Source organism: Odocoileus virginianus, chromosome 20 (genome assembly GCF_023699985.2).
Source record: "Odocoileus virginianus isolate 20LAN1187 ecotype Illinois chromosome 20, Ovbor_1.2, whole genome shotgun sequence".
In the NCBI taxonomy this organism is placed as follows: Eukaryota; Metazoa; Chordata; class Mammalia; order Artiodactyla; family Cervidae; genus Odocoileus; species Odocoileus virginianus.
In genome coordinates this window covers 2,888,223-2,946,128 of record NC_069693.1, presented here as the reverse complement: position 1 = coordinate 2,946,128, position 57,906 = coordinate 2,888,223, and the positions used below count along the sequence as shown (strand labels likewise).

At 47.3% G+C, this 57,906-nt stretch overlaps 3 protein-coding genes and 2 pseudogenes across 5 annotated transcripts; 3 read left to right on the top strand and 2 right to left on the bottom strand.

Moving 5' to 3' along the window:
* The first annotated feature begins 4,017 nt into the window (after positions 1-4,017).
* LOC110138475 (vomeronasal type-1 receptor 1-like) lies at positions 4,018-6,060 on the top strand (annotated as a pseudogene).
* Positions 6,061-11,875: 5,815 nt separating this feature from the next.
* On the top strand, positions 11,876-15,348 carry LOC139030013 (vomeronasal type-1 receptor 4-like). Its single transcript, XM_070451873.1, has one exon. The coding sequence runs from the start codon at positions 12,346-12,348 to the stop codon at positions 13,273-13,275; it is 930 nt and encodes a 309-aa protein (XP_070307974.1). The 5' UTR covers positions 11,876-12,345; the 3' UTR covers positions 13,276-15,348.
* A 1,835-nt stretch (positions 15,349-17,183) lies between these two features.
* LOC110138469 (vomeronasal type-1 receptor 4-like) lies at positions 17,184-21,821 on the top strand (annotated as a pseudogene).
* NLRP13 (NLR family pyrin domain containing 13) lies at positions 21,132-47,377 on the bottom strand. 3 transcript variants are annotated; one of them, XR_011481982.1, is made up of 12 exons: positions 47,058-47,377; positions 41,462-41,527; positions 38,460-40,047; positions 36,031-36,198; positions 33,907-34,074; positions 33,367-33,537; positions 31,566-31,736; positions 30,891-31,061; positions 29,922-30,092; positions 28,852-29,022; positions 26,217-26,555; positions 21,132-25,391 (listed from the first exon to the last, which is right to left on the bottom strand). XR_011481982.1 is itself a non-coding variant. In XM_070450265.1 (11 exons), exons 1-11 carry the CDS (start codon positions 47,356-47,358, stop codon positions 26,432-26,434), a joined length of 3,270 nt encoding a protein of 1,089 aa, XP_070306366.1. In that variant the 5' UTR covers positions 47,359-47,377; the 3' UTR covers positions 26,037-26,431. The 3 variants fall into 3 exon arrangements, 2 of the variants coding, with proteins under 2 accessions (XP_070306366.1, XP_070306367.1); XM_070450265.1 differs by lacking the exon at positions 21,132-25,391 and having other exon boundaries at positions 26,037-26,555; XM_070450266.1 differs by lacking the exons at positions 21,132-25,391; positions 36,031-36,198 and having other exon boundaries at positions 26,037-26,555.
* Positions 47,378-54,416: 7,039 nt separating this feature from the next.
* On the bottom strand, positions 54,417-54,901 carry LOC139030012 (zinc finger protein 706). The gene has a single exon (XM_070451872.1). The coding sequence runs from the start codon at positions 54,773-54,775 to the stop codon at positions 54,545-54,547; it is 231 nt and encodes a 76-aa protein (XP_070307973.1). The 5' UTR covers positions 54,776-54,901; the 3' UTR covers positions 54,417-54,544.
* Between the last annotated feature and the right edge of the window lie 3,005 nt (positions 54,902-57,906).

Here is a 57,906-nt window from a genome sequence, read left to right as displayed (position 1 = left end):
AGTCTAGGAAATGTCGCGAGAGCAGGGGTAGGAGTCTAGGTCCTCGTCACGGTAAACTCTCGCGAGATCAGAGGTGATGCCTGCACACAGCAGCTCCAGCAGACAAGCCACAACTGAGGGCGAGGCAGGCCGGGAGCCTTGCTGCTAGACGGGCGGCCGCTACTTTTGCCTGGAGAGTATTTCTTGTTTCCGAGAGCTGTCGATTTATCAGAAAGAGAGAGCAGAGAGGAGGAAACGAACAAAAAAGGTATGAATTTCATCTTGAGGTGAAGAGATAGAGTCCGTCATGGTTGACTGAGGGGGCTCCTGAGGTGATTCTGAGCAGGTGGAGCCAGAAGGCTGAGCCTGAAGGACGAGACTGTTGAAGTAGCGGGAAGAGGGGCTCCAGGAGGAGGGGCGACTAGGAGCTGGGAGGTGAGTCCAGGGCGGCTTTCCTGCTTTGAGGGGAAGGAATGCCACTCTGGTGGGAAAAGGGCGAGGGCAGCCGTGGGGTTAGAAACGCCTTAGGTGTCCGACGTCACTGTTTTCCTCCTCACGTTCCTGCCGGTGCTCAGTGACAAGGGGAATGTTCATCTTTCCAAACGCCAGCTCGTGGTTTCCTTGGTATTTTCTACTGTTTTTCTGGTCTTTATTTCATTTATTTCCACTCTGTTCTTTTTTTATTTCCTTGTATCCATTAACTTTTCCTTAGTTTGGGGTTTGGTTTTGGGGGCGGGGGAGGGGCTGGTGGTGGTATTTTGGTGGTTTTTTGGTTGCTGTTGATCCTTTTGGTAAAAAGTTAGTTTGATTACTAGAATCTTTGTTCTTAATGTAGGCTTCTGTTGTGAAAACGTCCCTGTTGGAACAACTTGTGCTGAATCCTATAACGTTCTGTTTGCTATGTTTCCACTCATTCTTGTCTCAAGGTCTTTTATTTCCTTTTGGATTTTTCTTTGACCACTGTTTGCTCTAGAGGTGGTCGTTCATCTCCACGTATCTGAGAATTTTCTGATTTTCCTGCAGTTATCTGCATCTAGTTTGAAGTGACTTAGCAGAAGCAGTTTCATATCATGGGGGTTAGAAAAGATACTTCTTGGGATTTCAGTCTTAAATCTGTTAAGACTTGTCTGAGGGACTTTGCTGGTGATCCAGTTCAGATCATTTTTGTATAACATAGTGTCCAACTTTTGTTTTTGCAGTTTTTAAAATTGGAATATAACTGATATAACGTTATGTCGGTTTCATGGGTAATATAATGATTCAGTATTTGTGAGTAATACTATTAGTCTGACATGTGTACACTACGATGTGTAAAATAGATAACTAATGAGAACCTACTGTATAGCACAGGGAACTCTACTCAATGCTCAGTGGTGACCTAAAGGTGAAGAAAAGAGGGGATAAGTATACATATAAGTGAATCATTTTGCTGTACAGCAGAAACTAAATAATATTATAAAGCACACAATGCAACACAACTATACTCCAATAAAAACATGTGTTACAACATTATAACACAACTATCCTCCAATGAAAAACAGCCCGTTGTATAATACACCACAGCTTCTTTATTTATTTATCAGTGGGCACTTAGATTATTTCCAGGTCTTGGATGTTGTAATAATTCAACAACAGTGTATCTGAGGGGGACCAAGGCGCTGAGTTCACTGCGAATCCCTGTGCCCTGGGTTCCGTGACAATGAGGGGAAAAGGGAGGCGAGTCACTGTGGAATCTGTGTCAAGTTTGCATGACCAGAGCCACTGAGCTTCTCAACCATGTGTAAAGGGGTCTAGTGACTTCTCAGGACTTAACAAATTAGACTGTGGGCTATAATTTCTGCTAAGACATTCTGTCAGAGTTCTGGGTGTTTTTAAGTTGTGTGTATAGATATTGCTCGTATTTATGTCTCTCTGATTGAATGGGAAAATGCCCCCCTGTCTACTTTATTCTGGAGCAGAAGGAGAAAGAAAAAAAGACTTTGTAGTGAGATGAAATCTAATGAATTTTCAACTCTGTGGAAACAGTGCAAATGCTAGAAAATAAGCAATTTATGCCCTTTTTAAAGAATTGGAAGTACTAAAATGGAAAACTAACAAATGATCTACTGTATAGCACAGGGAACTCTGCTCAATTTGATCTGGAAGCCAGGATGGGAGGGGAGTTTGGTGGAGAATGGATACCTGTATATGTATAGCTGAGGCCCTTCACTGTTCACCTGAAACCATCATAGCATTGTCAATCGGCTATACCTCAATACAAAATAAAATATTTTTTAAAGATTGGTGATAGGATTAGAATAATACTGTCTGTAATAATTCAGTGCTGAATTTAATATTTTCAAATACAGTGGAATGTACCTTGAACCATGGAATTGTCTGAGCATTTCTGTCCCAAAATTCATGTATTGATATCATAACCCCAAACATGATGGTGTTAGGATGTGGGCCTTTGGGCAGGTGGAGACCTCATGAACTATTTAAGTGCCCTTATAAAAGAGACCTCAGAGAGCTCCATGACTCTTTCCAGCACCTGAGGACACAGCAAGAGGCACCAGTCATGAATCAAGAGTGCAGCTCTCCCCTGCCGGGGACCATGCTGCAGCCTTGATCTCGGACTTCTGACCTCCTGAACTGTAAGCAGTAAATTTCTGTTGTTTATAATCCTCTGAGTGGGTGATGTTTTGTTGTAGTAGTTCAGACATTGTGAGCCAGTATTGACAAGGACCCCAGGTGGTCATCGTGGCTAAGACTGAGTGCCATCAGAGGCAATCTCTGAGAAAAGTCTTAGTGATTCTGCACTGGACGCAACCTGCTCCACCTTCCCCAGTTTCCTGTGTCCCTCTGTCCCCGGCCGAGGTCCCAGCTGGACCCATGGTCTGGACACATGACGAACTCTCTTAGCAGGGCTTTCTCATTCTCTTAGGAGGCCTGCACAGACCAGCCCTGACTTCTGTGCTGACCTGGGGTGAGGTGAGTTACACACTCCTCTGCTGATTCAGCGTCGCATTAATTATTGCTGCTTCCATTGGATTGTGTGCATGTTTAGTCACAGCAGATATAGAACGCCAAATGATCTGGTGGATTTCTGTTATATTAACTGAGGGAAATATCACCAGACTCACAGAACTGTGGGATGAGTGGTCCTCCTGGAGATTCTGTCAGATTCCTACACACCAAGTCCCCATCAATCCATTGATTATGATGCAGGATTTCCTATCCAGGGCTTGTTCCAGAGGGGTTTCTGCTCATGAATCTCTGCTCCAATATAATCTTGGTTCCTTCTCTTTACCTGCTGTCCCTTCCCTTGTGGAGGCAGTGGTGTCCCCTGTCTCTCACCTCTCTTACTGATTCAAGAATTTTCAGCCTATTTGTTGTTCTCCTTGTTAGGACAGAGAGGTGACTCCCAAGCTCCTTACATGAGGAACTAGAAAGTGGAGGTCCACAACTGATTTTTTAAGTTATACTGTGTATTCTAGTTCTGAAGAAATATGATTTTTAAGTGTGGATAACTGACTCTCTTGAAACTGTATTAAAATCAGCTGGACAGTCTTATAAGTTCACCAATACTTTTGCAATTTGCTATTTTTTTCTTAATGAATTCTTAAAATAGGCAGGAATGTCTCTAAGAGGTTTAGTGTATCTGCTTTTCTGTCTCCTGTCACATAGTCATATACACAGTACATATTTTGTAATATCTATTATGCATCGACCATGTTGGCAAACAAGATAAATGTGGTCATTTTTTAAAAATATGTATTTATCTATTTGGCTGCCTTGGGTCTTAGGTGCAGCATGCAGGCTTACTTGCTCCTCGGTATGTGGAACCTTGGTTCCCTGATACATGTTTGATCCTATGTCCTTGCATTGCAAGCCGGTTTCTTAACCCCTGGACCCCAGGGAAGTCCGGATGTAGTTCTTAACTTCATGGAACTTACATGCTGGTGGAGAATAAGAATGTGCCAAATAGTAGAAATAAATATACTAATAGTGAAAAGTATAACTGATGTCATACATGCGTCCTACAGGTTGAGCCCCACATGTGGAGTGTGGCAGTGTCTCCCTTCTCAGGAGAGGAAAAGATCAAGAATTCTTTCCCAATGTTGGTTCTGTAAGACAACTGCTGATGTCATCACCTGCACAGCCTCCTTCCACCTCCAGGACACTGATATCCTCTCCATGTCTGTTCACAGAGATGCCCTGAGAAACCTAGGGGAGGTGGTTCTGAAAACCATTTCTGTGTTACAGGTGGTGGTTGGGTCTCTGGGTGATGTCATCCTTTTCTTCCACAGCAACTCTCCAATCTTGTTTGGCTGGAAAAAGAGACGCACAGACATGATTCTCACACACTTGGCCCTGGCCAATCTCCTAATTTTTCTCTTCTCTGAGATTCCCCATATAATGGCAGTTTTTGTTTTGGTCAGTCCTTCACTCTCACCCCCAGGAGAGCGGAGTGGGTGATGCTCAGAGGAAGGGCCCCCAGGGTCACTGGTCCTTCCTGCTGCACCTGCTGGATGTCAGTTTCTTAATGAATATCTGCCTTCCCTTGATTACTGGTCCAGAGAACGCAAGAAATGATACTGACAATCAAGGGAAGTGGTTCTGCTCACCCACAGCTCCTTATACAGTGGCTCCGTGGTGCTTCTCCTGCACAGACACCACCAGAGGATGCAGTATATTCACACCCCCACTGGGCACCGCAGATGCCCCCGGAGACCAGAGCCACCCACACCATCCTGCTGGTGCTCGCCTTTGTCATCTTCTATGTGCTGAATTCTATCTTTTTTTTTATATCACTGCCTTTTTAGATCTTGCCTATGGTTTATACAGACCTCGAGTGTCTTGGCTGCATGTTTTCCCACTGTTTCCCCCTTCCTGTTGCTCCTGGGGGATCCTAGAACTCCTAGGATCTGCTCTTGAGTTGTTAGAAAAAATGGTTAAATAGCTAAATATGTAATGCATCCATGTTCAATCTCTCAGTCACGTCTGACTCTTTGCAACCCCAGGCTCCTCTGTCCATAGAATTTTCTAAGCAAGAATATTGGAGCAGGTTGCCATTTCCTCCTCTGGGGGATTTCCCTAAACCAGGGCTCTACCCATGTCTCCTGCATCTCCTGCATTGGCAGGCGGACTCTACCACTGTGTCCCTGGGAAGCCCCTTAGATATGTAGTAGACAGCTTCAATAATAGCCAATTCCTTTCTTCTGTAATTATATTTTATACCCACTTTTACTGAAGCATAATTAATGTGACATTATATCACTTCAGGTCTTACAACATTATGATTGAATATTTGTATATGTTACAGATGATAAGTCAAATAAGTCTAGTTAATATCGTTACCATCCAGTTAATATCTATCTGCCTCCACGTTGTTGTCAACGTTGTCATGTCCGATTCTTCACAATCACGTGAACTGCAGCATACCAGGCTTCCCTGTCCTTCACTATCCCCCGGAATTTGCTCAAACACATGTCCATTGAGTTGGTGATGCCATCTAGTCATCTCATCTTCTGTTGCCCTCTTCTCCTCCTGCCCTCAGTCTCTGTCAGCATCAGGGTCTTTTCCAGTGAGTCAGTTCTTCACATCGGGTGGTCAAAGTATTTGAGCTTCAGTATCAGTCCTTCCAATGACTATTCAGGGTTGATTTCCTTTAGGATTGACGGGTTTCGTCTCCTTGCTGTCGAAGGGACTCTCAAGAGGCTTCTCCAGCACCACAGTTTGAAGGCATCAATTCTTCAGCACTCAGCCTTCTTTATGGTCGAACTCTCACATCCATATATGACTACTGGAAAAACCATAGCTTTAATTATATGGACCTTTGTTGGCAAAGTGATGTTCTCTGCTTTTTAATACACTGTCTAGATTTGTCATAGCTTTTCATCCAAGGAGCAAGCGTATTTTAATTTCCTGGCTGCATTCACTGTCCGCAGTGACTTTGGAGCCCCAAAAATAAAATGTCTCCATTTCCACCTCTTACGTACTACAAAAATTTTCTTGTGACAAGAACTTTGAGGATTGACTCTCTTACCACTTTTCATTATACAATACAGTATTGTTAACTACTGTCTCCATACTGTATGTTTATATACCCATGACTAATTTATTTTATAATTAGAAGTTGGTACCATTGATGTTTGTACTCAATACAAATTTTTACATGAAATCCAAATAACTTTGTAGGTCAAATAGATAAGTGCTTTTGTTGCCTTGGGAGGTCTGAAAGTGAATCCATGAGATTATCAACTTGAAAAAGATTCCAGCCATTACTGAGGAAACCAGTTTTCCCCTTGGCCAGTGCAGCTGCCTGAAAGAAACCTCCTTTCTTCAGGAACATCTGAAGTGTTTTCACAAAGTTCATCTCCCTGTGGTGTAGCTCATAACCGATATACGCTTACACATAATCCAGCATTGCTCTACGTTACGTTACTCCAGAGGGGGTGGAGGTTTTATTTTATAGGTGAGGATAAGAATCCCGGGAAATGGAGAAGGTGTTGTTTTTGTGTTGTTGTTTTTCACTCATTTCTCTGATGTGCTGTAGTATTACACAAAAATCAATGTTTATTCAATGGGTTGTATCATTTTTCACATTGGATTTTCTTTACATGGTTCAGTTTAGACGCTCAGTCATGTCCAACTCTTTGTGACCCTATGGACTGCAGCACGCCAGGCCTCCCTGTCCATCACCAACTCCCGGAGCTTGCTCAAACTCATATCCATTGAGTTAGTGATGCCATCCAACCATCTCATCCTCTGTTGTGCCCTTTTCCTCCTGCCTTCAATCTTTCCCAGCTTCAAAATCTTTTCCAGTGAGTCAGTTCTCTGTATCAGGTGGTCAAAGTATTGGAGTTTCAGCTTCAGCATCAGTCTTTCCAATGAATATTCAGGATTGATTCCTTTAGGATGGACTGGTTTGATCTCCTTGCAGTCCGAGGGACTCTCAAGAATCTTCTTTAGCACCACACTTCAAAAGCATCAGTTCTTCGGTGCTCAGCTTTCTTTATAGTCCAAATCTCACATCCATACCTGACTACCGGACAAGCCATAGCTTTGACTGGATGAACTTTTGTCGGCAAAGTTATGTCTCTGCTTTTTAATGTGCTGTCTAGGTTGGTCGTGGTTGACCATCAGTAAATGAGATGGATGAGACAGATGAAGTCATGATGGAGGGAAGAGAAGCTTCCCTTTCCATGTTTTTCACTTAAACATTTAGTCTTCATCACCGAAACACAGAATATTGAGACTTCGTTTTACATTTTATCCCAGTCGCTGTTTTCTGTGTTGCTTTGTCATATTATGTTTTTCTGGGAAAATGTGGCACTTTTAATATTCCATTGTAGAACTTAGTAGTCTTAATGTATAATTATTTGTATTTATTGCTGTACCCATTACATATGAGTTTCCAACTTTTCTTATATCCTCCTTAGAATTATTATGACTGTTTCAAATAATATGTCAGAATTGAAATGCTCCAACCAAAGGACACAGGCAGGCTGATTAGATAAACAGAGCCATATACCTGCTATTTACAAAACACTTTCCATCTAGAGACACACATAGACTGAAAGTGATGGAATGGAAAAGGTTATTCCACACAAATCAAAACAAAATCAGAGAAATACTTATTCAGACAAAATTGACTTGAAAATAAAGATTGTTACAAAAGACAGTAGCACTACATATTGACTGAAGGATCAATCCACGAAGATGTAACAATTGTAAATATATATGCACCCAACATAGGAGCACGTCAATACAGAAGGCAGATCCAGTGTGTGTGTGACACACAAGCCCCTCTCAGTCCAGATGAGCCCGTGTCAGGAGCTCACTGGCCCCCTGGGACTGGTACTTCCACATTGGACGGCTCAGAGCTGGATGCTTTCACCAGCTCAGCCACAAGTCTGGGGATGAGTTGTGGGTTTCAAATATCAAAACCTGAAGTGTTAGTGATTCTCTTTGTATCTTCATTACCTAGTTGAGGAATGGTACATAGTAGGTCCAAACTGTCTCTATGTGTGTGTATTGTGCAATGTCCCCATAGTGAATAATCATTCAATATATTAAAACCTTTATGCACATTGTCCCAGACAGAGGCCATGAATGTACAACTTTATAGGAGCAGTAGGACTTCCCTGGTGGTCCAATGGTTAAGAATCCGCTTGCCAGTGCAGGGGACATGGGTTCCATCTCTGGTCTGGGAGGATTCCACATGCCACAAAGCAGCTAAGCTTGTGCCCCACAACTACTGAGCCACTGTGCCCTAGATCCCGAGCTCCAGTAAGAGAAGTCACAGCGAGAAGCCCAGGCACTGCAACTAGAGAGTAGCCCCCGCTCTCCACTATCAGAGGAAGGCTGTGCACCGCCCCAGAAGCCTCCTGCAGCCAAAATAAACACATTTTAAACAGAAACGGTAGATGTTCTATCTACCAGGGTTATCTTGGAAACCCCTTGTTTATGAAAGGGCGTGTCTGCTGCCTTCATGCACCAGTTCTCCATAGAAGGCGCCTGATGGGGAGGGTGTATGGTGTCCCTTCTGCTCCATGGCCCCCAGGAGAAACACCAGGCTGACTGCCCACCTAATGGATCAGGTTTCAAACATCCAATTATCAAGTTAAACTTCCAACTAGCAATTGATCATCCATGGATCAATTTAGAGAATTCTAACATTTTCTGCCTAATATAATTTTAATAAATTCTTTTCCCCAACCCCTGTCTGCATGTCCCGGAGTGCATCTTGCCAGGGCTAATGGACTGTAATGCAAGGGCAGGCTGGAGATCCAATGACAGACTCAAAAGAGGTGGTCTGTGGGTGACATGGAGCAAATGACAGAGTCCTTGCAGTCATGCAGACACAAAGCAGACCTGAGGATTCTGAGGAGGGAACTCCTGGCTTCAAAGGGAGAATTTTCCAGATTAAACAGACCTGAGGTCATAAATAGAAAGGGTCTTGGAACTTAAACGCAGGAGAAAGACCAGCCTCCAGATCACATCCTGATGATCAGTGAGAACACACTTTGGAAAAGTCTGGAAAAGTAAGACCATGAAGGAAAATGCCCAACAGGAAACAGTGAAGGGGGCCCTGGTGCTCTGTGAGTGTCCCTCCCCGTTATGACTTTCACTCTAAACTTGGGTTCTCCCACAGGGAACACAGAAAACTCTCCCTGCCCTCTGCTCAGCTGCCCTTGTGGACCTTCTCAGTAATTGCCAGGAGTCGTCACAGGTCCCAGGCGGGGGTGAGGGTGAGGAGCACTGGGGGTAGGATTTGCTCCTCCCTGGAGACGCCCCAGACTCTCCAGGCAGACAGTGTCACCTCCGCTCCAGATGACATGATAACGGCTCCTCTGTGGGGAGATCGGGCCCAGGGACCCCGTCCCTATAACTGGGGCCCGTCCTGACTGACACTCCCTGCACAGAGCGTGGAGCCAAGTGCAGGCAGGTGAGTGCGCCCTTGTGTTCGGTCTCAGGGCAGGAAACGGGAGAGCAGGCTCTCCAGCAGGAGAGGCGCCCAGAGCTGTGCTGTCAGCACCTTGGGCAGGACAGGTGCTCCCCGGCCTCGTCCTGAGCTGCCCCGTCCATGCCCTGGCTGGATGGGTGGACAGTGGGAATGTGCTGGGGTGGGTATCTGAGTGGGAGCAGAGCCGTGAGTTCACAGCAAATCCTGTGTCCTGGGGCCCCTGACACTGAGGGGAAGAGGGAGGGGTGACTGCGGAATCTGTGCCAAGTCCTGTGTGACCAGAGCCACTGAGACCTTCAACCATGTTTAAAGGAAGTCTGTTGATATTCTCAGACCTAATAGATTAGGGTTGGTATGAATATATGCGGACATATTTTTGTGCTGAGTTCATTAGAGCTAAAAAACCCTATAGCATGAAATAAACCCTGATGACACAGACCCACACGTGCCCACACAGAAATACACAGAATTGCACTGCTTAGTAATGACAGACACATTTTTCCTATTTTCAGTCCCTCTTCAGTTGGATGAAGGTTTTCACTAATTTCGGCAAAGATACTCTCTCCATTCTGTGTGGGTTTTGTGTTGCGTGTGATCCACATATTTTTCTCAAGAATATGGAAAAAATCCCAACTGTCCTTCCTTAACCTGAGGCATTATGGAAAGGGAAAAAAATTTGCAGTGAGATGAAATTCAGGTAATTTTCAAGTCTGCCAAGAGATGTGAGTGATGGAAAATAACCAGTGTACACTTTTTTTTTTTTACTTAGAAATTAGAATATGACTGGCTTTTGTAGCTTAACAAAAGTGGGTGATACTTTTTTTTTTAATAACACCTCAAGCAGACCTGTTTTAACAGGTGAATACAGAGAAGGACCCCAGGCGGCAGTCCTGGCTAAGACTGAGAACTCCCATCGAGGTGAGCTCTGAGAAGAGGCTGAATGATTCTGCACTGGACGCGGCCTGCTCCGCTCTCCCCAGTTCCCTGTGTCCCTCTGTGCAGGGCCGAGCTCCCAACTCCTATGTCCATGGCCCTGGGCACATGACGCACTGTCTTAGCAGGGCTTTCTTGTTCTCTTAGGAGGCCTGCATAGACCAGCCCCGATTTCTGTGCTGACCTGGGGTGAAGTGACTTACATTCTCCTCTGAAGGTTCAGCATCGCATTAGCTCCTGCTGCTTCCACTGGCTTTTGTGTGCTTAGTCACAGCACATACGAAGTCCAGAAAGTTTGATCATTTGCTCATTCCTGCCATGTCTGAATCTAAAGTTTGCTCTGTGTCTCCAAATTCTTCTCTGCCTTATAGTATGCCTAGGAGTTTTTTCTTGATATCTGGACATGATGTTCTGGGGAAAAGGAACTGTTAACCTTCAGTGATGTGGTGGTGAGGTGAGGGGAGAGGGGAGATTCTACATCCTACGATGAAGTCCCAGTCTCTCCGTGAGCCTGTGCTTCTGGACTGTGAACCTCACCAGCGTTTCTCTGCTTTTTTTCTCCTCAGTCAATTGGGCAGGATGGCTAGTGTGGGCTGGATGCTGGGTATTTCCCTTCCCAGGTCACTCAGGCTCTGAGAAGACCCCAGTTAACAAACTCTTGTTAACAAACCTCTCCTAAAGGCAGATTAAGAAGAACCTCATGCTCTGAATATATTTCAAAATGGTTCTTCCCCTTCAAACCCCCACTGCAAGCACAAAGAGATTTTTCCACTGATTTTTTTTCCACTGATTTTTTCTTCAAAGAAATATCACAAAACTCAGAACTGTGGGGATCTCCCTATGACTTGGTCTTCCTTGAGTTTCTAATTACCAGACTTCTCCACATGGGGCCTCCAGCAACCCATGGAGCCTACATAAATCCATCATAAATCCATTATAGTGCAGGGTTTTCTGCCCTGGGTTCGAGGTGTTTCCCTCATGAACCTGTGCTCCAAGAACCTCGATCCCCTCTATTCACTGTCCATCTCTCCAATCTTGGAAGCAGAGATTTCCCCTCTGTTCTCACCTGTCTTAGGAATCCAAGAATTTACAGAGTATTCTGTGTTTTAATTATTGTTAGGACAGATTGTTGACTTCCATGAGGGAGCAGAAGCCAAAACTGCATGACTGATGTTTTGTTGTTCTTTTGTATCTCTGATGAGCTGTGAGTTCTCAAACGTGAACAACTGGTTCAATGACAACTGTATTAAATTTAGTCAGACTCTCCTATAATCTCAGTAATACTGTTTTATTTTTCAAAGTTAATATGTTAGTATAATAGAATGATCATACATTCTAAAGGGGGAGAGTATATCACTGTCTTTCTCTCATGTCACCTGTAATACATATATTCAGGACATATTATTTAATACCAATTATTGGTCAACCAGGGCTTCCCAGGTGGTGCTATTTGGTAAAAAAAAAAAAAAAAAAAAAACACAAAAAACCCGCCTGCAATGCAGGAGACATAAGAGACTCAAGTTCGATCTCTGGGTCGGGAAGATCCCCTGGGGAGGGCATGGCAACCCACTCCCAGTATTTTTCATGCAGAATCCCATGGACAGAGGAGCCCAGTCGACTACAGTCCACGGGGTCACTAAGAGTTGGATGCAGCTGAAACTTGGTGTGCACAGACGCGTGCATTGGTCAGTCATGTTATTGATCAAGAGAGACATGGTTCTCAAGTTCCTGGACCTCACAGGCTAGTGGAGCATCAGCTTATACAAATGAACAGAAATAAATACAAAATAGTAAGTGGGAAATTGTAACTGACACCATGCATATGTTCTCTAGGTTGAGACCCTCCTGTGGAGCATGACAATGTCTCCCTTCTCAGGAGACAGAAAATGCAAGAATCCTTTTCCACTTTGATTGTGTAAGAAAACTGATATCATCACCAGCTCAGCCCCCTTTCCACTCCAGGACACTCTGACATCCTCTCCATGTCTGTTCACAGAGATGCCCTGAGAAACCCAGGGGAGGTGGTTCTGAAAATGATCTCTCTGTTACAGATGGTGGTTGGGGCTCTGGGTAATGTCACCCTTTTCTTCCACAGCATCTGTCCCATCTTGCTTGACCGCAAGATGAGACCAACAGAAGTGATTATCACCCACATGGTTGTGGCCAACCTTTTGATTATTTTCTCTCCTGGGATTCCCCACATAATGGCTGCTTTTGTTTTGAGGAAGCCCCTGTCCGGCCTTGGGTGTAAGTTTGTGTATTACATCCAAAGGGTGGCTCGCGGCACCACCCTATGCTCCACCTGCATCCTGAGCACCTATCAGTCCTTCACCCTCACCCCCAGGACAGCGGAGTGGATGATGCTCAGAGGAAGGGCCCCCAAGGTCATTGGTCCTTCCTGCTGCACCTGCTGGATGCTCAGTTTCCTAATGAATATCTATGTTCCTGTGACAGTCACTGGTCCACAGGACACAAACAACTACACTGATAACCATGGCAAGTGGTTCTGCTCATCCTCAGCTCCAAAAGCACGCTTTCTGTACTTGTGGTCCGTCTCTGATGCCGTGTTTATTGGCCTCATGGTCTGGTCCAGTGGCTCCATGGTGCTTCTCCTGCTCAGACACCGTCAGAGGGTGCAGTACATCCACACCCCCACTGGGCACCACAGATGCCCCCCGGAGACCAGAGCCGCCCGCACCATCCTGATGCTGGTGGTCACCTTTGTCACCTTCTACCTGCTGGATTGCATTTTTGCTTTTCATATTGCTGCATTTTTAGGTCTTCATATATCGTTGCTTCATACCGCTAACATTTTGGCTTCATGTTTCCCCACTTTTTGCCCCATACTGCTGCTCCTGAGGGGTCCTAAAACTTACAGGTCCTGCCCTTGGGTTTTTAGGCATCATGGCTGAAATAGTAAGTATGAAGAAGTTTAAATATTAGCTACAAGTTCTCTATTTTATAACTATCTACTGAGCACTATTTATTTTGAAGTATAATTAGCACATACCATTACAGAAGTTTCGGTTGTACAACAGGATAATACAGTATTTGTGTGTTGTAGTTCAGTCGCTAAGTTGTATCTGACTCTTTGCAACCCTATGGACTGCTATGGAAGCATGTCAGGCTTCCCTGTCCTCCACTATCTCCCAGAGTTTGCTCAAATTCATGTCCATTGAATCGGTGATGGCATCCAACCATCTCATCCTCTGCCACCTTCTTCTCCTTTTGCCTTCAATATTTCCCAGCATCAAGGTCTTTCTCAGTGAGTCGGCTCTTCACATCAAGTGCCCAAAGTATTGGAGCTTCAGTTTGAGCATCAGTCCTTCCAGTGAATGTTCAGGGTTGATTTCCTTTAGGATTGACAGTTTTGATTTCCTCACAGTTCAAGGGAGGAGACTCTCAAGAGGCTTCTCCAACACCACAATTCAAAAGCATTAATTCTTCGGTGCTCAGCCTTTTGTATGCTCCAACTCTCACATCCGTACATGACTACTGGAAAAGCCATAGCTTTGACTATACAGTCCTTTGCTAGCAAAGTGATGTCTTTGCTTTTTAATATGCTGATCACGTTTGTCATAGCTTTTCTTCCCAGAAGAAAGCATCTGCTAATACCATGGCTGCAGCCACCATCTGCAGTGATTTTGGAGCCCAAGAAAGCAAAACCTGCTGCTGCTTCTACTTTTCCTCCTTCTAGTTGCCCTGAAGCGATGGGACTGGATGCCATGATCTTCATTTTCTGAATGTTGAGTTTTAAGCCAGCTTTTTCACTCTCTTCTTTCACCCTCATCGAGAGGCTTTTTAGTTCCTCTTCACTTTCTGCCATTAGAGTGGTATCATCTGCATATCTGAGACTGCTGATATTTCTCCCAGCAGTCTTGATACCAGCTTGTGACTCATCCAGCCCATCATTTCACATGATGTTCTCTGCATATAAGTTAAATAAGCAGGGTGATAATATACAGCCTTGACATACTTCTTTCCCAGTTTTGAACCAGGCTATTGTTCCATGTAAGGTTCTAACTGTTAAACCTTGACCTCCATACAGGTTTCTCAGGAGGCAGGTAAGGCGGTTTGGTATTCTCATCCCTTTAAGAATTTTCCAGTTTGTTGTGATATAGTGTAGTCAATAAAGCAGAAGCATATGTTTTTCTGGAATTCCCTTGCTTTTTCTGTGATCCAGCGGACGTTGGCAATTTAATCTCTGGTTCCTCTGCCTTTTCTAAACCCTGCTTGTATATCTGGAAATTCTCGGTTCACATACTGCTGAAGCCTGACTTGAAGGATTTTGAATATAACCTTACCAGTGTGGGAAATGAGCGCAGTTGTCCAGTAGTGTGAGCATTCTTTGGCATTGCCCTTCTTTGGGTATTTGTATAGAATGCAAAACATCACAAGTCTAGTTAATATCATATCTGCATATAGTTACAAAGGTTCGTCTTGTGGTGACAGCTTTTAAGATTGCTGTCTTAGCGACGTTCAGATATGCAATAGAGTATTGTTGTCACATCTTGTATACCACCTCTCCATAATTATATTACTTATAAAGCAAAGTTTGTACCTTTTTTCTATTTACTAATTCTTTCCTTTCTTTTTAAAATTTTGAGCATGTGTGCAGGATCTAGTCCCTGACCAGGAATAAAGCTTGTGCCCTGAGCAATGAGAGCACCAGGTCCCAGCCAGCGGGCAGCCAGCGGACTCCCTGTGCCTTCTGACATGTGTGCTCAATGCCGGACTTCTACATAAAATCCCATCAGCTTAGAAGTCAAATCAACGCTGGCAGTGCCTTGAGAGACCTGAAAGTCACACCATGAAATAACAGCTCAAAGACCATTCACAGAAACGTTGAGGAAATAAATCAGTTACCCTCTCGGACAGTGTAATTCTCTGAAAGAACTGTCCTTTAGTTGGTATCATTTGAAGTGTGTCCACACACTTTATTTCCATATTAGTTTGACTGACACCTGATGTACATTGATAGGCACTTATTCCAATATTGGTCCCAATAAATATCAGTCCTGAGTGGTGGGGAGATTTTATTTCATGATGATGCTATGAAACTGGAAAATGGAGGAGATTTTCTACACTCGTTTGTGTCTTTGTTTCACTTATATTTCTTTAATATGTTGTAATGCCACACATAATTATCAATATTGTACAATGGATCATTTTACCTTTGAACCTGGACTTTCTTTCTATATTTGACCCTCAGTAAATATCACTGGTTTGATGGATGGAGTAACAGGAAGGAATAGTAGAAGGTGTCCACTCCTCTTTGTCACATAAATGTTTAGTTTTCATCACTGTTGTGCAGAATCTTTGGGCTTTGTCTTATGCTAATCACTATTTTCTGAGTTCTTTTCTCTAATACTGTCTTTTAGGGAAATGTGGCATATTTATTATTGCATTTTTAAAATAGGTAGTCTTAATGTGTAACTCTTTGTATAGAATGCTCTAGTCATTACATATAGGTTCACGAATTCTTATAATCTGGTTAGAACTACTATGGTCATTTCAAAGAATGTGTAAGACTTGAAATGCTCCGACCATAATGGATAAAGAAACATACCATACACATGCTGTACAAAGCACTCACTTTCGATCTAAAGACACACAGACTGAAAGTGACAGGATGGAAAGAGATATTCCTCACAAAGGAAAACCAAGAGAAAGTCAGAGTAGCAATACTTATTAAGACAAAATAGACTTTAAAATAAGGTTGTTATAAGAGACTAGGAAGGACACTGCATAATGACCCAAGGATCAGTCCAAGAAGATGAAACAGCTGTAAATACATATGCACCCAACATAGAAGCACCTCAGCACAGAAGGCAGATCCAGTGTGTGTGTGACACCTGAGCCCCTCTCAGTCCGGATGAGCCCATGTCAGCAGCTCAGTGGCCCCCTGGGACTGGGGTGTCCACCCTGGATGGCTCAGATCTGGACGCTTCCACCAGCTCAGCCAGAAGTCTGCTGATGAGTCTTGGGTTTCAAACATCAGGATCCAGGGTATTGGTAATTCTTTTTGTATCTTCATTACCTAGCCGAGGAATGGCACATAGTAGGTCCAAGCTATCTCTACGTGTTTGTGTCAAGCAACATCCCCATGGTGAGTAGTGATTCAGCATGCTAGAATGACTATCAAGCACACTGTCCCAGACAGGGGCCGTGAAAGTGCAACTGTATAGAAGCGGTAGATGTTCTGTCTGCCTGGCTGATCCTGGAAAACCCATGTTTATGAAACGTGGACGTGTCTGCTGCCTTCATGCACCAGTTCTCCACAGGAGCCTGATGCAGAGTGTGCGTGGTGCTCCTTCTCTGTGCTCCCTCGGAAGAATGATCCCAGGCCTGCTGCGCACCTAATGGAGCAGGTTTCAAGGATCCAGACGCCAGTTCAAACTTCCGACTCCCAACTGATCATTACAGTGATCAATTCAAATAATTCTAAAGTCTCTCTAATATTGTCCTAATAAATTCATCTTGCTAAGCCCTGTGTGCAATGTCTAGGAATGCATGTTACCAGGCTCATGGACTAGAACACAGGGACAGGCTGGAGATCCAATGACAGACTCGAGGAGAGTGGTCTGTGGGCGACTCGAAACAGATGACAGAGTCCTTGCAGAGCCATGTGGACACAAGGGAGACCTGAGGATTCTGAGGAGGGAACCCTGGCTTCAAGGGGGCATTTTCATATTAAGTGTACCCGAGACCATAAATAGAAAGGGCTGTGGAACTCAAACAGAGGAGAAAGCCCAGCCTCCAGATCACATGTTGATGATCAGTGAGAACACACTTTGGAACAGTCTGGAAAAGTGAGACCATGAAGGAAAATGCCCAGCAGGAAACAGTGAAGGGGGCCCTGGTGCTCTGTGAGTGTCCCTCCCCGTTATGACTTTCACTCTACACTTGGGCTCTCCCACAGGGAACACAGAAAACTCTCCCTGCCCTCTGCTCAGCTGCCCTTGTGGACCTTCTCAGTAATTGCCAGGAGTCGTCACAGGTCCCAGGCGTGGGTGAGGGTGAGGAGCACTGGGGGTAGGATCTGCTCCTCCCTGGAGACGCCCCAGACTCTCCGTGCAGACAGTGTCACCTCCGCTCCAGATGACATGATAACGGCTCCTCTGTGGGGAGATCGGGCCCAGGGACCCCGTCCCTATAACTGGGGCCCATCCTGACTGACACTTCCCTGCACAGAGCGTGGAGCCAAGTGCAGGCAGGTGAGTGCGCCCTTGTGTTCAGTCTCAGGGCAGGAAACGGGAGAGCAGGCTCTCCAGCAGGAGAGGAGTTTGAAGCTGAGACTGCAGGATACAGGCTGACTCTGCCTCACTCTGAGCGTCCACACCCAGGGTTGCAAACAGTTGGACACGACTGAAGCTTGGCACGCATGCAGGCAGCGTTGTTTCTCAAACCAGCGCAGCTCAGCACAGGCAACAGGGCCAAAGGTCAGAGCAAAAGGAAGAGATCCAATACGAGGTTAGGTCTCTTCTGTTATGACTGGGGCCACAGTGAAACGTAGCTTTCTAGGAAGGCCATGGAAGTTGCAGGTAATCATAATTCAAAGCAGAAATCAGAATCCATACACCTTGTATTTCCTCCTCCTGTTGCTGGAGATGCTGTGGAATAGCAGCAGCTGATGCTCACGGGATGTTTAGTGTCCAGACACTGTGGGCAGAGACTCTATTAGTCAACAAGGTGAGCTGTACTTGTTCCCGTACGACTCTCAACATATTGAAAGAGAAACTGTTGGTTGCTCAGTCGCGTCCGACTCTTTGCAACCCCGTGGACTGTAGCCCACCGGGCTTCTCTGTCCGTGGGATTCTCCAGGCAGAAGAGTGGGTTGCTATTCCCTCCTCCAGGGGATCTTCCCGACCCAGGGACTGACCACGAGTCTCCTGCATTGCAGGCAGATTCTTTACCATCGGAGCCACCAGGGGAGCCCAGAGAGAGAAGGGTGGAGTAAAAACAAGCAAAGAAAAAAACAAACATAGATTTATGGTGGTTTTTTTTTTTTTTTTAGTAAATGACATTTTATTATTCAAATTCTCTGGTGTCAGTGTACAACAGGAAAATCACTTCCTCCTCAGAGAGTGACTTTCATTTCAGCAGCAGCATCAGTGGGAGGTAGGTATAGGAACAGTGGAATGTTAAAGAAAGTTCATCTTCTTTCCAATGGAGCAAGAATTTCAGCTTCTTTCCCAAGGTAACATCTGTATTTATGTCAATGATCTTACCCAGTTTTGCTTCTTCTAGTATCTTCTCATTCAAGTTTTCTTTGTTTATTATGTATTTTTTTAATTGGAGGCTAATTACTTTACAACATTGTAGTGGTTTTTGCTATACATTGACATGAAGCAGCCGTAGGTGTACATGTGTCCCCCATCCTGAACCCCTCTCCCACCTTCCTCCCCATCTCATCTTGAGACTGAGATAGCAAATCAGAAACTGTCATTGAGGATTATCATCAGGTGACTGTGAGCAAGTGAAACCAAGTGGGCTGGAGTCTGAAGAAGCAAGACAGTTGAAGTAGTGGGAAGAAGGGAATTCCAGGAAAAAGGAAGGATGTGAATTGTTGTGATAAAAGGAAAAAAATTTTTTTTAAGGGAAGTAAATTCAGCTGAACTCAGAACAAGAAACACTAGTAAGGAAATGCCTTCTGAGCCTGACCTTGAATGTTATAATCATCCCTCACATTCCTACCGGGTGGAGAGTTTATCTTTTCAAAAAACCAGCTATCTTTTCAAAAAACCAGCTCTCTTCTTTGCTGATCTTTTATTTCTCTGGTCTGTATTTCATTTACTTCTGCTCTGATTTTTGTTAATTCTTTCCTTCTGGTGGCATTGGGCTTAGTATTTTTTTTTCTTTTAGTTCCTGGATGTATAAAGTTAGATTGTTCCTTAAAATCTTTCTGTTGGGACTTGCCTGGCAGTCCAGTGGTTAAGACTTCCAATGCAGGGGATACAGGATCCATCCCTGGTCCTGGAGCTAAGGCATCACACATGCCTTGAGGTCAAAAAACCAAAACATAAAAACAGAAACAATTGTAACTAATTCAATAAAGACTTTAAAAATGGTCCACATCAAAAAAAAATCTTAACAAAAAAGACTAGTTATCATATTCGTTTCCAAGTTTAGCAGGATTCTTATTTTTACAAAAACAAAAACTAATGAAGATGTAAAGCAATCTGTCTGTGCATTGGGTCTAACAACCAAAGTATTTTATTAGCTTTCTGGTGACATAATTGACAAGCAAAAATTGTACTTATTGAAGGTGTACACCTGGATGTTTTGACTGAAGTGTTTATGTTTACATACGGCCTGAGGCAGGCTGGAGACTGCTTTGGAAAAATCTCCCCACAGATCTCTCCACTCTCCAGCAAGTCAAGACCTGCAAAATTATTAATGATTAAAATTCTTTGCAAACTAAGGTTATTTTCCATACCAGATAGATTATCTGAGGGACTTTCAGCAGCCTGTATAGTCAGAGTGCTACCAATTTTATGATGGGTGTTTTGTATACTATCACATCAATGTATAATTTAGATTTCTCCACAGCTGAAACTATATTCTCTGAAAGCTTTAATAAGTTCTGTAAACCTGTAATATGTATATTTTTTGCCTTTCTGTTTAATTTTCTTCAGGCATGATAATGGTAGGGAGGATGAAAATGAATTATAAATATCATGCAGGCACAGACTCAACGGACATGAGTTTGAGCAAACTCTGGGAGACAGTGAAGGATAGGGAAGCCTGGCGTGCTGCAGTCCATGGGGTCAAGAGAGTCAGACGTGACTAAGCGACTGAAGAACAACAGTGTATTTTTGTTCTTGTCTCCTTTCACTTGTTTACCAACTACACATTTATTAAATTTAATTTATTATTATGTGTCAGTCACATATATATTTTTTTTTACCAACATAGGCATGGCTTCTAAACTCATGGATTTACATCTGTGTAGGGAGTCAGAATATAAAAGTAAACAGAAAGAAATACAAAGTAATAATGATAAAATGTGAAATAGGTGTCACTGGTGTACTTCTGCAGGTTAAGTCCCTGCTGTGGAGTATGACAGTGTCCCTCTTTTCAGAACAGAAGGTCCAGGACCGGCGTACAAGGTCACATAAGACTCTCTGTGTCTGCACGAGCGAATCCTGCTCTTCACGCCAGACGGCTCTGGAACCCTCTCCACGTGTGCTCGGAAGGGTGTGAGCAAGCAGAAGTGCTAGTTTCTCGGCCATGTCCAACTCTGTGCGACCCCATGGACTGTAGCCCGCCAGGCTCCTCTGTCCATGGGATTCTCCAGGCAAGGATACTGGAGTGGGTTGCCATTCCCCTCTCCAGGGGATCTTCCCAACTCAGGGATTGAACCTGTGTGTCCTGCATTGCAGGCGGACTCTTTACTGTCTGAGCCACCAGAGAAAGCCACATTCAGAAAGATGCTCCCCCCCACCCCCGCCAGAAAGAATCAGGGGAAACGTTCCTGAAAGCCCTACTTCTGCTCCAGGTTGGGACCAGGGCTCTGGCCAACGTCATCCTCTTCTTCTGTAATGTCTCCCGTCTTGCTTGGACACAGACAGAGACCCCCGCAGACGGCTGTCACCCACTTGGCCATGGCCAACTCCTTGGTTCTCTCTGCTGGGGTTCCACACACAATGGCTGCTTTTGTTTTGAGGAAGCCCCTGTCCGGCCTTGGGTGTAAGTTTGTGTATTACGTCCAGAGGGTGGCTCGCGGCACCACCCTGTGCTCCACCTGCGTCCTGAGCACCTATCAGTCCTTCACTCTCACCCCCAGCAGAGCGGAGTGGGTGATGCTCAGAGGAAGGGCCCCCAGGGTCACTGGTCCTTCCTGTTGGGTCTGCTGGGTGCTCAGTCTCTTAATGAATTTCTGGATTCCCGTGAGCATCTCTGGTCCACAGGATGAGCACAACTATACTGATGCCCAAGGCAAGTGGTTCTGCTCATCCCCAGCTTCTAAAGCAGGCTTTGTCTACTTGTGGTCCACCTCTGATGCCGTGTTTATTACCCTCATGGTCTGGTCCAGTGGCTCCATGGTGCTTCTCCTGCTCAGACACAACCAGAGGGTTCAGTATATCCACACCCCCACTGGGCACCGCAGATGCCCCCCAGAGACCAGAGCCACCCGCACCGTCCTGATGCTGGTGGTCACCTTCATCATCTTACACCTGCTGAATTCTGTTTTCACTTTGTATACCAGGGCCCATGATGATTTTCACCTGTGGTTGATGCAAGTCTCAGATGTCTTGGCCTCATGTTTTCCCACGGTTTCCCCTTCCTGCTGCTCCTGAGGGGTCCTAGAACCCCCAGGTTCTGCTCCTGAATCTTGGCAAATAGTTGGGGAAACAACGGAAACAGTGACAGACTTATTTTGGGGGGCTCCAAAATCACTGCAGATGGTGACTGCAGCCATGAAATTATAACACGCTTGCTCCTTGGAAGAAAAGCTCTGACCAATCTAGACAGCATATTAAAAAGCAGAGACATTACTTGGCGAACAAAGGTCCATCTAGTCAAAGCTATGGTTTGTCCAGTAGTCGTATATGGATGTGAGAGTTGGACCATAAAGAAAGCTGAATGCTGAAGAACTGATGCTTTTGAACTGTAGTTTTGAAGGAGACTCTTGAAAGGCCCTTGGACTGCAAGGAGATCCAACCAGTCCATCCTAAAGGAAATCAGGCCTGAATATTCATTGGAAGGACTGATGCTGAAGCTGAAACTCCAATACTTTGGCCACCTGATGCAAAGAACTGACTCATTGGAAAAGAGCCTGATGCTGGGGAAGATTGAAGGCAGGAGGAGAAAGGGATGACAGAGGATGAGATGGTTGGATGGCATCACCGACTCGGTGGAGATGAGTTTGCACAAACTCCAGGAGATAGTGAAGGATGATATAGTAAAGGGAAGCCTGGCATGCTGCAGTCCATGGGGTCACAGAGTTGGACACGACTGAACAAGAACAGCAATCAATGAATATGTAGGGATCAATGAAAGAAGAAACCACCAGCTGGACAGAAGATATATTTGTCTTCATCAGTAAACCTCCAAATGGGTATTTCCCTATTGATACTCTACTCATCCCAAGAAATCCGGCTTGAAACATCCAAGTCTAGCAGCACCGATGTTCAGTCAATCACTGTGTCCATTAAGCAGATCACTTTCCTGCTCCTCGACTTCTCCTTCCTTCCAACCCACTGCTCTCAGGACACAGAGCTTCTGTTTCACGGTTCAAGAGAGCCTGAAGTTTATTTGTTTTTACTTTTTTTTTTCCATTTATTTTTATTAGTTGGAGGCTAATTACTTTACATCATTGCAGTGGTTTTTGTCATACATTGAAATGAATTAGCCATGGATTTACATGTATTCCCCATCCCAGTCCCCCCTCCCAGAGCCTGAAGTTTAAATCAAGCTTCGAGTAGACTATGGCATGGGACCAGATTTTGAGTCTGTAGTAAAGGGTCATGCAAATCCCTTTGATCCCATCACTTCTTTTCCCGAATCACCACTCCTTCTCCAGGTAGGTAAACCTGCTTTTGATTCCCCAAGTCCAGAAATAACAGGTCCCAACCCTCCCAAACTTCAGACAGTACTACGAAGCTACAGTAATCAAAACAGCGTGGCCCTGGCACAAAAGCAGAATATGGATCAATGGAACAGAATAGAGCCCAGAAATAAACCCATACACCTAGGTCAGTTAATCTTCAACAAAGGAGGCAAAAATATACAGTGGAGAAAATACAGGTGCTTCAGCAAGTGGTGTTGGGAAAGCTAGACAGCCACATATAAATCGATGAAGTTAGAACATTCTCTCACACAATACTCAATAATAAACTCAAAATGGCTTAAAGACTTATAGAGATAAGACACCATAAATGCTTGGAAGAGAACATAGACAAAATGCTAACAACATAAAACGTACCAATGGTCTTTTAGGTCAGTCTCCCAAGACGACAGAAATAAGAGCAGAAACAAATGGGACTGCATCAGACTAACAAGCTTTTGCACAGGAAAGAAAACCATAAACAAAAATACAAGCTACAGAGTGGGAGAAAATATTTGCAAATGACAGGACTGAGAAGGACTTGATTTCTAAAGTATACAATTAGCTCATACAATTCAGTAACAAAACACCCAATCAAAAAGTGGCAGAAGAGCTTTCTCCAAAAGAAGACACCAAGATGGCCGATAAGCACATGAAAAGATGCTCATCATCACTAATAATTAGAGAAATGCAAATCAAAACTACAATGAAGTACCACCACACATTTACCAGAATGACCACCACTAAAAAGTCTACAATAATGCTGGAGAGGGTGTGGAAAAAAGGGAACCCTCCTACACTGTTGGTGGGAATGCAAATTGGCCCAGCTATTATGGAAACCAGTATGGAGGTTGTTAAAAAACTAGAGTTCCCATATGATCCAGCAATCCAACTCCTGGGCAAACGTCCACACAAAACTACACTCGGAAAAGATACATGCATCCCTATATTCACTGCAGCACTGTTTACAATAGCCAAGACATGGAAGCAACCTTAATGTCCATCAACAGATGAATGGATGAAGATACGATTACACACACACACACACACACACACACACACACACACTCGGAATACTACTTGGTCATGAAAAAGAATGAAATAATGTCATTTGCAGTGACATGAATGGATGCAGAGCTCATCACATTAAGAGAAGAAAGTCAGATGCAGAAAGATAAATATGACAACACTTACATGTGGAATCTAAAATATGACACAAAGGAACTTACCTGTGAAATAGAAACAGGCTCACAGAGAACAGACTTGTGTCTGCCAAAGGGTGGGGCTATGGGGGAGGGATGGACTAGGAGTTTGGGATTACCAGGTGCAAACTACTATATATACAGTTGATAAACCACAAGGTCCTACTGAATAGCAGAAGGAAATATATTCAGTATTCTGTGATAAACCATGATGGAAAAGAATATGAGAAAGAATGTATATATACATATAGCTGAGTCACTAGGGTGTACAATGGAAATGAACACAACATTGTAAATCAACTATAATAAAATAAATTTTTAAAAACTACTTATTTATCTGGCAGTGCTGGGTCTTAGTTGCAGCTCATGGGACCTTCAATCTTGGTTGTGATCTAGTTCCCTGACCAGGGTTCAACCCAGGCCCCCTGCACTGGGAACTCAGAGTCTGAGCCACTGGGACACCAGGAAGTCCCTAAAATAAAATTTTAAATAAACAGAAACATATCCCCATTCTAATTACTATTAACCCAAAGTGATCTAGACCTTTGGTTTTTTTTTAAAGCATGTTCCTTGACACTTCCCAGGTGGCACCAGTGGTGAAGACCCCGCCTGCCAAGGCAGGAGATGTTGGAGATATGGGTTCAATCCCTGGGTTGGGGAGATCCCCTGGAGGAGGGCCCGGCCATCCACTCCAGCATTCTTGCCTGGAGAATTTCGTGGGCAGAGCAGCCTGGTGGGCTACAGCCCACAGGACTGCAGAGTTGGACACGCCGGAAGCCCTCGGCGCACAACCTGGACGCCACTTTCTCACTCAGGTCGTCTATTCTCCCCAGTGTGTCTGTCACGGGTTTCATCTGCAAACAACAGGTAGATGGAGGTGCAGAAGGCAGAAAATGTTAAGGACTGAGTTTCTTTTAATAGTGAGGGCACATGGACAAAGGGTCATGGGATTCAACTTACCACAAGATCCCACTGGATCTTGTAAGACATGTTGGTTCTTAAAAGAGTAGAGTTGGATCACTAAAGCTCAATTATTTGACTCACGTTCTCTGTGGTCTGTTACAAATCACATTCAGTACACTTGTGTTGAAATCGGTAAAATAGGGATGTCCTACCTACAGGGTTTTGTGGATTCAGACACATTATGAAGGTCAGACAGCATCACCGACTCCATGGATATGAGTTTGAGCAAACTTTGGGAGACAGTGAAGGACAGGGAAGCCTGGTGTGCTGCAGTCCATGGGGTTGCAAAGAGTTGGACTTGATTTAGCAACTGAAAAAACAACAAAAAAATGAAGGTGTTTTATAAATCATTAAAATCAAAATAAAATCTCCAACTGTGCCCTGAGACCACTGGTAGCACTTGCTTATTGAAAAGGATAAGAAAGAATCTTGGGTGTTAGGGAAAGGGAGAGAAAATGACCATTTTGTAAGTTCCTACTGTTCATATACTTGTCATGCATGACACCATCGATGTCACATCATATCCTGTGTGGGATCCACGTTCAATATTTTCGTTGGAATTGGTGGATTATGCTTTAGATGTAAACACAGCCTGGGATATTTCACAACAAGAAACAAAGGCCGAAACTGGGTCTATTTGCATGTTAAGAATCAGTCTACCCCACGTCCCCCAGGAATGTGGATGGGCATGTACACACGGCTGTATTTAAAATGCATAACCAATAAGGACCTACCGCAGAGCACAGGGATCTCTGCGCAGTGTTATGTAGCAGTCTGGATGGGGGGGGTGGGCGGCGGAGTTTGGGGGAGAGTGGATACATGTGTATTATGGCTGTCCCCCTGAAATTATCACAACACTGTTAATCAGCTATAGTCCAATACAAAATAAAATGTTAAAAAACAAATAAATACAATTTGTAAAACAAAAAAGAATCAGTCGAGGAGTCCATCAGGCTAATTTCATCACAGTATTATAATTGTGGAATTATAACTACATCTATCCCACCTCTCAATCCATGAGAAATGAAGTTTTTTATTTCAAGACTTTTTTTTTATATCCTTTGCTTTATTTAATCCTCTTAATGGCCCCAAGAATTTAAATTATTACACCAATGAGGGGAAAAAAATAACTTACAGGCAAGCCAATGTAGGATCCTGGGCCAAATACAGACTTGGGTTAGGATTCTGGAGACTGGGCATTTGACACGCTGCCTGTCACAGACGGAAGGGGCATTCTGGAGGCACTGGCTCATTCGTCCCCATGAACGGAAGTTCCTGAGCAACACGCGCGTCCGGGAGGCTGTTCTCCCAGGACGGGCCATGGTGAGCCTGTGGGGTCTCCTCCCTGGGTCACCACCACCATCTCTCTTCAGGGTCGTTAAAGTCCCACTGAGGCTTGACTCTCAAAAAGCACCCCTTCTCGCGTAGTTTCTCCAAGTCGGCACTCACTGCAGAGCACAAGTCTTTTCCGAGCCTGCAAACATAGAGACAGAAGGAGAAGAGGTGGAGACAGAATGAGATGCTAAGATGGGTGTCCCAAAGAGAAGCCAACTTTTACCATCCCATGGATCTCTCTCTACCTCCAGCGTCACGCAGAGAGATTCCAAGGCACTAGAGCTCCTTTCCATGGAAACGCCCAGGCACAAAGCAGAGAGACGCGAAATCCCCAGGAAGGACGATGAAACAAACATAAGACAGTATTCCAGTGAAAAGCACAACCACTAAGGACATACACAGCATAGAAAACTATACTCAAAATTTTGTAATAACCCACAAGGGAAAAGAATGTGAATAGATATAATAGACACAGTATGCATAACTGAATCACTTTGCTTTACACCTGAAACCAGCACAATTATAAATCAGCCATACTTCCATTTTTAAAAATGTATGACTCAGCATCTGCAGAGATGTGGATGGGCGTAGAGACCGTCAAACAGAGTGAAGTCAGTCAGGAAAACATACCATACATTAATGCAAATATGTGGAATCCGAAAAATACTGGTGTATACAATCTTATTTACAAAGCAGAAGTAGAGACAGACATTTAGAACAAACAGACACGCAAAGGGGGGATGGTGGAGTGGGAAGAATTGGGAGATTGGAACTGACACATATATATTATTGATGTTAAGTATAAAATAGGTAACTAATGAGAACCTACTGTGCATCACAGGGAACTCTCCTCAATACTCTGGCGACCTCAATCGGAAGGACATCCAAAACAGAGCGGATGTAGGGAACAGACGGCTGATACACTTTGCTGCGAAGGAGAACCTAACAACATGGTAAAGCAACTATCCTCCAACAAAATGTTTCACGTACACCTTAGTTATCAAGTTGACACTACGAAATCCTCAACGGACAGAGTTTGACCAACTTCTCAAAGTGGGCAAGGTTCCCTGGTATTGAAGAGGATTCCTGCTAAAACGTACTTAGTGTAAGGTCTTTCTCAAAAAAAAAAAAAAAAATAAGTAAAACCACAGTTTATCTTTCTGACCTCATCTCCAGGATATTGAACAAGGTGGGAAGTGTTCTAATTAAATGCTCTTCTTTCAAACGAACTTACGGTTGCCAGTGGCGAGAAAATAGAGAGTTTGGGATGGACATGTTCGCACGGCTGTATTTAAAATGGATAACAAGGACCTCCTGTAGATGCAGGGAACTGCTCCGTGTCACGCAGCAGGCTGGATGGGTGGGGAGTTTGGGGGAGAGTGGGTATACATATATGGATGGCTGAGTCCCTTCACTGCTCATCTGAATCTATCACAACATTGTCCATCGGCTATATTCCAATAGAGAATTAAAAGTTTAAAAAATCAAACGCTCTTCTTTCAATGCCCCCAAGGGTCACACAGAGCTCGGTCCAACCTCGGGGCTCTGCACACGTTCCTCTGACTTCCAGGGAGCACACGCCTCCCTCAGCTGCAGTCACTGTCTGTCTTCCCTGCCTGACACACGGTTCGTACCCCCAGCCTCGCTGGGACCCCCACAGACATGCCTTCCCTCACCACCCTGATCTCCACCACAACCCGAAGCTTCCCTCCCAGCATTCATGGCAGGTAACCCTGCTTTCTCTGATTTGTTTTTTCCCAAAGACAAACACACACCACGATGAGAAGGCCCAGAACCGTGTGTCACACCAACTGCCATGCCCTCGTGTTCGGCCAAGGTCAGCACTGGGGAGGAAGTCGCTGAGTGAACGTCTGAGTGAGACACAGTCGGCGCCAGGATCAGAAAAGTAGGGGACTCACTCCCCAAAACACCCAAGTGCGTAGGCCTGCGCCATCCAGGCGGGACCACCAGCCACACATGGCTGGTTAATTCAGCCTAAAGCCTAAAAAGTCAGCTTGTCCATCACAGGAACCACATTTCAAGTGTCCAGTACCTGTGCATGGCCAGCGGCTCCCTGCTGGACAATGTGGATACAGACCACCACGCATGACCCCAGAAGCTCTGCCGGCCAGAACCGCCCTGGGAGACCGGACGCCCTGGGAAACCAGACGCCCTGGGAAACTGGATGCCCTGGGAAACCGGACGCCCTGGGAAACCAAACGCCCTGGGAAACTGGATGCCCTGGGAGACCGGACGCCCTGGGAAACCGGACGCCCTGGGAAACCGGACGCCCTGGGAAACCAGACGCCCTGGGAAACCGGACGCCCTGGGAAACCGGACGCCCTGGGAAACTGAACTGTAGGCTCGCATTAGGACCTCGTCCCATTCATCTCCATCCCAACAGCCACCTCCCCGTGTAGGAGTCGGAGGATTACCCGAGTTTCCGCAGATTGCACGTCGACTTTCTCAAGGCCGTCCACAGCCTGCTGACTCCGTCCAGCCCCAGGTCGTTTCCTAAAAGGTTCAGGTTCTCCAGGTTTTTACTGCTTCCAAGAACAGAGGACAGAGGCCGGCAGCAAGCAGCCATCAAACTGCATTTCTCCAGCCTAGGGGTGGTGGGACAGAAGTGTGAAAGATGGTCCTCCAAGATGGAGGAGTTACAGACAAAAGGGATTCAGGATTTAGGAGGAAACATGCTACTGAAGGGCTTCCCAGGCGGCTCAGTGGTAAAGAATCCGCCTGCCAGTAAGGGAGACACAGGTTCGATCCCTGGGTCCGGAAGATCCCCTGGAGAAGAGAACGGCAACCCTCTCGAGTACTCTTGCCCGGGAAATCCCATGGACAGAGGAGCCTGGTGGGCCACAGTCCACGGGGTTGCGAAGAGCTGGACACGACTGAAGACATGCACACAGCACACGTGCTGCTGAAACAGACTTGCTAACGCATACCAGACACTTTCCAAGGGTTGACACGTAACGTCTAATCCATACACCAATCCTGCAAAAGGCAGGAGGTATCTTAAACCCCACCTGACAGGTGAGGAAACTGAAGCTTAGCCTGCCCGAATATGAAAGAAATAATTTCAGTATAAAGTGGAAGTGTTCATTTATAAGGCCCTTAAAAGGACAAAAGTAACATGACAACATTACACTTTTTCCATCTTATTTCTAAATTTCAAATACAAAAATCTGAAAATACCAGCTAGCTACTAGGCATAAAAGGCAAAAGTGACGGAGGAGACGGCACACAAAGGCATAGATAGCAGACGTTACACAGATAATAGATACACAGATACCTAGATGATAGAGATTACAGATAGAGAGATGGGAGAGGGGAGAGAGAGACTGCAGAATAAATCTTCCAGGCAGAATGTAAACCACCACTGAGTCTTGCTCAAAGGGTAATTGTAATTCTTTGTAACCCTTTTGCACCTTTTCTGTAAATTCAATGTTTTACCAGAAGGAAAGGTAACCCCCAAAAAAGGAAAGAAAAAGCAGTGACTCACCCAAGCGTCTGCAACACACAGCTCGGGCTCTTCAGGACGCCGCACAGCTCCTTCACCCCGCCGTCCTGAATGGCGTTGTTCCCGACGTCCAGGACCTTCAGGCGCCCATTGCACTTGAGGGCTTGAGCAAGCTCCCGGCAGCCCGCCACCGTGAGAGAACAGTGTGACAAGCTGCAAGAGGAAAAAAGAAAGTACAAATGAGGGAAAAGCAACCCTCGAACCCTTCCTCTCTGCATGTTCCAGCCCACCTTCTAAGGAAGAAAGCGATTCCAACACCAGGCTTCTACCGAGCCCTGGAAAGAGGAGGGTGCTGGTTAGGAGGTCTGAACGCCTGGGCGCCCCACGTACTCGTGATCGGAAGAAAGGAGAAGGAACAGCCATGCAGCCCTCTCCCCGCCACCCTCAGGCCACCAACGGGCTCGTCTGTGTTCAGGACTTCTCTCTGTAACACTGACCCCCAGAGTACCCAGACTCTTTTTTTTTTTTTTTTTTTTTGCTATCAAAGAATATTGCATCCTACAGGTTGGAATCCTACAGTCCTGGGTGTTTACTGGAAGCACTGATGTTGAGGCTGAAACTCCAGTACTTTGGCCACCTGATGTGAAGAGCTGACTCATTGGAAAAGACCCTGATGCTGGGAAAGATTGAAGGCAGATGGAGAAGGGGACGACAGGGGATGAGATGGTTGGATGGCATCACCGACTCGATGGACATGGGTTTGGCTGAACTCCGGGAGTGGTGATGGACAGGGATGCCTGGTGAGCTGCGATTCATGGGGTCGCAAAGAGTCAGACACGGCTGAGCTACTAAACAACAACCAATACCCACCAGCACATTCCCACCTGCAACAAAACCAAGAGCCCTCTGGGGACTGGCTACCGGGCCTGGGCCTCAGACCCCAGCTGACCTCAGGCCGAGTCACACGACCCTCCTCTCGGCCTCTGACCGCAAGGAAGTGACGGAACTCACTTCAGGCTCTGCAGAGCGCAGTCCGCGTGGCCGAGGGCTGCGCACAGAAGCTTCGCTCCCTCATCTCCCAGGTTGTTCCTCCTCAGGTTCAGGTGCGTCAGGCTCCGGCTCCGGAGGAGGGCGTCCGACAGGTGCCTACAGCTGGGCGCGCCGAGCCGGCAGCACCAGAGCCTGTGTGACCAGAAGCGCAGAGACGGGCGCTCAGGACTGCAGCTCGGGCGAGGCCCGTCCGGGACACGCCCGGGCCCTGCCCCTGCGACCCTCTCTCAGCCCAGACTGACGCGTCGAGCGCACCAAGGGCGTGCCCGTCACTCATGGCTGGGCTCAAAAACATAAACGCATCTTTGGTCTTGCTTTCTTGAGCTTTATACAAATGTGTTAAGTCACTTCAGTCATGTCCGACTTCTGCAACCCTGTGGACTGTAGCCCGCCAGGCTCCTCTGTCCATGGGGACTCTCCAGGCAAGAAGACTGGAGTGCGTTGCCATGCCCTCCTCCAGGCGATCTTCTAACCCAGGGATCAAACCCATGGCTCTTTCGTCTCCTGCACTGGCAGGCAGGTTCTTCACCACTGAGTCACCCGGAAAGCCCAGTGACACAGAGAGACCTGGGATAGAGCCGCCGGGCCGCCCCCACGGAGGGTCCCCCCCAGGACACGGAGCCAGGGGGGACTCACTCCAGTCTCTGCAGGACGCACTCGGGCCGAGTCAGAGAGCCGCATAGCAGCCGCGTGCCCTCGTCTCCGAGCGGGTTCAGTCCCAGGCACAGTCGAGTCAGGCGGGGGGTGCTGGTGAGAAGCGAGGCCAGGTCCTCACAGGCGGCCGCTGACAGGTTCCCCTTCTCCAGCCTGCAGGGGGGGTGACGCCGGGTGAGCCCCCTCCACGCCCGGCTCCCTTTCTCCTCCCCTACTCTCCATCCTGGGGCCCAAGACCGTGCAAAGATCAAGTCAGATAAAGAGAAAGCACCAAGGAGGAGAGTGAGGTGGCGAAGGTACGACTTCTCTACCGCATGACGTTCCTCACATGTGAAAGCTGAAAAACGGCACAGACGATCTTACAGAACAGGAGGAGGCTCACAAACCCGTTTAAATCTTAACTGTGTCGAATTGGTTCATCATGCTTTTCAGGTCTGCTATATTCTTTACTTAACTGTACATTCACTCTAATTCCTGAGAGTTTGAAATTGAAATTCCAACTAAAAATCTTCATTTATCTCCTTTAACAATTATAATACATAATGGAACTATATGTAACTTTGTTCTGTGTTTTCCAAACCTGTTTATCATATTTTCATAATTTAAATAATAAAAAAGATAAAATATGTATCAAAAAACTTTTTAAATTTAAAAGGAAACTCTTGGACTCAGAGAATGAACTTACTGGGCGGGGAGGATGGGGGAAGGGATGTCAGGGAGCTTGGGATGGACATGGACACATGGCTGTGTTTAACATGGAGAACCAACAGGACCTGCTTGACAGCACAGGGAATGTGGCTCCGGTGGCAGCCTGGATCCGAGGGGCGTTTGGGGGAGAGTGGACACATCCATACATTTGGCTGAGTCTCCTTCCTGTTCACTTCAAACTAACACAACATTGTCTGGGAATCAGCTATACCCCAATACAAAATAAAACGTTTTTTAAAAAAATAAGATCTCTCCATCTCAGTCCTGCTGACCTCTGGGCCAGATGGTTGTTGACTGGGGGGCCCCTCCAAGGCTCTCTGGGGCTTCCCACGGGGCTCAGTGGTGAACAATCCGCCTGCCAATGCAGGAGACCCGGGTTCAATCCCTGGCTCAGGAAGAGCCCCTGGAAGAGGAAATGGCCAGCCCACCCCAGTATTCCCGCCTGGAGAGTCCCGCGGACAGAGGTCTCAAAGAGTGACCAAGGGCTGGACACTGAGCACGCATGCTCCAGGCTCTGGAGGGTCTTGATCACAGCTGGTCTTGACCCCCTAGATGCCAAAAGCAGACTTCCCTGCCCACAGGTGAAAACAAGCAGGTGTCCAGACACTGCCTCACGTCCCGGGCCGGGCAAAACCGCCCCTGGGTGGAAACCAGCCTGTTTACAGGAGGTCGGCAGGAGCCGGAGGAGGTTAGACAAAAGAGACAAAAGCAGCTGAGGGTCAAGACGGCCAAGACCAGCCGAGAGGGACGTTGGCTGAGACCTGCCCAAGGGGAGGGAAGGGGAGGCTGAGACGGAGCCCCCAGGAGATGGGGGCCCAAACTGGCCTGAAGGGAGAGGCACGAGACGGGTGCCCACAGGGGAGAGGAGGGGAGGGGCAGGAGGCCTGAGGGTGACGGCCCAGAGGAGAGGGGCAGCCGAGAATGGCCCGAGGGGAGGGGAGGGGAGGGGACGGGAGGCAAGAGGGGGACGGGACGAACCCGGGGAGGGGGGAGACACAACACAGGGGTCCCCGAGGCGCCCCAGACACAGCCCCACCGCAAGGAAGGGCTTTCTGCAGAACTGGGGGTGACTTACGAGAGCTCCTTCAGGGCACAGCTGGCTGTACCCGGGGGCTCCCGCAGTCTCTCCAGCTCAACGTGGGAGAGGTCGTTGTCCGCCAGGCTGAGGAAGCTCAGACTCGAGTTCCTGCCGAGTTCCGTGAAGAGCTGATGGCAAACCTCAGCGCTCAGGCCACAGGACTCCAACCTATCAGAGAGACCCGGGGCTTCCCTGGCGGCTCAGATGGTAAGGAACCCGCCTGCCAATGCAGGAGACCGAGGTTCAATCCTTGGGTCGGGAAGACACCCTGGAGGAGGAAATGGCAACCCACTCCAGGATTCTTGCCTGGAGAATCCTCAGGGACAGAGGAGCCTGGCAGGCTACAGTCCACGGGGTCAGAAAGAATCGGATACGACCAAAGCAACTTAGCATGCATGCTCCACCCCCAGGCGTTCTCCCCCTTTGCTACCCTTCTCACCCGTTTCCTGCATGTTGACCCCAGCCCCCCCCACCCCCCCAGGGAGCCCTCAAACCCAGTCGAGCTGTCAGGGACAGACCTGGAACGCGGCGACTCACCACAGATACTTGAGGCTGCAGGCCGAGCGCCTCAGCATTGTGAGCAAGCCCGTGCACACAGCGGTGTCCAGGCTGTTGGAGCTGAGGTCCAGGTGAGTTAGGTGCTGGTTACCACGAAGCAGAATGCCAAGCTTCCTCAGAGCCTCCACGGGCGACACCGACTTCCAGCTGCGGACAGATGCAGGACCGGAGTGCTGGAGAGGAGACGCTCCCGAGGCTCATCTTTCCAGCACTGCACATGCCCCCAGCTGCCAGGACGAAGGATGTGAAACAAGAGGAACCCGGACACGGAGGGGAGTCGCGGTGCTGAACTGTATTCGATTTTCATTCTAATTGGAAGACGATTGTTTCACAGTGCTGTGCTGGCCTCTGCCATACATGAACATGAACCAGCCGTGGGCGTGCACAGGCTCCCTCCCTCCGGACCCCCTCCCACCGCCCGCCCCATCCCGCCCCAGGTCGCAGAGCTCCAAGTTGAGCTCCCTCTGCTATGCAGAAGCCTCCCACCAGCTGTCTGTTTTATATGCTCGGGTGTGTGTGGGGGCTCCCCAGGTGGCTCAGTGGTAAAGAATCCGCCTGCCAATGCAGGAGATGCGGGTTCGATCCCTTGGGTCGGGAAGATCCCCTGGAGGAGGAAATGGCCAACCCACTCCAGAATTCTTGCTGGAGAATCTCATGGACAGGGGAGCCTGGCGGGCTACAGCCCATGGGGTCTCAGAGAGTCGGACAACTCCGAACAAGGGAAGACGGGGATGGGGCTCCCCCATCTAAAAACACAAAACATCCTCTTCACGCCCGGAGCTGCTGAACTGGTTTCCTTCTGCTTTGGGAGAAGTCACCATCTCATAAACACTGAAGTCTGTTTGCCCAGGGACCTCCCTGGCGGCCCAGCATTTAAAGATTCCGTCTCTCAGTGCAAGGGGTGTGGGTTCCATCCCTGGCTGGAGAACTAAGATCCCACAGGCCTTCCAGTGAGAAAATAAAAAAACCAACAGAAGCAGTACTGCAACAAATTCAATAAAGACTTGAAAAATGGTCCACGCACACACACACAAATCTTTAAAATAAAAAAAGAACTTTGTTTCTCCGCCATAACGTAAGCTCTATGAAGGCAAGAAGTAACTGTTCTGGGACTTCCCTGGTGGTCCAGAGGTTAAGGATCTGCCCGCCAATATAGGGGACACAGGTTCTATCCCTGATCCAGGAGGACCGCACACGCTGCAGGGCCTGACGCCCAGGTGCCCCAGAGCTAAATTATTAAAGGGTCAGGTTCCCTCAGTGTTCACTGCAGCACTGTTTACAATAAGGACACGGAAGCAACCTAGATGTCCAGCGACAGATGAATGGATAAGGAAGATGTGGTCCCTAAATACAACGAAGTATCAGTCAGCTGTAAAAAAAACAATGCATTTGAGTTAATTCTAGTGATGTGGATGAACCTAGAGCCTGTTATACAAAGTCAGAAAGAGAAAAACAAATACTGCTGTCAACGCATATATATGGAATTTAGAAAGATGGCACGGATGAACCTATTTGCAGGCAGCGATGGAGAAGCAGACAGAATTGTGGACACAGCAGTGGGAGGTTGGCAGCGGAGGGTGGGGGGTGTGACAAGCTGCTCTGTGGCCTAGGGAGCCCCGTCTGTGATGGGGGAGGAAGGAGGCAGGAGGCGGATGCATGAGTAATTATAGCTGATCCACCTTGTTGGCAGAAGCCAACACAATGTGGCAAAATTTAAAAAAAAAAAACACACAAAAAAAGATCAGACTCAAACCAAGTAGAAATAAAGGGTGCCACGTACAAGGCAATGCCACACACTAATTCTAGAGCCACAATTCATGACAGTAACTGGGCTGTTAATGGCTCTGAAGGAATCTGCTCTAGAAAGGTCCAGTCTCTCTGACCAGCTTGCCACTTCTTACTCCATCAGATGGCCATTTTTTAAAAAACTTCAGTCAACTCTGCCTAAGTACGAGTTTCATGACTCTAAGTCCCTTGATTTTATTCTCCTAAGCGCCCAGCTCACTTTCAGGCTGATAGATACTTGTGACCGTCATCAAAAGATAAAATAAGTTGGGTTGTTCCCCGACTGCATTCTTCACACCGTGAGCGTCTCACACTTACGTCAGCTTCTGAAGTCTGCACCGTGGGTTTCCCAGCTTGAGACAGAGTCTCATCACGGAGGCCGTGCTAAGCTTGCTGTTACTCAGGTCCAGCTCGCTCAGGTTCCCGCTGCACAACCCCGAGCAAATATCCTCCCACTGATACATCAGGATATCGGCAGCCCTCATCCTTCGCGGGGGAAACGAGAGAGAACGCTGATGAGAGGCAGTGAAACTCAACCAGCACCCAGAATGAAGTACAGGATGCAGGAAGACACCCTCACAGAGGACGCACTGGGGCCCTGAACATGGAAACGTGCACCCAAAAAGCAGAGACGCCACTTTGTCGACAAAGGTCTGTCTGGTCAAGGCTACGGTGTTTCCAGTGGTCATGTATGCATGTGAGAGTTGGACTGTGGAGAAAGCTGAGCGCCGAAGAATTGATGCTTTTGAACTGTGGTGTTAGAGGAGACTCTTGAGGGTCTGCAAGGAGATCCAACAAGTCCATCCTAAAGGACATCAGTCCTGAATATTCTTTAGAAGGACTGATGCTGAAGCTGAAACTCCAATACTCTGACCACCTGATGAGAAGAGTCAGCTCACTGGAAGATACCCTGATGCTGGGAAAGATTGAAGGAGGAGGAGAAGGGGACGACAGAGGATGAGATGGTTGAATGGTTGACTCAAAGGACACCAGTTTGAGTAAACTCTGGGAGATAGTCAAGGACAAGGAAGCCTGGCGTGCTGCAGTCCATGGGGCCGCAAAGAGTCGGACAGGCTGTGACTTAGCAACTGAGCAACAGTAATACTGACACAGCGTTTAAAACCACTGAGGGGAAAAAAGCCAGTAAGAAGCTGTGCTGTAGAGAAGCAAGAAATAATCTCAACACCAGAAGATCGTTACTTCAGGGAACGTCTGGAACTTCCTTACACTTTAGGATGATCACACATAATATGAGGGATGATGTTGTGGGTGTTAATTCTCATAATAAGTTGAGATTATTTTTGGAAAATCACCTGCAGTAAAAGCACTTACATGACCCAATACTGAACATCACCAAAATAGTCACCTATTGAAGTTTTAGGGATTCCAGGATAGGACAAATAATCACAAGTATCAGTTCAGTTCAGTCACTCAGTCACACCCAACTCTTTGCGACCCCATGGACTGCAGGATGCCAGGCCTCCCTGTCCATCACCAACTCCCAGAACTTGCTCAAACTCATGTCCATCAACTGGGTGATACCATCCAGCCGTCTCATCCTCTCTTGTCCCCTTCGCCTCCCGCTGTCACACCCCCAAACCAAGCACCTTACTGATATCACAGTCAGGTGAACACAAAGAAATGAAGCTACTCAGCATTTCAGCTTCTTCACTCAAAACTGAACTGGTGCTTCTGGAAAATCTGAGGGTTTGAGAACATATATAGCAACTCCTGTTTCAAGATAACAATTTAGAAAACATTTCTGGGACCTGAATTTAGGAGAACAGCCAGGCTTCCTTACCATCCAGCCAGGAAGCCAGAAGTGTCAGGGACAGGATAAAAAAGGCCACAGGAGAAGAACCAGATGAAACTCAAGTATTTTAAAATATTATTCTTTCAGGAGGACAAAGGGACAAACTCAGAGAAAGCTTTAAGATGTTGGTGACACCACTGGCCCCACTCTAGCTCCAACACATGCTCAGAGGAGAGCCACGGGCCATTTCAGGGAAGGTCTGGAGCTCTGAAATAGAGCTGGGCACTGGCCCCGGCCAGGCTACTTCACAGCCACATGGACTAAGAGAACTGTGCACTTACCCACCCAGTCTTTTATCTCTGAGTGACAATACCAGACCCCCCTCCACTGAGTTTCGGGCACCAGTTTGACACAAGTAGATATCATCTCATGATGCCTGGTACACAAACCTTCAACATGCAGGGTCTGAGATACAAAAGTTACCCCTAAGTAGATGAGTTAAGAACCCAGGGAATCCTACATAAAACCTAAAGGAAAAAGTGCTCACAGACTGGAATTGATCTAGGATGCTTGGTCCATCCTAAAAGAAATCAACCCTGAATATTCACTGGAAGGACAGATGCTGATGCTGAAGCTCCAATCCTTTGGCCACCTGATGTGAAGAACTGACTCACTGGAAAAGACCCTGGTGCTGGGAAAGACTGAAGGCAGGAGAAGGGGACGACAGAGGATGAGATGCTTGGATGGCATCAGCAACTCAAAGGACATGAGTTTGAGCAAACTCAGGAAGATAGTGAAGGACAGGGAAGCCTGGTGTGCTGCAGTCCATGGGGCTGCAAAGAGCCGGACATGACTCAACAACCCAACAACGAAAAACAACAACAAACCACGGATAACACAACAGACCAGACCCCAAGATTCCTGGAAGAACGTGGGCAGAGCCTGCGAAGGGGAGCCAAAGTCAGTTAAGTAGGAGGGCATCTGCAATACTCACTCCGGAGTTCCCACGCCAGAAGTCCATTTCTTTTCCAGAACCCGGCCGCTGACAGAGAGCCTCAGCTTTCGTAACTTCTGACTGTGCTGGAGGCAAAAGGAAGAGACCCGGAGGTGTTCGCAGCCCTGAATGTCCAGATCGGCCTCCGGGAGGTGATTCAAAACCTGCCGGGCCAAGTTCTCGTCCTGGGTCTCTTGCAGGCACTGGAAGAGCCACAGGAAGTCAAAGTGCGCGGAGATGGCGCCGCACGTCTCCAGCTCCTCCGCCCAGTCCAACACCTCATGCGCCACCCCGGGGGACATCTGGCAACCCAAGGCCTCTTCCAGCTGCCTGGCCAGCTCTGTTCCTAAGAGACCGAAGAAAAAGCGCGCCATCTGACGCCAGTAGGCGTTGGCGTCAGCGAAGGCGTCGTTCAGCCACTGCCTCATCTCCTGATGCCGGGGGACCCCGCCCAGCGAGCCTCGGGTCCCCCAGAGCACGTAGAACAAGGCCCCGAAGAACGCCTGGAAGCTCCGGTGAGCGAACGTCACGCAGTGCTCACAATCGCTGACCCTTCGAAGAATCTGCAGCCGCAGGAGACCATCGATGAAAGGGGCTTCCAGGCGCCGGCGCTCCAGGGCGTCTCCCGCAAAGGTGAAGGCGGCCAGCCACAGCCCCTCGGCGGCCAGCGAGCAGAAGGCCCTCCACTGTCCGGCCGAGCTGCAGGCCAGAAGACCCGGCTCCGCCCCCGAGAGGAGGCTGCAGAAGAAGCCGGCGTAGAGGCTGGTGGGGGTGGGCGCGCCCAGCGCCGAGGCCGGGCTGCCGGCCAGCTGCCGCTTGAGGCCGGCGCACACGGCCCAGCACGCCAGCGGCGCGGCACACGAGCCGACCAGGGTCTCCGACCCCCGCATCCGGCGCCAGGCCGCCTCGGCCACGTCGAGGTCCCCGAGGAACCTCCTGAGATACTCCCAGCGGTCCCCTTCGGTGAAGCCCGGGATGCTCACGCGACGCGGGCTAAGCAGCAGCCTCCGGAGGGCGCGGCCCCCGGGGGGCCCGGCGGTGACGAGCAAGGTCGCCTCGGGGACCAGCTCCTTCTTCAGCAGGCGGACTAGGATGCTGGCCGCCGGGAGCTCCTGGTACCAGTCGGCGCCGGGCCGGCCGGCGGAGCCATCGGACCCCAGGGTCACCTCTTCCGCGCCGTCGATGACGAACAGCAGCCGCTCGGGGTGCGCCCGGAACTCTTCCACGGGGACCTGTGAGTCCGGCCAGTCCAGGGCCAGCAGGCCGGCGAGGCTGGTGTTGCCGAGCTCGGCCAGCCGGTGGCCGCTGAGGTAGAAGACGTAGGAGAAGCGGCCCCGGAAGAGGACGCCCTCCGCCCAGTGCAGCACCAGCTTGGTGGCCAGGGTGGTCTTGCCCACGCCGGCCCCGCCCTCCAGGAACACGCTGAGCGGCGGTGCCCCGGCCCCGCGCGGGCGCAGGAGGCCCCGGAGCTCCGCGTGCTCCCGCTGCGTCACGTGCCGGAGGTAGATGTGGTCCTCCGGCCAGGGCGTGCGGGCCCACAGGGCCAGGATCCTCTTCCTCAGCCTCTGCCTGTATCCTCTTCTGTGGGCTGAAAGGGAAGGGAGGCGACACAGACCGCCCAGAGGCGCCTGAGACGATGCTCGGCATCACGAAGGACCAGAGAAATGCAAGTCGGAGCTACAGGGCGCGGGAACGAGGTTTGGGCGGAGAATGGATACAGGTATAGGTATGGCTGAGCCCCTCTGCAGTCCGCCTGGAGCTGTTACAGCGTTGTTAATCCACTGTGGTCGCTCCGCGGTTGCCGAGTCAGTCGTGTCTGACTCTGCAACCCCGTGGACTGTCGCCACCAGGCTCCTCTGTCCAGGGGATTCTCCAGGCAAGAACACTGGAGTGGGTTGCCATTTCCTTCTCCAAGGGATTGTCCCCACGCAGGGATCGAACCCGAGTCTCCTGCATTGGCAGGCAGATTCTTTACCCCTGAGCCAGTGGGGAAGCTGTTCTCGAATGTGAAATGAAAAGCTTAAAAAACCAAAACCAAAACCCACAATGAGATATCACCTCACACTGGTCAGAATGGCCATCATAAAAAAGTCCAGGAGAAATAAATGCTGGAGAGGGTGTGGAGAAAAGGCAGCCCTCCCACACTGTGGGTGGGGAATGGAAATAGGCAGCCACTAAGAAGAGTGTGGAGGTTCCTTTAAAAAAAAAACTACTGCATGCCCACATCTGGGCATATATCTGAAGAAAGCCACAGCCCAAAAAGATACATGCATCCCAGCGCTCACAGCAGCACTATTTACAACAGCCAGGATGTGGAAGCAACCTAGATGTCCATCAACAGAAGAATGGATAAGAAAGACCTAGAGTGTGTGTGTGCGTGTGCGTGTGTAGCGGAACATTACTCAGCTATAAAGAGAATATAATAATGCCGCCTGCAGCAGTATGGAATGCACTTGGAGGCATTATTCTAAGTGAACTAAGTCAGACAAAGACCTACATACAGTATCATTCATACGTGACATCTAAAAAATTCACACTAGTGAATATGACAGAGAAGAAGACTCACAGACACAGAACAGCTTCCCCGTGGGGAGGGGGAAGGTGAGGGGCAATACAGAGGGTGGAGGTGGGGAGGTACAAACTCCTGTTCCTAAGACAGGCTACAAGGATGCCGTGTACAACATGGGAATATAGCTGATATATATATATTTTAAACTGTAAATACCTGTTACAATTGTGTACAAAAATAAAATAAAATACAGCGCCCTATCACTGCAGCGCAGAGTCCAGAGACGGACACTGTAGATAAGCCCTTGGAGGGACCCGGTGAGAACGTCTGGTTAGCGGCGGCCTGTTGCTCGTCCAGGCCTCATGGGAAGGTCAGATCGGCTAGTTTCTGGCAGACTATAACTGAAAGGCAATTTCAAGGGAGGGGCAAAAGTAGAACGCACGGAATGAGCGTTCTGAGCAGCTTGTCTGCGATCATCGTGAAGTCTACAAACCCGTCTCTTCCAGCATCTCTGGTTCTTCCTGGTTTGGATCTCCGAGTCTGCACCCCTCTGACATTTCTGAAATAAAACAGTGAGGGCGGGATGCTGAGATTCTGCCCGGCTGGAAAACAAGCTCAGAACCACGGGTGATCTCAGCAGAACCAACCGTTTCTCTGCCAGGTGTGGGATTAGAGAGACTGAATGTCATACCTTCCAGCTCATCAACCTGACCACACTGGAAACATGTTCCTTTGTAAAACCGCAGCTCCTGTTAAAAGCGCAGCCGTGTGGACACAGGGAGAGGGGAGGAGGGCACGATGTGTGGAGACAGTAACATGGAAACTCACATGACCACGTGTGAAACAGCCAGCCAACAGGAATCTGCCGTACGGCTCAGGAAACTCAAACAAGGGCTCTGAATCAACCCATGGGGTGGGAGGAAGGGGACATGTGGATACCTATGACCGACTCATGCTGGGGTTTGACAGAAAACAAAAGTCTGCAAAGCAATTACCCTTCAATTACCACTGCCTGGGGCCCTGGAAACAGCCAGCACCCCCCACCCCATCTAGAATGCTCCCCCCACTCCCCACCCCACTTCTGCCTGGCTCCCTCTGTCCCCTCAGAGTCTCTGCTCACATCTTAGCGCCTGGTGACCTGGGGGGACCTACAGTGTGTTAGAGTGTGGCAAGTCAGAAAGAGAAATACACATATCGCATATGAATTACATACATGTGGAGTCTGAAAAAACTGGCAGAGATGATCTTAACTATAAAGCAGAAATAGAAACACAGGAAGAGAAGAAACGTACGGACAGGAAGAGGGGAAGAGGGGCCGCGGAGGGCCGGGGAGGCCGAGATGGACACACACTGTGGGCCTGTGTGAGCAGCTGCCTAACGAGAGCCTCCTGCCCAGCACACGGCGCCCCGCTCAGCGCTCCGCGCCCACCGAAGGGGATCCAGGAGGGGGTGTGGGCGTGCAGACAGCCGGCTGACTGCGGCACGGTGGGAGCTGACAGCGTGGCGAGGCAACTATATGCCAAGAAAAGTGTTTTTAAAAAGAAAGTAAAAATATCTGGCCCCTACCAACTGCGGTAAAAGCCAAAAAAAAAAAAAGGTAGTTGATGAGCCTGTTAAGAATGCATCACACGCCTTCCTTACCACACGCCTTCCTCGGTCCCCAGTCATCCTCCCCTCCCCTCCCCTCCTTTCCTCTCCCCTGCATTGGTCACCGTCTACCGGGTTCTACAATGTACCGATTCATCACGTCCATCACCAGCTCCCTACACTGGAGCGGGAGAGAGCTAAGCACCCACCACACATGTGACGCAGCCATCCCACGCCCGAGCGTGGATCCCAAGAAAACCAGAGCTTTACAGGACGCCCGCACCACAGGGATCATGACAGCACTGGGTCCCACAGCCAAGATGCAGAAGCAACCTGAGTGCAGAAGGCCAGAGCGGGGATAAAGGAGGTGGGGCACACAGACACAGGCGGTATCGCCCTGCCTCAAAGAGGGGTGAAAGATGCCGCGTTCAGCCTCGGGGAAACAAAGCGATGATCGCACGAAGCGATGATCGCACGAAGTGAAGTCAGCGAGATGAGGAAAGACAAGTCACATAATACCACTGAGAGCTGGAATCTAAACATGGATGCACGTGAACCTGCTTAGGAAACAGAAGCAGCCTCACAGACTAAAGCAAGAAACCACAGTTAACAAGAAGGAAAGGTGTGGGGCAGGGAGAAGTCGGCAGACAAGAGAACATAGACACACTATTATCTATAAAAGAATCCACAAGGACCCACTGCGGAGCACAAGGAACCCTACTCAACATTCTGCAATAACCTAAATGGGAAAGAACCAGAAAAGAACACGTATATGTCTATGTATAAGTGAACTATGGAGAAGGCAATGGCACCCCACTCCAGTGTTCTTGCCTGGAGAATCCCAGGGATGGCGGAGCCTGGTGGGCTGCCGTCTATGCGGTCTCGAAGAGTCAGACACAACTGAGCGACTTCACTTTCACTTTTCACTTTCATGCACTGGAGAAGGCAATGGCACCCCACTCCAGTGTTCTTGCCTGGAGAATCCCAGCGACGGCGGAGCCTGGTGGGCTGCCGTCTATGGGGTCGCACAGGGTCGGGCATGACTGAAGCCACTTAGCAGCAGCATAAATGAACTAAGTTTCTGTACACCAAAAAAAAAAAAAAAATCCCACGCCATTGTAACTCACCTATATATTCCAATGGAAAATAAACATGGAGGGAGGGAGAGAAAAAGGCAGAAGAACCGCTGACCCTGTCCCCTCGGGCCTCGGGGACTGGGGCTGGTGTCACGGCCCTGGGGCCTGAGCAGGCTCGGGTCCCCCCCGCGGGAAGGGGCCGAGGATGCTGGGCAGGCTGTGCCCGCAGTGAGCGCCCCCCGGACCTGGCCTTCCTGTTCCCCTCTGCCTGAGCCCACCGTCTCCAGACCCAGGGGTCTCTCCGGCAGCAGAGCCAACCCTGGCGCCCCCGAAGGACGGTGGGGTCTCGGGGCTGCGCGTGTCCTGGGGGTGGGGTTCCCACCTCCAGCTTCCTTCCTCTCCACCTGAGGAGGACAGCTCCCGCTGCAGAGCGGTGTGCCAATCGGGGATCTGTCCAGGGGGATAAAGGCTAAGGGGGAAGAAGGAAGGAGACCCAGGCCTTGGGTGTCTCGGTTCTAATTAACACCCAGGAACAGGACTCGCCCCGAGGCTCTGGTTGCCCAGGTAACCGGAGTTGGGGGGGGAATGCTGCCGCCCTGTGGCCGCTTTGGGCAACAACCGCTTAGAAGCCGAGCTGGCGGCTCTTAATATTCAGAAGGCCTGCGGGGCTCTGACATCTGCGCTCAAGAAAGCGCAACCTGGTGCTGAGAGGGACGGGCGGAGGTGGAAGGGAGGTTCCAGAGAAGGGGGACATACGTGTACCTGTGGCTGATTCGTGGTACTCTGTGGCAGAAACCAACACAACACTAATTATCCTCCAATTAAAAAAAAAAAAAACTGTCCTGGGGTAAATCACCAGAAAAAATTCAAAACAGGGCAGACTTTCAATTAGCCCATCTCAAGAGGTAAATTGTACTCACACTATAGAAGATAAAAAACCCATGGGAAGAGACAGCATCACTAGTTACTAGACAAATTCCAATCAAATCTACCAGCAGATCAGCTCACACCGCTCAGAAGGGCCATCCTCCAAAAGACCTACAAAGGTTAAACGCTGCCGAGGGCGGGGAACTGAGAATACTCCCGCACTGTGGGCGGGGAGGTAAATAGGTGGGCGCGGCCTGGAAGGAAACTGTATGGAGATTCCTTAAAACGCTAAATGTAACCCCGCAAGCCCACTCCTTGCCTGAGATCCCAAGAAAATCATAATTTAAAAGGCTGCATGCACCGTTACTTTCAGGGCAGCACTGTTTGTAATACTGAAGGCAGAGAATCAAACAAAATGTCCCATCGATAGAGAAATGAAGCATAACCAGTGCCTCTAGACACTGGAACACACTTGGCGTGAAGGAGGAAAAAAATGCCACTGAGACATCATACTAAGTGGAGGAAGTCAGAGAGAGACAAACACGCTAAGATATCACTGACAGGTGGAATCTATGAACCCACACAAATGAACTCATTTATAAACAGACACAGACTAAGAAAACCATCTTATGATTTTAAAAAAACTTGGGAGGGATACATTAAGAGGCTGGGGTTAATATACACCTGAGCCTCTTGCTAAGTTGCTTCACTCGTATCTGACTCTCTTTGACCCCACGGACTGTAGCCCACCAGGCTCCTTCGTCCTGGGATTCTCCAGGCAAGAATCCTGGAAGGGGTTGCCATGCCCTCCTCCAGGGGGTCTTCCCGACCCAGGGATCGCACCTGCGTCTCTTACGTCTCCTGCATCGGCAGGAGGGTTCTTCACCACTGAGCCACCTGGGAAGTCCATATACATGCTGCTGCTGCTAAGTCGCTTCAGTTGTGTCCGACTCTGTTCGACCCCATAGACAGCAGCCCACCAGGCTCCGCCATCCCTAGGATTCTCCAGGCAAGAACACTGGAATGGGTTGCCATTACCTTCTCCAATATACACTCTCAGTTCAGTTCAGTCTAGTCGCTCAGTCGTGGCCGACTTTTGCAACCCCATGAATCACAGCACGCCAGGCCTCCCTGTCCATCACCAACTCCTGGAGTTTACTCAAATTCATGTCCATCGAGTCGGTGATGCCATCCAGCCATCTCATTCTCTGTCGACCCCTTCTCCTCCTGCCCCCAATCCCTCCCTCTAGTACATATCAAATAGATAATTTTTAAAAACCTACTGAATAGCACAGGGAAGTCTATTGAACACACTGTGATAACCTATATGGAAGACTCCGAGATGAATAGATAAACATCTAGGTAAAACTGAATCAGTTTCCTGTAAACCTAAAACAGAACATCGGAAATCAACTCGACTCCAAAAGAAACTAAAAACTAAATTATCAAGTAGCGCATGGAGAAATGCTGCCGCTTTGTGGCCACTTTTGGTAACAACACCTGAAAAACCTCTGCGGATGGGCACTTAACATTCACCAGGCCTCCTGGATGTAAGGAAGAATCAGCCGTGGTCAACAAATGTCCTGGAAGAAGTCCAGGAAAAAGAATTCAAAGCAGGGCAGACGGTCAAGAAGCCAATTTCCAAGTTTATTCCTACTGTTTTTTTAAAAGTACATTTTAACCTTGAAAGCAATTATATTCCAATTTTTTAAAAAAGACACTCCACTTTGCTAAGTATTTGAGAAGTTCTAGTCAAAACTACAGTGAGCTATCAGCTCACACCAGTCAGAATGGCTATCGGAAAGTCTGCAAGCAATAAATGTTGGAGGGCGTGTAGGGAACAGGGAACTCTCTTACACTGATGTGCGTGCTAAGTCGCTCAGTCGTTTCCGACTCTCTGCGACCCCATGGAGCCCCGCCAGGCTCCTCTGTCCATGGGATTTCCCAGGCAAGAGTACTGGGTAGGTTGCAGTTTCCTTCTTCAGGGGATCTTCCCAGACTAGGGATCGAACCTTCATCTCCCGTGTCTCCTGCATTGGCAGGCGGATTGTTCACCACTGAGCCACTGGGGAAACTCAAACAAACAAACAAATAAATAAGCAAGCAAGCTTTAAAAAACACAAACACGTGGAGCTTCCCTGTGTGGTCCAGTGGTTACAAATCTGCCTTGCAATGCAGGGGCCATCAGTTCAATCCCTGGTCCAGGAAGATCCCACACGCTGTGGAGCAAATAAACTCGTGCTCCTCAACTGCTGCGCCTGGGCTCTGGGTCCCGCGTGCGCCTGGAGCCTGTGCTCGGGAACCAGAGGAGCCCCGCTCACTGCAACCAGAGAAAACCCGGGCGCAGCCAAAAGTGAATAAAAAGCAAATATTATTAAAACAAAAGCTGTCTAGTGACAGAGCTGAACTTTCAGTTCCCTCTGCTCGCTGTCTTTCCATCACCACCCCCTCCCGGGCTAGGGCGCCGGCCTCTCACGGGGAGGCTCCCGCTCAGGGGGGCCCAGCAATCAGGGGGGCCCCCAGAAACGCCCAGCACCCCACGCCGCCCCGTCCGCTCACCGGCCAGCTCCGCTCGCATCCGCTCGCACAGCGAGCTCAGCCGCATGTCCTCGAAGACGCGGAGGGCCGCCTCCCACGTGCGCCTCCCGGGGAAGCGCTCCTCCAGCAGGCAGAGCAGGCCGGCGGGGCCCGCGGCTCGCAGGTCTGCCCAGGGGACGCTGCGGGCGCCCTCCGGCAGCAGCTCCGGGCACTGCAGGCCGAGCTTGAAGTCCTCCAGCTGCCAGGGCTCCAAGCCCCTCAGGTGGGCCAGCAGCTGGTCGCGGGCACCATCGTGCCGAGAAGCGCCGGCAGGGGAAGCCATCGGCCCGGGAGCGAGGCCTCCAGCAGCAGGAGCAGCTCCTGCGGAAACAGACAGCGGAGACCGCGCACCGCGACCTTCACGCCCTGCGCGGCAGCCCGACCTCCCCCCGCGCTGACTTCTCCTCGCAGCACGCCCCGCCTCGTCTTTATGCGCCTGCCGGCCTCTCTGCCACAAGCAGGGCTTCCCAGGGCGCTCAGCGCGAAAGAATCCGCCTCCCAAAGCAGGAGACCCGGGTTCGATCCCTGGGCCGGGAAGATCCCCTGGAGGAGGAAATGGCAACCCGCTCCAGTATTCTTGCGGGAAATCTCATGGACAGAGGAACCTGGCGGGCTACAGTCCATGGGGTCGCAAAGAGTCAGAAACGGCTGAGCAACAAACACTTTCATTTTTTCCTTCCTTTTTAAGGCTAAGATCCTATTGGATTACTATGTAACTCCCACGGTGTAAATGCAAGTTATGCAGGAGGAATTAGTTTTGGGGATGTGCCCTACAGCAAAGGGCCCCAGTCATCAATACTCTTTTGTACCCTGAAAAATGTAAGAGGGTGAGCCTCATGCTAAATGTTCCCACCACACACACAGACCCTGCAAAGAAACTTCTGGAGGTTCTGGCTACGTCTCCCCTTGTCTGTGTCCACACTCATTAAGCTGCATGTTAAATGTTTGCAGTGTTTTCTTTTTTTTTTTTTTTGTATTTAATTATACCTCAATATAGCTGGGGTTGTTTCCCCTTACCTTTAAATCCATAACAACAAAGCTGTTTAAAAAAAAAAAAGAAAGAAAAAGCCAGAGAAAGGAAAAGTTTTGAGCAGAGTAAGGCGACCTCACTCACCAAGCTGTCTTCTAAGCTGTGAGTTTCCAGAACGCGGACGCCGAACCCGAAGCGGTCAGCCCAGCCCGCGACTGGCCCGGGGCCCCTCCAGCTCCTATCAGGTCTGTCCGCGGGTGTCCCGCCCCCTCCGTGGGAGAGGCCGCCTGCCACAGGTGACCCTGGAGTCCTTCTCTTCCAGGTGTAAATCGTCCCCGGCTAGGAGAGGGATGCAGAGGTGGGGTTCTAATTAAAGCCCAGCTGATGTAAATGAAATCTCCCACATCAGCCGGAGGCCACTGGTGTGAATACCTGTCCTAGAGTGGGGCCTTAAAGAAGGCTGAGCACGAAGAATTGATGCTTTTGAACTGTGGTGTTGGAGAAGACTCTTGAGAGTCCCTTGGACTGCAAGGAGATCCAACCAGTCCATCCTCCAGGAGATCAGTCCTGGGTGTTCATTGGAAGGACTGATGCTGAAGCTGAAACTCCAATCCTTTGGCCACCTCATGCGAAGAGTTGACTCATTGGAGAAGACCCTGATACTGGGAGGTATTGGAGGCAGGAGAAGAAGGGGACGACAGAGGATGAGATGGCTGGATGGCATCACTGACTCGATGGGCATGAGTTTGAGTAAACTCCGGGAGTTGGTGATGGACAGGGAGGCCTGGCGTGCTGCGGTTCATGGGGTCGCAAAGAGTCGGACGTGACTTAGCAGCTGAAAAACAACAACCGTCTTCGGGGTAGGGGGGCGCGGGGGTGCGGAGGTCTTAATAGGATGATGAAAGAGGAGACAAATAAGGACTCTCTAAGCTTCCAACATAGGGAACAGACTGGTGGCCACTGGAGGCTGGGAGGACTGGGGCTTCGGATTAGCAGATGCGGACGATTGTAGAGGAGGGATAAGGCCCTCCTGCGGAGCACAGGGACTGTATTCAACTTCCCGGGATAACCCCTCATGGAAAAGTGTTTAAAAGGATGTGTGTGTCTGCGGGTACCTAAATCACTTTGCTGTACGGGAGAAATGAACACAGCGTTGTATGTCGACTATGCTTCAATAAAATTAAAAACAGAAAAAAGGGTCCTTGAGGTCTGAAAATCACAACCACGTCTGGAACCATGTCTTCTCCCAATGCCAAGAAAACCACCCGTGAACCCATTCCATCAGAAACACGGAGGCTTTTCCACTGAAGTCAGGATCAAGACAGCTTAGTCTTTATACCACCACTATTTACTATTGTATTGCCAATTAAATTAGTGATTTTAACTAACAATTTTAAGTCATTTAACTCACCCCTGGAGGGAAGTAGACGTCTTGACTCCTTCCTGTCATAAACATATCCCAAAGCAGAAAGAAGATGCACTCGGTCCTCCCCACCATCCATCTTTTTTGCCCCCTTTTTTAATTTTTTAAAGTATGAAAGTAGGATAGCGCATTTACAGGAGACTTGGAAAAACAGAACAAAGTTACATATAATTCCACTATCTATTGCAATTATTTTTTAAGTAGATAAATTAACACTTTTAGTTGGGGTTTCAATAATAAACTCTCAGAAATCAATAGAATGAGTAGACAGAAACATAGAAGGATGTGCGTGTGTGTGTGCTAAGTCGCTCAGTCGTGTCTGACTCTCTGCAACACCACGGACTGTGGCCTGAAAGGCCCCTCCGTCCATGGGGTTCTCCAGGCAAGAGTACCGGAGGGGGTTGCCATTTCCTTCTCCAAGGGATCATCCCAACCCGGGGATCAAAACTGCATCTCCTGCAGCTCCTGCATTGCAGACAGATTCTTTACTGAGCCACTGAGAAAGCCCATAGAAGGATATTGTAGATCTAAAAAGCACTATGAACCAATTCAACAATTAAGATTTATACAGTTTTCACACAACAGCAGGGAATAAATTCTATTAAAGGTCCCATAGCGTACACACTAGGAGACACTGGAACATGTTCAGTCGCTCAGCCATGTCTGACTCTTTGCGACCCCACCGACTGCAGCTCGCCAGGCCTCCCTGTCCATCACCAGCTCCCAGAGTTTGCTCCAAATCATATCCATTGAGTCGGTGATGCCATCCAACCATCTCATCCTCTGTTGTCCCCTTCTCCTCCCGCCTTCAATCTTTCCCAGCATCAGGGTCTCTTCCGATGAGTCAACTCTTCGCACCAGGTGGCCAAAGTATTGGAGTTTCAGCTTTAGTCCTTCCAATGAATATTCAGGGTTGATTTCCTCTAGGATTGAACACATCCAGGGACATAAACAAGGTGAAGAAATTTCATGGTCTGAAGGTTTTGAAAGCATACAAAGTCTGTTCTCCCGTCACCGTGGAATTATGTTAGTAATCAATTCCAAAGGATAATTGAGAATAACCCACAGTGTGCCCTGCCTTTCACCTTTAATAGGCTGGGGATCCAGGCAATCGACAGTTGTAACTAGTTTTAAATTTAACAATGAGGAAGCAATTAGAGCAAGGTGTAAGGCCTGGAAAAGGACAGGTAAAGCTGTATATGCAGATTCTTGATTACATATTGGAAAACCCAACAGACTTTGTGGAAAAGCTGTGACCAAGATGTGTGTGTGTGTGATTTTCTGACATGCCCTGTCTCTGGGTGCCGGGGTCCTGCCCCAGCAGGATCCAGGGGAGCCCTCAGGATGAACGGCGTCGGGGAGAGAGAGAGAGAGAGAGACCAGACCGGGGTGTGCAGCAGGGTCTGGCCCAGCTTTATTTTTCACCGTAGCCTTTATACCCTGAGCTGGTACACTTCTAAGGGGCAGATAAGCACACAGACTTAGTTTAACGTTACATCAGCTTGTCCTTCACGAAACCAGGTGTGCTCTGTATATTTTTGTTTATGAGAGTCTTTTCCATAGATTTTTTTGTCCATTATCTTCTGGCCTTGAGCTCAGCAGAAAGCAGAAAAGTGGCAGTCTCATGGTACAGCAATTCACAACATAATAGAAATACAATCCTGTTAACACAAAAGTCAGTCTTCTTGCAGAAGTTCTCAGCTAAATTTATCTAAAAAGTTTACCACACAAAGACTGCGGCTCCAGTGAGGCAGCCCCTGTTTAGCACTCTTGGTTAAAATTAACAATTATCTTCTTGTTTTTACACTAGGGCTAAACTCTTATTTTTCTAAAGCCTTAACTATAACCACTTTTAGAATAATATTTTTGTGTTCTGTAATAGGGCTTCCTCACCCCCTGGAGGGCTCTGTGCCTATTAGGGCCTTTTTTATGGTTAATCTCTGTGCATGATATCTTTTGGCCTTCAGGCCTGTTGACATTTTATGGCTTGCACCTGGTGGAACTTTAAGCAACTTACCTGCAAGAAGTCACCAGCTAATCTCTATCTAAAGTATTTTCTATTAGGCACATTTGTGGCTATTTTATTTGTGGAGCTTTTCTCACCCCGCGGAGGGACCTATGCTTAATGGTGTCTTTTGTTAGCGTACTGTGCTTAGGATGTTTAGAACAACCTTGAGCATTTCTTGCAATGGGAGCACACATTTATCACACAAGCCAGAATGCCAGCAAAAGGGTTTGAATTGAAGCATTTCCTTCACCCCTGGCCCCTTCACAGGGTACCAGCGTCCAGGAGATTTGTTAACTAGGGTTTTAAGTTGGTCCTCATTCAGGGAAAGAGGAGCAGGAGAGCTCTCGGCAGGCAACACAAGAATCCGCAGCAGGGCGAACAAGAACAACAGCAGAAAAGCGGGGAGGATGCAGGGTGGGGTAGAGGCCGGGGCCAACCTGGAGGGTCCCTTGTGTCCTGAACGCCCTTGCGTGTCAGGTCTTTTCCTCATGACCTCGTAATGGGCGGGATCTCCCACAACGGCTCCCGGCATCTCCCCCTTGTTTATTTTTTAAAACAGCCAGATGAATTTCAGTTGCAAGCTTCTGAGTGCTCTGACGAAGAGCTCTGCCGATACAAGGGAGGACAACAGTAATAATAAGGATCAGTGCTATTACAGCAATGTAACTGAGACTAGTAGACAAAATGTTTTTGGCAGAGATAAAGTTGGAGAAGGTTTCAAAGAAATCACTGGCAGCTCCAGTGGCAGTAAAATCTAATCGGGAATGCTCTATTGTTCTAATCTATCCATGCAATCTGTCTAAATCTAAACTTATGCTAGAGCTATTCCATACCCCTGAAATATGATTTTTAATTTATTTCCCAATTGTAATAAGTCTCAAACCTTTAAGGGTGTTACACAAATCCACCGGTAGTCTGCATGGCAGGACAGTGCTAACTTTACTTTTAGGGCTTGCAGTTCTGTTCCGATATGCATCACCGCTTCCTCCAGAGCATCCACCTTCATTTCCAGTCCTCCGGCCACGACCTCTCGAGCAGCCGAAGCCAAGGAGACACCCTTTGACATAGTATCAACATACTGTGCAGTGGGCACCCGCCGGGTTAACGCAACTGCCGCTGGCAAGGAAGTAAAGCAAGCATAGCAATAAAAACCCTTTTAGTAGAGGCTGAAGATCCCTGTAGAGAAGCTATTCTCTGTGCTTGATGGCAAAGTGACTCATTTTGTCCCCATGTGGGTATGGAGGCTTGCTGAGTGGCCTGCGCAGGATGTCCTGGTTGCAGGTCATGAGGCATCTGATCTTCATCCAAAGATAGATTACTGAGATAAGCTTTAGAAACAAACTTAGGGTGTCTTTTTTAATAACTTAATTAAATCTGTTAGCAATGTAACATAACAAGGAACTATCTCAGAAGTGAGTCTTAGTGAACACTAAACCTTAATTAACAAAACTAGAAACTTAGTTTAACAATTTACAAAACTTAATATTCAGTGATTTTTTCATTATGGAGGCATTAACCCTGTAGCCGGGGAAGGCTTTAACCCATTAAATAAAAATGAGGTTTGTCAGGGAGCTGGGAAAAGCCAAGCGGCCGTCTTGGATCTCCCATAGCCCCGACTCTTTGATTTTCAGCTATTGTTCACCCATTTTTAATTACCCAATTTAGGAGTAGACTGTTGCCATGTTTTAAGGACATTAGGATAGCACAAGTCTAACAGGGGTTATTTTTTGTAGAAGCAAAATGTGCTTTTACATGTACCATAATCTTAAATAACACTTATTTACCTTACTAAAGTAACAAAAGATTTTAAAAACAAATATAAGTCACTTAAAGGCAAATAAATTTATAATCTATTATTGAAAGATTTATTTTAAGAAAACTTTGTTTTCTTAACATAGAGAGTAGACTAAATTTCAGTCTGTTACCAATTTACCAGATAGCAAACAAACAAAATTTTTCAGTTAATCTTAGAAAAGTCTTTTTTATAAATCTTGAAGAACTAGCAGTATTTTTTTAAAGGCATGAGAGTGAAACCATACAAGACATGTTTAAAATATAATTAAATTGTAATTAACAAAGTAGCCTGGTCATTGCTGTGATTTGTAACACTTAAACATGATAACTAAAATTATAACTGACATTTTACCAGGACATATCAGATTTTCATGAATTTCACATAATTTCTAGGATATCTATATAAGTAACATCAACCATACAATATAACCTGAGAAGATTTATCACTCCTCCAACAATACTTCCCATGCAATTTAACATGTCAAATGAACTCAGGTAGTTTAATAGCTCTTTGGGATATCTCAGGGGCCCTCTGAAGCATCCCAAAGTCAGCTAAAAGTCAAGCTATTTAGGCAGTTCTGTCAATAAATATCAAAAGGGTTTATAGTACTCTGTCAGATAGAATCATACAGATCACTGTGAAATAATATATTTACTTAGCCAAAGTAAAAAAGAAGATTTTAAAGGTAAACATAGAACGGATTACTTCAGAGGTAAAGAAACTTAAAATCCATTATCAAAGGCAGTTCACCATCCCAAGAAAACTTTTATTTATTCACAAAAACTCTTCTCTTGGGGTCTAGTTTCCATAAAACGTTTTTATCACTTTTTGTACCCGTTTGTTCTCCCATCCTGGAACAGCCAACTGTAAGTCAGACCCACTTCCTTTTTTCTTCATAAAATGTAACTTCACTTTTCATACCTTCTTTACTGAACACACACATCTTAGTTTTTTTTTTTTTTTAAATCAAAGTACTACTTTATTAAATGAGTTATTTTACACAATATGAACATCAATATAATTACAATTGTAAAAAAATTTTTTATAACAAGGATGGACTGATTTTCAGATTTCCAAATCAGAGTCAACTGTACATTTACACACAATTGTCTTTGCATGAAGCCCAAAAGGGAACAGCATAAAAATGAGTGTTTCTGTAGCCCCTTTATTTTTGCTGATCAACAGTTTGTTAGAAAAGCAGCTGCAGGTTTGTTACCTAAGGTCTGAGACAGTAGAAGAATCAAAGGTGTCACGTATTCACCTGTAAACAACTTTATGCCTGAACATCAGCTAATTCTGGAGGAAGTGGAGTCTTAGGATGCTTGCTCTCAAAGTGCTGCTTGAAGGTCTTAGGGTCTGGCATTTGTGTCCTACAGACAGTGCAGGTATATATTAAGGCAGCTTTGGCAGCAGCCTTCTGGTCATGTCCTTGTTTCTTCTTTTGTCCAGCTTGCTTTTTGGCATTTTTCTGCTGAGACTGAATTTTCTGCTGTCCACGAGCCATATCCGGGCCGGGACAGTCTTGCGTCGGAGAGACCGCGCAGCGCGAGAGGGCTTGCGGGGGGAGGTGGCCGGAGGGAGAGGAAGGGGAGCGCGCCCAGCACCGCTTCAGCCTCCTCCACCCGCCGAGGAGGGGCACATCTTAGTTTTTTTAAGCAACCAAGAATTGACTTTTATATTAGCATTTTATAGATTGGTGAACATAAATACCAGTGATAATTTAAAAAAAAAAATTCTAGCAAACATCTCAGGATGGCATCAAACATTATTCATTTGTAGTCTCAAATCTCTTTAGTTTTTCTGTAAAAGAAAATCAGTGTTTAGTAGTAAATGTTTGAAAATCTTATTTTATTTGGAAATGACCTAATTATTTAATAGACTTTCAATACTTAGTTTAGTACAACCCTTAGAAATTTAAGTTACGCCAATCTGGAGAGACTATTGCAGACAGATATTTTTTTTTTTCTTTTTTTTTTTTTTTAATTTTTATTAGTTGGAGGCTAATTACTTTACATCATTACAGTAGTTTTTGTTATACATTGATATGAATTAGCCATGGATTTACATGTATTCCCCATCCCAGTCCCCCCTCCCACCTCCCTCTCCACCCGATCCCTCTGGGTCTTCCCAGTGCACCAGGCCCGAGCACTTGTCTCATGTACCCAACCTGAGCTGGTTATCCGTTTCACCCTAGATAATATACATGTTTCAATGCTGTTCTCCTGAAACATCCCACCCTTGCCTTCTCCCAGAGTCCACAAGTCTGTTCCATACATCTGAGTCTCTTTTTCTGTTTTGCATATAGGGTTATCGTTACCATCTTTCTAAAGTCCATATATATGTGTTAGTATACTGTAATGGTCTTTATCTTTCTGGCTTACTTCGCTCTGTATAATGGGCTCCAGTTTCATCCATCTCATTAGAACTGATTCAAATGAATTCTTTTTAATGGCTGAGTAATATTCCATGGTGTATATGTACCACAGCTTCCTCATCCATTCGTCTGCTGATGGGCATCTGGGTTGCTTCCATGTCCTGGCTATTATAAACAGTGCTGCGATGAACATTGGGGTGCACGTGGCTCTTTCAGATCTGGTTTCCTTGGTGTGTATGCCCAGAAGTGGGATTGCTGGGTCATATGGCAGTTCTATTTCCAGCTTTTTAAGAAATCTCCACACTGTTTTCCATAGTGGCTGTACTAATTTGCATTCCCACCAACAGTGTAAGAGGGTTCCCTTTTCTCCACACCCTCTCCAGCATTTATTGCTTGTAGACTTTTGGATAGCAGCCATCCTGACTGGCGTATAATGGTACCTCATTGTGGTTTTGATTTGCATTTCTCTGCAGACAGATATTTTTAAAGAATAATTATTTTGAACAGAGTTTATATGCAAACTCATATCTTATTTACATTTTTTAGAAATTTTTTCACTCGAGGTAATTGCCTTGTTGACAAACCTGTAACAGATATAATATTTAACTTATATTAAACCTAGGTACAAAAATATTTTACTTGATGTTAATTACTCTAAGACATGTCTATATTAGATAGGTCAACAAACAAACCTTAATATCAGGTATTTAATACTGAATATTTCCCAGTTTACCTGAACCTGTAATTTATTGTTTAATTTAGACTTATTTGGTTTGTAAGAACTGCTGTCTTCTGGAAACCAAGGACATTGCTCTTGGACAAATGTAAAAAAGGACTGAATACTGGTCTTTTTAACTTTAATTCCTCTACGGTTAAGGAGTTGCATTATGACTCCAATAAAAAGCTGCCTTTCTTTTGACTCACTGTACCCATTTTTGTTAGTAATTAGAAGAAGAAAAAGGAGAGGATGTTAATCTTAGAAAAGAAGGAAGCTGAAACCTACCCACCTTTTTACCCTACCTTTCTTATGCAGGGGGGCCCGAGACGCCCTGGTGGGGTCCTGTCCACCCTCCTTACCCTACCCACCCCCCTGTCTTATGCAGGGGGGGCCGTGACGCCCAGGTGGGGTCCTAGTCATCCCGAAAACTGGACAACGAGAGACTTACCTTTGGGTCCCAGTTCGGGCACCTCTTGCTGGGGTCCAGCCCCAGCAGGATCCAGGGAAACCCTCAGGATGAATGGCGTCAGGGAGAGAGAGAGAGAGACCAGACCGGGGTGTGCAGCAGGGTCTGGCCCAGCTTTATTTTTCACCATAGCCTTTATACCCTGAGCTGGTACACTTCTAAGGGGCAGATAAGCACACAGACTTAGTTTAACATCATATCAACTTGTCCTTCACGAAACCAGGTGTGCTCTGTATATTTTTGTTTATGAGAGTCTTTTCCATAGATTTTTTTGTACATTATCTTCTGGCCTTGAGCTTAGCAGAAAGCAGAAAAGTGGCGATCTCATGGCACAGCAGGTTGGAACATAGTAGAAATACAATCCTGTTAACACAAAGGTCAGTCTTTTGCAGAAGTTCTCAGCTAAATTTATCTAAAAAGTATACCATACAAAGACTCTGCGGCTCTGGTGAGGCAGACTCTGTTTAGCACTCCTGGTTAAAATTAACCATTATCTTCTTATTTTTACACTAGGACTAAACTCCTATTTTTCTAAATCCTTAACTATAACACTTTTAGAATAATATTTTTGTGTTCTGTAATAGGGCTTCCTCACCCCCTGGAGGGCTCTGTGCCTATTAGGGCCTTTCTTATGGTTAATCTCTACGTATAATATCTTTTGGCCTTCAGGCCTGTTGACATTTTATGGGTTGCACCTGGTGGAACTTTAAGCAACTTCAGTAGCCGACCCTGTGTTTTTTGTGGTTAATCTATTTTCTTTCTATTAGGTGTCATCTCCATGGGAACTAGATAGGATTGCATTTTTACAGAACAGAAATGCAAAGGATTGCAAAAACAGCAGATATGGCACAAAACAGGCTTAGTCTAAAAGTCAATTACCTGCAAGAAGTCACCAGCTAATCTCTATCTAAACTATTTTCTATTACGCACATTTGTGGCTATTTTATTTGTGCAGCTTTTCTCAACCTGCAGAGGGACCTATGCTTAATGGTGTCTTTTGTTAGTGTACTGTGCTTAGGATGTTTAGAACAATCTTGAGCATTTTTTGCAATGGGAGCACACATTTATCACACAAGC

Excerpts from the sequence above, each read along its gene's own strand:
- LOC139030013 (XM_070451873.1), top strand. The coding sequence starts at position 12,346 with ATGTCTGTTCACAGAGATGCCCTGAGAAACCCAGGGGAGGTGGTTCTG.
- LOC139030012 (XM_070451872.1), bottom strand. The coding sequence starts at position 54,775 with ATGGCTCGTGGACAGCAGAAAATTCAGTCTCAGCAGAAAAATGCCAAA.
- NLRP13 (XM_070450265.1), bottom strand. The coding sequence starts at position 47,358 with ATGGCTTCCCCTGCCGGCGCTTCTCGGCACGATGGTGCCCGCGACCAG. Across the intron at positions 31,737-33,366 it reads TGTGCCCTGAAGGAGCTCTC|GCTGGAGAAGGGGAACCTGT; the intron begins GTAAGTCACCCC and ends CCCCCCCTGCAG. Across the intron at positions 31,062-31,565 it reads TGCGTCCTGCAGAGACTGGA|GCTCTGGTGCTGCCGGCTCG; the intron begins GTGAGTCCCCCC and ends CTGGTCACACAG.